General features: G+C 34.6%; 6 protein-coding genes and 1 pseudogene across 10 annotated transcripts; 3 read left to right on the top strand and 4 right to left on the bottom strand.

Moving 5' to 3' along the window:
* Window positions 1-10,860: 10,860 nt before the first annotated feature.
* LOC136067678 (serine/threonine-protein phosphatase 7 long form homolog) lies at window positions 10,861-12,105 on the bottom strand. The gene is made up of 4 exons (XM_065773868.1): window positions 11,817-12,105; window positions 11,622-11,709; window positions 11,061-11,456; window positions 10,861-10,968 (listed from the first exon to the last, which is right to left on the bottom strand). The coding sequence occupies exons 1-4, from the start codon at window positions 12,095-12,097 to the stop codon at window positions 10,861-10,863; spliced, it is 873 nt and encodes a 290-aa protein (XP_065629940.1). The 5' UTR covers window positions 12,098-12,105.
* Window positions 12,106-13,498: 1,393 nt separating this feature from the next.
* LOC112024951 (L-ascorbate oxidase) lies at window positions 13,499-16,678 on the bottom strand. Its single transcript, XM_024057602.2, has 5 exons — window positions 16,289-16,678; window positions 16,089-16,181; window positions 15,713-15,925; window positions 15,435-15,614; window positions 13,499-14,710 (listed from the first exon to the last, which is right to left on the bottom strand). Exons 1-5 carry the CDS (start codon window positions 16,547-16,549, stop codon window positions 13,754-13,756), a joined length of 1,704 nt encoding a protein of 567 aa, XP_023913370.2. The 5' UTR covers window positions 16,550-16,678; the 3' UTR covers window positions 13,499-13,753.
* A 4,473-nt stretch (window positions 16,679-21,151) lies between these two features.
* On the bottom strand, window positions 21,152-28,450 carry LOC112024956 (L-ascorbate oxidase-like; annotated as a pseudogene).
* A 7,766-nt stretch (window positions 28,451-36,216) lies between these two features.
* On the top strand, window positions 36,217-40,163 carry LOC112024948 (uncharacterized). 3 transcript variants are annotated; one of them, XM_065773373.1, is made up of 2 exons: window positions 36,217-37,372; window positions 39,837-40,163. In XM_065773373.1, the coding sequence occupies exon 1, from the start codon at window positions 36,283-36,285 to the stop codon at window positions 37,369-37,371; it is 1,089 nt and encodes a 362-aa protein (XP_065629445.1). In that variant the 5' UTR covers window positions 36,217-36,282; the 3' UTR covers window position 37,372; window positions 39,837-40,163. The 3 variants fall into 3 exon arrangements, with proteins under 3 accessions (XP_065629445.1, XP_065629441.1, XP_065629447.1); XM_065773369.1 differs by lacking the exon at window positions 39,837-40,163 and adding an exon at window positions 39,290-39,312; XM_065773375.1 differs by lacking the exon at window positions 39,837-40,163 and adding an exon at window positions 38,807-38,824.
* Window positions 40,164-43,372: 3,209 nt separating this feature from the next.
* LOC112024944 (bifunctional aspartate aminotransferase and glutamate/aspartate-prephenate aminotransferase) lies at window positions 43,373-48,353 on the top strand. Of its 2 annotated transcripts, none has more exons than XM_065773358.1 (10): window positions 43,373-43,699; window positions 43,797-44,031; window positions 44,096-44,189; window positions 44,470-44,573; window positions 45,207-45,455; window positions 45,552-45,665; window positions 45,870-45,953; window positions 47,000-47,170; window positions 47,298-47,411; window positions 48,171-48,353. In XM_065773358.1, the coding sequence occupies exons 1-10, from the start codon at window positions 43,566-43,568 to the stop codon at window positions 48,270-48,272; spliced, it is 1,401 nt and encodes a 466-aa protein (XP_065629430.1). In that variant the 5' UTR covers window positions 43,373-43,565; the 3' UTR covers window positions 48,273-48,353. The 2 variants fall into 2 exon arrangements, with proteins under 2 accessions (XP_065629430.1, XP_023913363.1); XM_024057595.2 differs by lacking the exon at window positions 48,171-48,353 and adding an exon at window positions 47,659-48,111 and having other exon boundaries at window positions 43,476-43,699.
* Window positions 48,354-48,756: 403 nt separating this feature from the next.
* On the top strand, window positions 48,757-52,878 carry LOC112024954 (protein NEN4). Of its 2 annotated transcripts, none has more exons than XM_024057605.2 (5): window positions 48,757-49,795; window positions 50,172-50,218; window positions 50,356-50,419; window positions 50,825-51,037; window positions 52,334-52,878. In XM_024057605.2, exons 1-5 carry the CDS (start codon window positions 49,274-49,276, stop codon window positions 52,424-52,426), a joined length of 939 nt encoding a protein of 312 aa, XP_023913373.2. In that variant the 5' UTR covers window positions 48,757-49,273; the 3' UTR covers window positions 52,427-52,878. The 2 variants fall into 2 exon arrangements, with proteins under 2 accessions (XP_023913373.2, XP_065629433.1); XM_065773361.1 differs by lacking the exon at window positions 52,334-52,878 and adding an exon at window positions 51,149-51,689 and having other exon boundaries at window positions 48,762-49,795.
* A 6,746-nt stretch (window positions 52,879-59,624) lies between these two features.
* On the bottom strand, window positions 59,625-65,415 carry LOC112024949 (sulfate transporter 2.1). The gene is made up of 12 exons (XM_024057599.2): window positions 64,986-65,415; window positions 64,839-64,887; window positions 64,539-64,746; window positions 64,269-64,443; window positions 64,035-64,100; window positions 63,729-63,959; window positions 63,510-63,636; window positions 62,875-63,161; window positions 60,628-60,821; window positions 60,452-60,537; window positions 60,174-60,250; window positions 59,625-60,060 (listed from the first exon to the last, which is right to left on the bottom strand). The coding sequence occupies exons 1-12, from the start codon at window positions 65,310-65,312 to the stop codon at window positions 59,917-59,919; spliced, it is 1,971 nt and encodes a 656-aa protein (XP_023913367.2). The 5' UTR covers window positions 65,313-65,415; the 3' UTR covers window positions 59,625-59,916.
* Window positions 65,416-70,940: the final 5,525 nt, after the last annotated feature.

Raw genomic sequence — 70,940 nt, 5'->3', positions numbered from 1 at the left:
ATGGTGTTGAACAAGGAGGAAGAACTGTAGGCTCTAAAATCTCGTGTAAACTGGATGATTCAAGGGGATTGGAACACATCCTTTTACCATGTTTCAATGCTGGTCAGAAGAAAGAGGAATCAGATATTGGCGATTAAAAATGCAGTGGGAGATTGGATCTTTGAGGAGAATGAAGTTAAAGAATTCATTCGGAATGGGTTTGAGGATATTTACACTAGCTCCCATACCAGTGCTAATCGGGCTGAACCCTTATGTTCTCAATGGCAGTCTAAGCTTACTGAGGAGGAGAAAAATAGCATCAGTGTAGGTGCTACGAAAGAAGAGATTAAGTCAGCTTTGTGGTCTCTCAAAGCCTTCAAAGCTTCGGGGCCGAATGGTCTCCATGCAAGTTTTTTCCAGAGATTTTGGTTGAGTGTGGGGCAGTCAGTGATTGAAGAAGTGAAAAAGGCTTTTGATGAAAGGAAAATCCCTGAATACTTGAACAAAACCCATATTGCTCTTATTCCAAAAATCTAAAGTCCTGAGACACTAGGCAATTATAGACCTATAAGTTTGTGCAATACTGGTTATAAAGTTGTAACGAAGATCATAGTTGCTAGGTTGAGGCCGTATTCGGATAAGCTCATATCTCTGCTGCAAGCAGTATTTGTTCTAGGTAGGAAAGGCATCGACAATGCAATCATAGCCTAAGAAATGATTCACACTCTTAGCAAGAAGAAAGGTAGGGTGGGGTATATGGCCTTGAAGATAGACTTCGAGAAGGCGTATGATAAGATTGAATGGAGTTTCATTAGGGATTCACTCATAAGTGTAAACTTACCTACGAATCTCATTGAGATTATCATGAGCTGTGTTTCCATGGTTTCAACTTCGATCTTGGTTAATGGAGAAGCTCTTGACCCTATATACCCTTCAAGGGGAATAAGGCAAGGGGACCCCTTATCCCCATACTTATTCATAATTTGTATGGATTTTCTTGGCCAACTCATTGAAGAAAAATGCAGTGGGAATCTTTTGCAGCCAGTTAAAGCATCACAAAGTGGCCCGACCCTCTCTCACTTGTTATTTGCGAATGACATTGTGTTCTTTGCTAGAGCTGATTATGTAAACTATTCAACTATCAGGGATGTATTGGATGATTTTTGTAGTATCTCCAAGCAAACGGTGAGTGAAGCCAAGTCGAGAGTTTATTTCTCGCCTAATGTTGATAGAGATACTAAAGAGTCACTTTGTGATATTCTTGGCTTTGCCTCCACTCCTAATCTTGGTAAGTATCTAGGAATTCCTATCAAGCATCTTGGATCCTCCTCCTAAGATTATAATTTCATCTTGGATAGAGTGAAGCAAAAATTAGCGAGTTGGAAAGCAAATATGCTATCATTGGCTGGTCGTTCTGTGTTAATCCAAGCTTCCTTAGCGACTATCCCTGCTTATGTAATGCAGTGTACCCATCTTCCGGGGAAAATTCTTGAAGGAATAGATCAGGTGAACCGCAACTTTCTTTGGGGTACACCCAAAACTACCAAGAAGATTCATTGGGTGGAGTGGCAAAAGGTGACAAAATCGAAAGATGAAGGAGGTCTCGGTCTGCAAACAGCGAAGGGAAGGAATATATCCTTGCTTGCAAAGCTTAATTGGAGGCTGACTACAGAAAAGGAAGCTTTATGGGTTAAGGTTCTAAAGCATAAGTATTGCAATCAGCGGAGAGTAAGGGCTATTAGTGCTGATAGACTTCCTTGTTCACAGGTTTGGAAAGCAGTTAAAAGAGGAAGAAAGGTGTTTACTAAGGGTAGCATGTGGATGGTTGGTAGGGACAACAATTTGAATTTTTGGCTAGGAAATTGGACAAAGAGAGGGCCTATTCGTTAGCTGATCCAAGGTCCCCTAACTTAGGAAGCAGCCAATTGTGAAGTCAAGGATGTTTTGATGGACTCGGGTTGGGATTGGTCTAAAATTCCCTTTAACCTTCCTGAAGACATTAAGTTGATGATTCAAGCTACTCCGCTCTCAATGACAGGTAGAGGCAGTGACAGATTAGCATGGGTAGATAATCCAAAAGGTAATTTCGATTTAAAGAGTGCCTATAATTTTGCAGAGGGTTCTGCCCCTAGCTAAACCTTTACTGCCAGTTGGATATGGAAATCTAAAACGTTGTCGTGTATCAAAACGTTTATGTGGAAATGTGCTCATGATAGCATTGGAGTGAAGCATTGTTTGGGGCGAAGGGGAGTGGTGGATGATGTTTTTTGCCCAATTTGTCAAAGAGTTCCTGAAACAGTGTTGTATGTGCTTAGAGATTGCCCACGGGTTAAGGCGGTCTGGTTTCAATTGGGAGTGAAGAGGACGAATCAAGGCTTTTGGTTGTCTAACTTGCAAGATTGGCTCAATGTGAATGGGAAGGCTAGTAGTAGCTATAAACCTGGGGATCCCCCGTGGAAGATGGTCTATCCCTTTGCTCTTTGGAATCTATGGAAGTGTAGGAACAATACTATTTTCAATAGGAAGAGTCAAAATCCAAGGCTGGCTGCAGAGATAATTCAGCAAACTTCGGAGTTTATGTATTGCGTGTCTTCCCCCAGAGGTCCTACTCAAAGCTTAATCAATAGAGTGTGATGGGAGAGACATCCTGAAGGTTGGTGCAAACTGAATACTGATGGAGCTGCCTCGGGTAATCCGAGTTTAGCAGGGTGTGGGGGTATTATGAAGGATGAGCATGGTGGCTGGCTGGCAGGTTTTTCGAGGCGGATTGGGATAAGTACAAGTTTTGTGGCTGAGCTGTGGGGTCTTAGGGATGGGCTGATGATGTGTAGCAATTTAAATATAGTTGCACTTGTTGTTGAGGTAGATGCAAAGGCCATAGTGGATGCCTTTCAGAATGTCCATTATGGAAATAACATAGTTTCCCCTGTTTTGGATGATTGTAAGGAATTAATCTCCAGGTTCAATCGGATCAAATTCAACCACTGTTATCGTCAATCAAACCGCTATGCCGATGTGCTAGCAAAAGTGGCTGCTGATCAAAACTCTGATTTTCTTTTTTTTGAATGTCCGCCTGTGGACATAAGGAAAGTGTTTGAGGATGACCTCTATGGTGTGTACTTGAACAGGCTATGTACTGAGTCAGATGTAGTTCCTTAGTTTTGTTTATTATATCGTCGTTTAACCAAAAAAAAAAAAAACAATAAGTAGTATCTAAATATACCCTCTTAAGTCTTAAAATTTATTGTCAAGCAGCATTAGGGCCTACGTACAAAATGATGCTAGGATTTACTAGTATCTTTTAAAGTTTGTGATGAACCACCTATCACCATTTAAGTTATTTGGAAGAGACAGTGAAAGAGAATTGAAAAAATTGTCAATACTTTTTTAATTTTTGAGAAAAAAAATTTCAAAAATAAAAATTAGGGATAATTACAGTAAACCCACCTGAGGTTAGGCCCGTTTTCACTTTGCCTACCCGTGGTTCAAAACTTATCACTTTACCCACCTGAGGTCCCTTCCGTTATCACTTTACCCACCTGAAGTCCCTTCCGTTAGAGATCTGTTACCCACCTTTCCCTTTGCCGTTAAAAGAACACATTTTTAGAGAAAAACAAACATAACACGAATCAAAAAGTTAGGGTTTGAATTTTTTTGAAAGAGCTTGGAGGGTTTTTAGAGTTGAGTTCAAGAGTATGGTTCTGTGTAATGATCTCTGTTGTGAAATAAATGGCTTGAGGTTAGGCCCGTTTTCACTTTGCCTACCCGTGGTTCAAAACTTATCACTTTACCCACCTGAGGTCCCTTCCGTTATCACTTTACCCACCTGAAGTCCCTTCCGTTAGAGATCTGTTACCCACCTTTCCCTTTGCCGTTAAAAGAACACATTTTTAGAGAAAAACAAACATAACACGAATCAAAAAGTTAGGGTTTGAATTTTTTTGAAAGAGCTTGGAGGGTTTTTAGAGTTGAGTTCAAGAGTATGGTTCTGTGTAATGATCTCTGTTGTGAAATAAATGGCCAAACCAAAATTAAAAAAAGAAAAGAAGTATGAACACTCTTCACTCTTCACTCTTCAAACAACGACCCAACCCAAAACACATGGGTGGTTCATAATCTTTTTTCCCCTTCAACGACCCAACCCAGAACACTCTTCACTCATCAACATGATCTTCCCGTTCAACATGATCTTCAAACAACGACCCAACCCAAAACACCAACGGCCAAACAGCCAAACAACCAAACAGCAGCAACGACCCAACCCAGAACACATGATCAAAAAAATTTCAAACCCAGAACAGGGGCTTCTTGACGATATGATCGGGGCTTCTCGCACCCATCCCGTTGAGAGTTCTTGGACATCCAGTGGCTGGAAAAGCCTTGGCGGCTTGTAGTAACTCCGACGCGGTGGTTCTCGGCTCTGTTAAGGTGGGTTTCTCGTTAGGCTCAGTCTCCGATGCCGAGGTTACTCATGGACGGGGCTATCGTGACTCTAGGTCCACTGGTGTTATGGTGGGTAGCTCAACGATGGCGGAGATTGAGGCTTCGAGTCTGACAGTGGTGTCGCCGATCCTTGGTCGGTATCCATGGGTGGTTCATAATCGTTTTTCTCCTCTCTCAGACCTGGGTGATTGGGTTGTTGATGAGTTTGTGGAAGGGGAAGATCATGTTGAAGTACAAAAGAGCCACCACCAGTGTAATACTTGTTTTAATTTCAAACAATTTGATTTGTAGTTGTTTGGAATTTTATTTCTTACATTCATATACACTTTTTTTTAATATCAAACCCTAACTTTTTGATTCGTGTTATGTTTGTTTTTCTCTAAAAATGTGTTCTTCTAACGGCAAAGGGAGAGGTGGGTAACAGATCTCTAACGGAAGGGACTTCAGGTGGGTAAAGTGATAACGGAAGGGACCTCAGGTGGGTAAAGTGATAAGTTTTGAACCACGGGTAGGCAAAGTGAAAACGGGCCTAACCTCAGGTGGGTTTACTGTAATTATCCCTAAAAATTATTGTGTGTCCTAAGAGCACACGTCAGCAAAATCATTAACATAATTACATTACACCCAAAAAAGGACAAGATTCCCCCAAGAAAAAAAGAACAAAGGACAAGAGGTTTCTTAATTATTTTGGTCGGAACTCAGAAGTCGCAAAAGACTGTTTTTTGGGATAAATCTCAGTCTTATCATTTTTTGTCAAACACCTATATAGAAAATGATGCTGGAATTTGTGTTGCACCATGGACCATGTAAGTTATTCGGAAGAAACAGTGGAAATTTCGATATTCTTAATTCCAAATTCATGTTGATTTCGACAATAATGCCAAATTAAAAGCCGAAAATTTCATTTGCATTTTTATTTGTGTTGTAAAGATACATTGCATGATGATGACATCGCGGGTGGAACCATTCATTGACTTGTGGGGACCATGACCCCCCGAAACTATTCAATAACTAAATAATTACCTTTAAATTTAGTTAAAATCTTCGAAAATTATGAATGTCCACCTCCCCCCTCCCTCCAAAATTTTCACATGTAGCTATATTGGATAAATTTTATATTTGTTATTTCTTTGGCCCCCCTCATTCTTAAAATTCTAGTTCCGCTCTGTATGGCATCGCATCTTTGACAATCAAATAGCTAAAATTATTACCAGAAGGCATATTTAGGCACTTTGACTTACATTTTATTAGAGAAAGAAAAGATGAAAATGTCATATTCTATTAATCAGCATGTAGTTTCATAGGCATATGAACACATTATTCATTAACTGCAACATCAGGAAAGCGACAAAATGCATACAAAGAAGTTTATTTAATTTGAAAGCTTGGAAAATACCCCCACTAGATACAATCAAACTAAATGTAGATGCTGGTATGTAAGTGAATGCTTTAATTCTGGTAGGGTTTATCTTGATAGCTTTTTCAAAGAAGTTTAATTCCAATGATCCTTTAGTGGAGAGGAAGAAGAATAGGCAGTGCAGTTAGCCAAGGTAGAGAAATTCAAGAACATCACAGTGGAAGGGGATGCTGAATCATGTTTTGATGTACTCAATGGAGCCCTAGATGAGATGTTATGGTCTAGCTGACTTGTTATGTGGTGTTGTTAGTCCATATGATTGTGAGAACTTAAAAAAAAAAAAAAAAAAATTTTTTTTTTTTTTTTTTTTTTTTTTTTTTTTTTTTTTTTTTTTTTTTTTCTACATGTCATGAATTGAAAGTTTCAAATTTGACAAATGGCAGAGTGCTTAGACATGCACGCTCATGTTGAAAAACATCACCCATCACATGTATGAAATACACATCGAAAATAAATAAAGGTTCTACTTCATATGATATACAAACACATGTTTTTCATTGATTTGAAATTAGGGTTTTTGAACGAAAACATACATTGATGCATCTACCTTGAAAACTAAAATGATTCTTACCAAGAGCTCTTGAATTTTTAGCCAAATCTTTGATCCAACCTATAAGTTCCAAAAAATGAGTTGACGTAATACAATGAATTTGTAAAGGCGGGAACTTGAATCAAATAACCTAGCACAGTTGAAGAAAAAGAAGAAGACAAGGAATAATGAAGAGTACTAATCCTCGGCAAAGATCCGAGGACAGATATTTGTATTTGTTTGATCACAAGAGCGATTTTCTACAATATTTCTCTTTCTCAGATCATCATGCCCCCCTCCTTCAGGAGGATCTCTTCCATTATATAATCTCTTTCAGCTGATCTTGGCTCTCCATTTATTGATCTTGCAAGCCACTACTCGAGTGCTTGTCCTATCAGACGCCCTCCAAATCTTCTGTGAGTTGCGACAACTAAGACAGCATTGTTTAAGGGTTTTCTCTATATAAGTGTGGCTAGGGGGTTTGGTGGGATGTATTAAATGTGATGACAGCTACCATCCGTCCAGTCATGTTAGGGCTAACTCCCTCTCTGAAACTCTTTCTCTACAGTGTGACCTCCTCTAGTAACGTGCCATTAATGTGGCCATGGCTCGCCCCTCCGGCCTTACTATCCGAGGGTATGGTCTTCTCGGAACTGTATTAGCCTCCTTGACCTCAAGTATGACCAAGGAAGTCAATTTCGTACCATACCGGCCAGTACGGCCGGTATATATTGTACCGGTCAGTGCACCGGTACCGATAACCCTCTTGTTTCGTACTGGAAAAAATACTGGCCGTACCGACTGTAGCGGCGAAATCCGGCTGTTTCGGCCGGTAAATGGATACTGGGCCGAAACATGAGACGTCTCATTTGTAAGGAAAGAAAATAGAGAAGAAGGAGAAAAGGAAGAAGACAACGACGAAGCGGGGGTGGAGCCGTGAAGCAACTACTTCTTCTTCTTCTTCTTCTTTCCTTTTTTTTCTTCTTCTTCTCTGTCGCTCTGTCCATCTCCCTCTTTTTTCTTTTTTCTTTTTCTTTTTTTTTTGAACCTTTTTTTCTTCTTCTTCTCTATCGGTCTATCCGTCTCCCTCTCTTTTTTTTTTTTTTTTGGCTGAACTTTGGTATGTATGTGGTCTGGTTTTTCACTTTCTCTTTCTTTGTTTTGTATTTGTTTTTGAAGTTTCCTAAGCTCTCCACGTGACTACAGTACACTGCCAAGCATTGGAAATATTGAAAGCTTTTAATTTTTGGATAAAAGATGATCTCTTCACATGAAAGGCTCTCCATCACTTCTTTTCAGCTTTGGCCTTTGAGCCCAAATGATGTGACATAATGTACATGTATTGCCATATTGCCATGCTATCGCAACAAATTTATATTTAGAACAATGTTAATATTACAACATTTTAAACAATTTTTGTCATAATTTGTCATGTGAGGAGTTATAAGTGATGAAAATGTGAACCCACATACACTCACAATTTTTTTCACCCCTAATAACTTATCATATAAGGAGTTGTGGTCAAAGTTAATAACTCCATAAAAAAAATATATAAAAAGTTGCCAATGTGATATATTGAGTTATTAGAAATATAACTTTGTATATTGTATAAAATAGTAAAAAATAGCGGTAAATCTGAAACAGTACATCGGTATTGACCGGTATTCGAAATATATCGTATCGCTAGCCAAACCGGTATAGCCTCCGGTACGGTATTGACTTCCTTGGGTATGACACATGACATTATTACCTTATCAAATTTTTGTACACCACACAACCGTTTTTTTNATCTTGGCTCTCCATTTATTGATCTTGCAAGCCACTACTCGAGTGCTTGTCCTATCAGACGCCCTCCAAATCTTCTGTGAGTTGCGACAACTAAGACAGCATTGTTTAAGGGTTTTCTCTATATAAGTGTGGCTAGGGGGTTTGGTGGGATGTATTAAATGTGATGACAGCTACCATCCGTCCAGTCATGTTAGGGCTAACTCCCTCTCTGAAACTCTTTCTCTACAGTGTGACCTCCTCTAGTAACGTGCCATTAATGTGGCCATGGCTCGCCCCTCCGGCCTTACTATCCGAGGGTATGGTCTTCTCGGAACTGTATTAGCCTCCTTGACCTCAAGTATGACCAAGGAAGTCAATTTCGTACCGTACCGGCCAGTACGGCCGGTATATATTGTACCGGTCAGTGCACCGGTACCGATAACCCTCTTGTTTCGTACTGGAAAAAATACTGGCCGTACCGACTGTAGCGGCGAAATCCGGCTGTTTCGGCCGGTAAATGGATACTGGGCCGAAACATGAGACGTCTCATTTGTAAGGAAAGAAAATAGAGAAGAAGGAGAAAAGGAAGAAGACAACGACGAAGCGGGGGTGGAGCCGTGAAGCAACTACTTCTTCTTCTTCTTCTTCTTTCCTTTTTTTTCTTCTTCTTCTCTGTCGCTCTGTCCATCTCCCTCTTTTTTCTTTTTTCTTTTTCTTTTTTTTTTGAACCTTTTTTTCTTCTTCTTCTCTATCGGTCTATCCGTCTCCCTCTCTTTTTTTTTTTTTTTTGGCTGAACTTTGGTATGTATGTGGTCTGGTTTTTCACTTTCTCTTTCTTTGTTTTGTATTTGTTTTTGAAGTTTCCTAAGCTCTCCACGTGACTACAGTACACTGCCAAGCATTGGAAATATTGAAAGCTTTTAATTTTTGGATAAAAGATGATCTCTTCACATGAAAGGCTCTCCATCACTTCTTTTCAGCTTTGGCCTTTGAGCCCAAATGATGTGACATAATGTACATGTATTGCCATATTGCCATGCTATCGCAACAAATTTATATTTAGAACAATGTTAATATTACAACATTTTAAACAATTTTTGTCATAATTTGTCATGTGAGGAGTTATAAGTGATGAAAATGTGAACCCACATACACTCACAATTTTTTTCACCCCTAATAACTTATCATATAAGGAGTTGTGGTCAAAGTTAATAACTCCATAAAAAAAATATATAAAAAGTTGCCAATGTGATATATTGAGTTATTAGAAATATAACTTTGTATATTGTATAAAATAGTAAAAAATAGCGGTAAATCTGAAACAGTACATCGGTATTGACCGGTATTCGAAATATATCGTATCGCTAGCCAAACCGGTATAGCCTCCGGTACGGTATTGACTTCCTTGGGTATGACACATGACATTATTACCTTATCAAATTTTTGTACACCACACAACCGTTTTTTTATATATATATATATATATATATATATGTATATTTTTTTTTTCTCCTATCAAGGTTATGAATTCTTTCTTGAGGAATAGTGCTCCCAATACATTATATGCGATTACCTAACATACTAAGATATTGACCATACAATATCTCACTACGGTATACATCAAAGTAACCTACATTTGACATTTCAGTTCACATTCCTATCAAGATTGAAAGTTAATGTGTTTAGCGTTCGTGAGATTGGTTGTTAAAATAACAATAGTTCATAGAATAATGACTTATAGTAGCCCAGTTCAATGTATTCCAAATACACCAACATATCAATCAGAAATCTCCACTTCTATGATCAAGATAGATTATCATGATTGTTATGTTGTAGTCTTACCAGATGAAATGCCCAACTTCATCACCAACTACAGACTAACATTTATTAGTTTATATGGAACTTATAATTTATATACTTTATGTGAATTTTGTTTTGATACTTAAATGACATACAATGTATCTCAAAGACTATTGTCTAATGTTCATAAAATTTTCAGAAAATAGATACTCCTACAAATTAAATAATGTCACACAAATTAAAATTTAGGGCTCAAATCCTAGCAACACAAAAATTTTCTTTTGATTATTTAGGTCTGCCAACTGTACAGCCCAAAACTTGGCCTATAGGGTTAGAGCTTATAATTCTGTTGGGCAGTTTTGAATCTCCTTGGCCTCAAAGGTCCCTATTTTTGTCTCTTATATATTGTCTAAGTAAAAGGAAAATTGAGAATACATAATTGTAATTTTTTTTGATAACATAGTATTTGAAACTTATAGTCTTTGTTATATATGACAATTACTTTTTAACATCACGTTAGGACAACAATTTTTTTTTTTTTTTTTTTTTTTTGGGCGTAGAAATTGATGTTACGGTAAGATACTTTATCAACCAAGTAAATTGAATTGCAAATGATTATTATCATGTCTTTATTAATTACAGATGGCACACGAAAGGCTTGCCCCATTTCTCCGGGACAAAAGGATCCAATTAGAAAGGGCCAAAATGGCCCATTACCATCAATTTTGGAAAAATTTGGCCCAAAAACACTGTTTCCGAAATAATTAGGGGAGTACCATCTTTTTAAGTACTCGAGTTTGGCAAACTCGAGTACTATGTTTTTTGACTTCCACCGTGGCACGCTGACATGGCAGCTGGGTCAGAAATTTCAAACAGTACTCGAGCTTCGTGAGCTCGAGTACTGTTCAATGAGGTACCCGAGTTCCTAAACTCGGGTATTGATCTGTATTGGCGCCAATTGCGCTTTAATACAATCATTGTAGATCTCAGACCCTGATTCGCACTTCTCCATAATCCTCAACTGTGATTCAACCTGTCACAAGTATACAAGAATAGTGTTAGTAGGTTGAACTAAACTATGCGAAACAAGGTACATTTATAACAGAACATTGTTTGTAAACTTACCAAAGTGTCCCAGTACGAGGTCTCTCTCGTAATATGGCGAACAGTGCGAGGACGAAACCACACCATATAATCGTCATTGTAGCTCATCTCCCCATGAAAGGGTGGTGCATCGGCAATTGTGGCATGCGCCGCCCATTTAGCAATATGAGTTCTATGTTCAACCGCCCAGTTTTTTTCTTGCTTGCCCTGAAGTGTTATCTTGTGAAGTTCAGTTGAAGTATCGACATTGATCGGTACGTCTTGCTTCATCCCAAACTGTCGGAGAACACGTTCTGGGTGATGGCCTTCGACCACCCAAAAATGTATGAGCGGCACGATAGACCTCCATATGCGTTGGCCTGCCGTACAATATGCGGGCAGGGAACCCAAATAATTTCTGTATGGCTCCCAGACAACCTGCAATGATTCAACAGATGCAAACAACCTTAGAAAAAATGTGTAACGGATGTGAACAATACATAGCAACAATGTTTAACTCTGAAATAAAAAATGTTTATTCATTGCCACTTGTACGTACGACAACTACATGCCAAAGCGATTCCTACTTGTAACGCACGATACCTGATTTGGCCGTAGCGAAGTGAGCGACAAACGATAGGCGCGTAGGACGTGCATTGGATGTTCAGTTGTTATCTTAGCCCCTTTCCATCTACCAAACAACACAGACATAACCTTCATATTAGGTACTTACATAATTCCCATGCGAAAAAGATAATACAAAAATTTAAAACGGTAACTATCTAAGATCCTACATACCTGATAGCAAGTGGACCTGGGGGCAGTGCCTGGTGTGGATGCCTCATCATAGGACATATGTATGGAAACCTCTCCCATGCCCACAACTGCACCAATAGCACGGCACCGCCAATCTGCTTGGCTTCCTTCTCTGATGCCTTACAAAGGTGTCTATATAACCAACTTAATGCTGCACTACCCCAACTATATCTCTTTCCATTACTAATTGGATTGAAAAATTGCAAATACATAATTGAGTGTCGTTCGCCAGACTTGTCCATAAACAATATACCAGCCAACATCTCCAGTATGTAAAAAAATGCGAAATTTCATTGTCACCCAATTTCCCAAATTGAAGTCATGCCAATGCCATAACTAAACATCAGTACCAATTAGAGAAAAACATGAAAAAACCGAAACGAAGACATCATTACTATTATCAATATCATGTGATTATTACCTAAGCTCAAACCATCTCAGACATGCATTTTTATTCAACATTTCCGAGGGTTTCTTATAACATGTTACACTAGTACAAATTTATATTATTAGCAGTACCTTCTGGAGAAATGAAATGGGGAAAGAAGCCCAGAAGAATCTTTGGCAGCCCAACCAAAAGCCTCAGTGAGAGACCTGAGTGAGAGCAAGGTCCGCCGTCGCCGCCGTTGCCGTAGAGTTACTTGCTTCGAGAACTCCACTTGCCGTTCGAGCTTCCAAAGCAGAAGAGATACTTCCGCCGCCGACAACACTCTTTCGCTGCAACGGGTTTTCTGCCACCGCCGGTTTGAGGGTTTGGGCTTTGTGTGAATGTGTGAAGGAGAGGGAGAGGGTTTGGGCGTTCTGGGTTGAGAGTGAGAAATGAGTGAAATTAAAATGGGTTTAGGTTTTAGAAATGATTTTAACCGGAGTTGTGAAAAATTTTTAAATAGTACTCGAGCTTCCCAAGCTCGAGTACTGTTTTGAATTTTTTAAATCCAATTGCTACAAGCAATTGGCGCCAATACAGATCAGTACCCGAGTTTACTGAACTCGGGTACCTCATTGAACAGTACTCGAGCTCACGAAGCTCGAGTACTGTTTGAAATTTCTGACCCAGCTGCCACGTCAGCGTGCCACGGTGGAAGTCAAAAAACATAGTACTCGAGTTTGGCAAACTCGAGTACTTAAAAAGATGGTACTTCCCTAATTATTTCGGAAACAGTGTTTTTGGGCCAAATTTTTCCAAAATTAATGGTAATGGGCCATTTTGGCCTCAGAAAAAAGATGAGATAGGCCCAAAGGAGGTGGGAATGGGCTCATGTCTTTGATGGGATAAATAATTTTTTTTTTTTTTTTTTGGTATGGAAAATGCTAAAAATACTATAAACTTTAATATAAAAAAATGTTTACAATTGAAATGATAATGAATTTGATTTGATAAGTTCAACAATATAATGATAAATGGAAGATAGGGTTTGACTCTTAACATGTTTGGAGCATTGGGCTCCAAGTATAAGGTAACATTAATCATTGTGATGTGTAGTACACATGCATAATGCACTCACTTGGTGGGTTGGTTAAGTGAGTCTTCTTATTGGTTGTTGGATAATGCACATTAATTCCTTCTTATTGGTTGTTGGTTAAGTGAGTCTCCAAAAATGTTGAATTAGTTTTTCATTATTGCTGGCACATATGAGAGAGAGAGAGAGAGAGAGAGAGAGAGAGAGCTGAATTTTCTTTATTGAACAAAACAATACATTTGTGAATCCCAAAAAAATTAGAAAAGCAAAGAGTATTGCTTATATTGACGTATGAACTATAAAGAATGCAAGAGTCGTAATTAAATAAATAAATAAACTTTTGCATTTTTAGTTACACATGTTAATAATCTATACCTACCACTTAATTAATTTATTTTTTTTGAGAACAAATCCTTTGGTTAATGATGATGCAGTACTTATAATCTTTATTTTGATTAATTATGGCTTGCCAAATCCTTTGGTCTCACCACAGCCCATAATAGATGAAGGCAATTCCCCTACCTTGTCTATTCCTTCTTCAAACACCACTCCCATGCCCATGTAGAAATGAGCCTCGATATGGCAATGGAAAAGCCAAGCACCTGGGTTATCAGCCTTGAACCTAAGAGCAGTCCAACCGTAGGGATGAAGAGGCACTGTATTCTTCATGATTGGATTCACCAAATTGTAATTCTTTGGGTCTTTGTTCATGTCAAACTTGCCTTCTCCATAGCCTAGTACCCAAAAATCGTGCCCATGAAGATGCCATGGATGTGTCTCGCTATTGTTAGGAGTCATAGTGTTTGCATTTTGTAGTATAATATCAACCGTGGTATTGAAGCCTAGCCGGTAAATGGCATTGCTTGTAGTAGTAGCATTTGGGATCTTGGGCACGTAAATGTCATAGTTTACAAAGTCATATCCTTCAGGTGGTGGGGTTTGACTGAACACATGGTGTAGCTTTTTCTTTAGTGCAATAAGGTAAGGAGTGTGAGGAAGGGTGAAAGAGACATTATTAACTGACCAGCGGCGATATCCATTAATCTCATTTTGTGTGTTTAGGAACACAATGACTCTATCTGAGGTTGTGGGCGGGGTCACAATGAAATCATGGTGAGCCTTAATGGCTCGACTTTGAGCCAATCGGGGTGCTGCGTCATTCCAAATAGGACCAGTTGGTGGAACTGTGGGAGGAGATCGCCTTGGATGGTTTGGATAGTAATTGAGAAAGCCTAAGCCTTGTGTGGTATTAGGAGGCCGACTAACCACATTTGTTGTCATCCAATAATTTCTTGAAGGGTCTTGATCGGCTTTTATAAGCACAGAGTATGTCTCTCCAGAGTATATGAATAAGTTTTTCACTACAAATGGCTCTACATAGTGTCCATCTGCTTCTACCACAGTCATATTATGACCCTGCTCAAAAACAAAATTGGATGCACATCATCAGTGGGTTGCAAAGCCATATGTATGCATGTCACACTAAAACATCACATGGTTTGTAAGGAAAATGCAAAAATTGCCGTTAATTTTACTGCAAAAGTCTTATAAATTGAAATGACAATTAATATAATTGGTGTCGCATCAATGGCATATTAAATAGATTTCTAAAAAAATGTTAAAACTACAACTAATTTTTATTATAAAAACTTACAAACTACTAGACAATGAATGTGATTATTTCCACTTTCATATTATATAAAATGAATGTTGAATTACATTTTAACCATTGATAAAAATCTTTTTTTTTTTTTGAGAGAGTTACAATCTATGACGTCCGTTCTTGATAATAACTCTTTATTATCAGACCAAAACACCTATCAGTTTTTGGTGTAGGCAGGGATTGAACCCAAATCTTTTATACAACTATCAGAGGCTTTACCAGCTAAGCTAACTGGAGTAACATTTACGTAGTAAAATTTGTAGTATCTTAGCATCATTCAAATTTCTATAATACTTTTCTACTTTGCATTTAAAAGTTGATGCATCAATTTTATAAGATTTATGTGGAAAAATATGTAGTAGTTGTAAGTTGTGACATCATTTTTTTGTTTATAATTGAGGAACCTTCGTAGCATTATCCGTATAAACTAAGAATAGCATAAAATGATTTGAAGGTGAAGGCGTTCATAAAGGTTACCTCTATTTGAAAACTAAGGGCTGATAGAGCAGTCAAGCTAGCAACCCTTAGTCTGTATGTTTTTCCTGGGATTACGGTTATTGCATAAGGAGAGCATTCTGGATTTGATGTATTACAAGTGTCGGCTGTGAGGGATGAACTAGTGCAGTTGAATCTTCCTTTTCCTTGAATCAGAAGTGACTGAAAATAGATAGAAGCAATAACTATTAGATATAGAATAACAGCAAGATATAACACTAACTCGATTTTTTACATATGGTACAGTTAGTGCCATTTACCTGAGGCTCCCCAACCCAGACAAAGGGTTTGTTGGACAATCCAGTGGCTTGTTCATAAGTGCTTTTGTGGTACCAATCAGTAAGGATGATACTCCGATCATAATCATATGCAAATGGTTCTGTAAAATTATCAGGAACTGATACACGGATTGATCCATATAGCCCTGATTCTCTTTGCATTCCATAGTGTGCGTGGTACAGATAAGTTCCAGCCTACACATAAGCAAAACATAGATTATAAATTATGACCTTTCACTAATCTGTTGAATGACAACAACTAAGACTTTGTTATTATTGTTGTTACAACAGGGTGAACATTAAAAAAAACAAAATTGCAGAGATTTTAGCCTTTAGGCTACTAAGAAGTAACACATACCCTATCAACCTTGAACTCATATTTGAAGGTGTCCCCAGGTACTACTGGACATTGAGTCACCCCTTCTGTTCCATCACTCCAAGGTGTTCCAATCTACAACAAATTAAGCAGATGAATACACGTACACAATAATAATTAAATACATCAATTTAGATATAAAGTTGGTTCAAGTAGGAAAATCTGGAAACTTGAAATTCTACCTGTCTGATTCCATGCCAATGGATGGCAAGGTTTTCTAATAATAGTTTGTTTGTAACCTCAACAATGACTGTATCACCTTCCTGGGCCAAGATTGTGGGTCCTGGAGATTTCCCATTGATTGTAATGACCAGCTTCTTATAACAGTCAGGGGACTTGTACTCATACTTTACCTCCCATTTGTAATGTCGAATTCTGGCCTCAGCAATGGGAGCATATATGAGAAATGCGAACAAACACAGAGCCAACAGCTTCAAAAACATACTTTGTATTGTTAAATGCTCCAATGGGAGCTTAGCCAACGTGTACGAGTTAGAAGCTCAAATCGTTAGTGTTAAATGCGCCAATTAGCAATTGCTTTGATGAATGATTTTGTTTGATTGGAATTATTAATTTCTGTCAATAAATATATGCACATACTATAATATTATATATAATACATTTTCCAAGCTTGGTCAATTATTTCGTCTAGAATCAGTACTTCTTGCCAATTGAGAGCTTGAGACCATGAAAATTTCAAAGCCGTGGGGCTAAAAGTACACTTCTGCCAATTGAGACCGTGGAAATTTCAAAACAGTGAAATTACGTCGTATATTCATATGAAAATCATTGTATTATTAACTTCGTTAGTATGCAACTCCGGAACATCTGTCGATGTGATATTTTCTCGAGGTTGTTGAGCAATCAAAGCCAATCTTTCAAAACTTTTCAAAGATTATTTTTATTTTTTTATTTTGAAAAGAAACCTTTTAAATTTTTTTTATTAGATATGAATTTTAAAAATCTATGATAACATGTTTTTAGTATTTTTATATTTGTAAAATTTCATGAGAATCAAAGATTAATAGTTATATCATTAATCAAATGTTTAAATTTCAAGTTTTGTGATATAAATTTATGCATAAAAAATAAATTTATTAATCGAATAAAAATTAACATTCAATTACAAAATTTAACATATGTATTAAAAGCATAAAGAAAATATAATCTAATAATTAGATTTAAAAAATCCGCGCCTACTTAAAAGAGATAAGAGGAGTTTGTTTGAAAATAAATTTTGTCCTTTATATATATATATATATATATATAGTAAAGAAGTGGCGTCAGTCTTTAATTAGACTATTTGTTTGAAAATAAATTTTGTCCTTTATATATATATATATATATAGTAAAGAAGTGGCGTCAGTCTTTAATTAGACTATTCTAATTATAAAAATAAATAATAATAATAATAATAAACAATGGACTGATAGTGATAGTGTCGTGGGTGAACTAATTGAAGACTTTCAAGTGTAGATCACATTCTAAGTATCCTTTTAAAAAAAAAAAAAAATAACGAATTAAAAAAATTTTAAATCTACCTTACAAACACCTGTTTATTTTTTATTTTTTTATTTTCTAGTTTATTTAAAGTTTTGAATTTATCATCTTGATTTATTTAAGAGAAAAGTTAATGGATGCACTAAGAGTATTTGTTAATAGATTATTTTTAGAGACTTTTTATGTGAAAAGAAAAAAAAAAACTTTATAAAAACTTTTTATATTTTTCATGAAAATAATATTAAAAATTTTCCAAAATGGTGTATTTATATTTTCTATGAAAGTGATACTAAAATTTTCCTAAAATTGTTTATTAACAAATGTTCTAAAATGCCATTAAGCTGACAGACATGAGATGAGACAACATGGTTTCTTAGAACTTGAAATTCTGACCAAGAAAAGCTAACTTCGTTTAATAATAGGACTATAATGATAATCAAACCGCGTTGATTACCTTATTTTTGGTCAAGGCGCTAGAATGAAATAGCTTAGAAAGTTCTTTTACGTACTTAATTAATCACACTTTTTTATTTATTTTTTTATTAAGAAACAAATTGCAGATGTTGAAAAAGTTCTCCAACCAGGCTTTGTGTTCTTTATAATATTTCAGTCTTGATGAATATATGATATGGAACAAAGTCTAATGTGAATTCTTGTTAGAGTCAGTAAGTGTAGAGAGAGAATATAATTTTCAAAATTCACCTATGACAGTATTATTATTAGTGCATAATAAAAATGATGTTAATAATGAATTTATATAATAATAATAATACACAACAAATTATTTCAATAATTATGAAAAATGTAATGTAGATTACTCTTTAGAGTTATTGTAACTTGTAAGTGAAGAATGCCAAGACAAGCTTAAGGTTCCAGCATGAAGAAAAGTATAAGCCCTTAAAATTTCTTCTTTCTTTTTCTTGACCGTTGTGCTGGTCCGCAATGCTAATGGTCAGTTGTTATAAATTTCTGGAAATTATACACAAACAAGGACAAGAGGTTTCTTAATTATATTGGTCAGAAGTCGTAAAAGACTGTCTTTTTGGATAAATCTCAGTCTTATAATTTTTTGTCAAGCACCAGTAGGGCCTATATATATACAAATTATGCTAAAATTATAGTAGTATCTTTTAAAGTTTGTGGTGCGCACCATGTACCATTATTTGGAAGAAACAATGGAAATTTCGACTTCATGTTGATTTTGACAGTTGTAATGCCAAATTAATGTCGAAAAATTTGTTTGCATTTTTATTTGCAGAGATGCATTGCATGACGATGACATAGCATCCTCGACAATAAAATAGCTGAATTTAATACCAGAATGATGTGTATTATTCAAAGTTTGTGGTGCACCATGCACCATTTAAGTTATTTGGAAGAAATAGTGGAAATTTCGACATTCTTAATCTCAAATTTATGTTGACACTAATGTCAAATTAATGCCGAAATATTTGTTTGCATTTTTATTTGTTTGGCAGAGATGCATTGCTTGATGATGACATCGCATCTTCGACAATCAAATAGCTGAAATTACTACCAGAAGGCACACTTAGGCAATTTGACTTACATTTTACTAGAGAAGAAAACATGAAAATGCCATATTCTAATGTTACAAAGAAATATAATTCCTCTTTATCTATTAATCAGCGTGAAGTTTCATAGGCATATGAACACATTATTTTATTATTATTGGAACATCATAAAAGCGACAAAAAGCATACAAAGAATTTTTTTTTTTTTTTTCAATTAAAAAAAATTATTTTGTAAGCTTGGGAAGTACCCACTAGATATAATCAAAATAATTGTAGATGCTGGTATTTCAGTGAATGCTTTAATTTTGGTAGTAGAAGCCTGAGATGAAATAGCTAGGGTTTATTTTGATACCTTAATTTGACAAAGAAATTTAATTCCAATGATCTTGATAGGCCAAAAATGTATTGACCCCTTGTGACGAATTAATTGATTAATTAGTCAAGTTTAATTAATTAATCAAATTAATATGCAAACATATGGTAGCACAAAAAAATTACCAATTAAACTAAGTATGCAGGAGAAAATAAATTGACATGGTGATTTGTTTACGAATGGGAAAAACCAACACGGCAAAAACCCCATCGAGTGATTTTAAGGTCACCATTCCCAAAAATCCACTATTATATTATCATAACAAGTGATTACAAGTAAAGAAATCCCAGTACCTTATACCAATTTACAGTTAAACCCTTACCCTAATACCCAATTGGACTTATTCTATAATGACAATCTCTCCTTTTGATGCACGGCTCCCAATACGTGACTAATCAATTGTGCGGATCTTAGTACGCGACTTCAATCACCAACTAAAGAAAGTTGTTAGCTGCAAAGTTCTTCAGTTCATTTAGATGATGAAGATTACGAAGATGCTTGGTCACAAAACCCTACAGTGCACAAACACAACAACTTCTACATAAGAACGATGAACTAGGGCAAATTCTGTCTCCAGTCACAATTTGCTTGAACAAACTTTGCTCAACACTTGTGCAATTTGTGTCCACTTTGACGGCCCTTAAAATAATCATTTTATATGTCTAGGGTTATGAGAAAAGAAAGCCCAAACACATAATTATGAATTAGAGTTAAAACATAATTGAAATTCTATTTTTCATAAACCTCGACAGATAGCCATATGTCGAGAAGTTGTTGAGCAGTTGTAGAGCCACAGGGTTGGAACAGCTCTTCAAACTCGATAGATGCTAGCTGTCGAGCTAGCTATCGAGATTTAATGAACTTGCACTTTTCAGCTTGAATCTTGGACAAACTTGCATGGTTTCAACACTTGATCTTGAAACAAATTTTCTTGAAGTATTAAGCACATCCTAGATCTACCCAAATACAAGAAAAGTGCGTTTTGTTAAAGGATTAAACAATTACATATAATAGTGACATATGTTCCTAACAAGTGAATCACATATGTCCTAACAAATCCTTCAGTGGAAAAGCAGAATGGAATATTGGGTAGTGCCATTAGCCAAGGTAGAGGAATTCAAGAACATCACAATGTTGTATTAATTTCTCTCTTCCCCCTCCTATTTGGGAGGCTTGGTTGAGAGATGTTACATTTCTTCGTAATGAACACTTTCATTTAAGAATGACAAAAAGTGCAGAGAGAGAGAGAGAGAGAGAGAGAGAGAGAGAGAGAGAGAGAGAGAGAGAGAGAGAGAGAGAGTCTAGCAAAGAAACAAAAAAGCACTGTAGTTTTCTATTTTCTAAATAAGATAAAAAAAGCATTTACGTACACATTAAAGACTAAGACTGTAAGTTATTCCCATCATGATTAGAAATTAGAATATTAAAATAACGTGTTCTATTAATATTTGTGGGGACGCAAAAACTGGCCTCATTGAATCCTTCACAGATTCCACTCAAATTATTCAAACAACCAACATATAAGTAAACAACAAGGGAAATACACACCACAATGAGAAACTCAAGCAATTAATTTCTCTTAACTCAAATATTACAATAAATAGGTGTTATCGCTCTCTGTGGTGTTATCCTCTCTCTCTCTCTCTCTCTCTCTCTCTCTTTGACTAATTTTTCTTCTCTATGTTCCCTTCCCTCTCTTTTTTAGATCTTTTCTCTTTTGCCTCCCCTCTCCCTAATTTATAACTTCAAAATCATTACAGCTATCCTGTTGCCTGCTAGAGTCTCAAGGATATTTTTCTCAACTTTATTGGATTTCTCCCCACCCTTATCCTGAAACTCTGATTTTTGGGGTTGTTTTTACTGTTCAGGTTGTCTTATTTGTATTTAATACGGCAGAAGTTAGGTAAGAGCCCCATCATTAATGCGGAGGTAAAGATCTTCAACCTTCTTGCGTGTTCCAGAGTTTCCTGTGGTTCTAGGAATCTCTAGGAAATCACACGTGGATTATCTGTGCACCATACCTTAGGTAAAGTTGGCACCTTACCTTTTCCACGGGAACTAATCTCCTGTGTCACTCATCTTTTCCGTAATACTTGGTATGACTCGGCTTTCCTCCTTTCATGATTTAATACCCATTGAGCATTCCTTTCAAAACGCAGGCCAGACCTAATTCTTTCCTGTGGCCCAATTACTTCTTGGGCTTTAGGCCCAAGTGGTGACTATTCCACTCCCCACAATATTGATAACCTAGTTTTTGACATATGAGTTCATATTCCTCTAAAGATTGAGAGTTAATGTGTTTAACATTCATGAGATTGATTGTTTAAGTGACAATAGTTTTTAGAACAATAACTCACAACAGTCCAATTTAACGTATTCAAATAAACTAACTTATTAATAAGAAGTTTTCACTATCATGATCAATATAGATCATCATAATTGATATGTCATAGTCTTATCAGATGAAATGTCCAATTTAATCACCGACTAAAAACTTACATTTATGAGTTTATAAGGAACTTATGATATAGATATTCTATATGTGAATCTTATTCTCATACTAAAATCAAGTACAATGCATCTCATGGACTACAAATAATGTCCAATGTTCATATAATTTTCAGAAAATAAAAAACTTTTATTAATAAAATAATGTTACACATTGAACTTCAGGGTTCAAATATCAGCAACACACACACAATTTCTAAAAAGATAATTTTGAACAAAAATCGTGAGTTGAAGACATGATTTCAGTTTTGAAATTTGTTTTTCAACTCACAATTTCAGTTTAAAAAAAATGTGTAATAAAGTATGTGTAACAAACACTACAATTTGATTAGCTAAAAAAAAAACCAAACACTACCATTTTGATTAAGTGATTAACTATGGGCGCCTACCAAATCCTCTGGTCCGACCACAGCCCATAATAGATGAAGGCAAATCTCCCACCTTGTTTATTCCTTCTTCAAACACCACCCCCATTCCCATAAACAAATGAGGCTCTATATGGCAATGAAAAGCCCAAACACCTGGGTTATCTGCCTTAAACCTTAGAGCAGTCCAACCATAGGGATGAAGAGGCGCTGTATTCCTCATGATTGGATTCACCAAATTGTAATTCTTTGGGTCTTTGTACATGTCAAACTTGCTAGTTCCATAGCCTAGGACCCAAAAATCGTGCCCACGGAGATGCCATGGATGTGCCTTACTATTGTTTGGAGTCATAGTGTTTATATTTTGTAGTATAATATCAACTGTGGTATTGAAGTCTAGCAGGAAAGTGCCATTGCTAGTAGTACCATTTTTGTTCTTGGCCACGTTGTAAATGTCATAGTTTACAAAGTCATATCCATTAGGTGGTGGGGTCTGATCAAACACATGGCCTAACTTCAGCTTTAGTGCAATAAGGTAAGGGGTATCAAGAACGGTATAAAATACATTATTCACGGACCAGTGGAAATAACCATTAATGAGATTTTGTGTGTTGAGGAACACAGTGACTCTGTCTGAGGTTGGAGGAAGGGTGAACATGAAACCTTGGCGAGCCTTAATGGCTAGACTTTGAGCGAATCGGGGTGCTGTGTCATTCCAAATAGGATCATGGGGTGGAACTGTTGTAGGGGATTGCAGTGGATGGTTTGGATAGTAATTGAGAATGGCAAGACCATTTGTGGTTGTAGACAGAGAAAATTCCCGACCTATCACAAGCTAACACGTCACACTACCAAGTCCAAAAAATACAGCCGATTACAAAGCGCCACATATTGCTGCTAGGTTTTGTTATCACTATTCAGAAACCAACAGAAATTTGCCAAGTGTCATACAAAGACCAATCACACATCATCGCATGTGTAAGCGATGACATAAGCAGTCTCGCATGTGTAAGCGATGACACAATCATTCCAGCATGTGCAAGCGATGACATAAGCGGACCAATCAAGCTCTGCCACGTGTCACCAATCAAACTCCGCCACGTGTCGCTTACCTACCCCAAAACTCCTATAAATAGAAGCCTTCCTAAGGCATTTCAAAGGGGATGAAATCCAAGGAGGACCAGGCCATTGGAAGCACTCAGAAGTCCAGAAGCTCTGCCGGAACCAAGCTCTAAAGCCTCCAAGAACTTCAAGAACTTCAACTTCGAATACAAAGAACATTCGAAGGAAAATCATCCAAATCATCCGCCTAGATCCAAAAGTTTACTGGAATCAAGCTCAAAAGCCTCCAGAAACATCAACAAATCACAAATCAGTGAAGCTCTACGGATCAAGCCTCTAAAGCCCCGAAGAACTTCCACACAAACCTTCGAAGAACATGAAGAACGCACCAAGAACACGAAGAACACACGAAGAACGTGAAGAACAAAGAATTTCTCTAACAAGCTCATAGCCAGAGATTCATTGTAATTCCGTTTCAACAATCTTCGATCCATCCTTCAACCAAATTGAAGGATACTTTGTGTTCAAGTGAAAATCACATTACCACAAATCCAATTAACAAATCTTTCAAGGAGATCGAATTAGAGGATAACTCTTTTGTAATTACAGAGAATTGTACCACACATATATTCAATACAAATTCATATTTGTAACACTATTTTACTTGTTTGACTCATTTCGAACCGAGAAATTTAGTCGTCCACAGTGGTATTAGAGCATCTCCGATGCTCTATCTCTACTTTTTGGAGAAAAAAGTCACTGTTCACACAAAAAAAACCCCTCCAACAGCCTTTTCATCTCCAATTTTTTTTTTTTAAAAAAATTTGCTACAGTAGCTCTCCAGGCCTAGAGAGCACCGTAGCAATTACTATAGCTCCTCTAAACAATATCCTCCCTTAAAATATTACCCGGTTGAATAAAAAATTACTTTTTTCTCTTTCCTCCCTCTCTCTCTCTCTCTCTCTCTCTCTCTCTCTCAATGGCTACAAAAAGCAAAATACAATCCAAACACAAAAATAATTTTCCTCATAAACCAAATGAAATCAGAAAAATAAAAGAAAAAAGAGAAAAGAGAGAGACCTGTTCATGAGCAAAAGAATTAATTCAGTCTCAATAATCACAACTGACTAAAATATTTAATTTTCACTCAATAATCACAACGGTGACAACAGAACTATTATTGATCTTTTCTCTCAAACATCTCTATACTCAATCTCAATCAAACATTCACAACAGCTACAAACACAACAATCATTTCTTTTAAACATCTCTAAGCTCAAGAATAATCAAAATACAAACTCAAAAACATAATCTTAAAAAAATAAAATAAAATAAAAAGAGAGAGAGAGAGAGAGAAGCCGTCTAACCCACTGTACGTGGAGCAAGCAAGCAACCCACGATGGAGCAAAAAAGAGACAATGCATGCCTGTGTCCTTCGATCAACGGTGGAGCAAGCAATCGCTTGTTCTTAATTTCTCTGTTTCTTATCACTGTAGAGAGTGTTCTAGAATCAAGTAGAAATAAAAAAATAATAATAATAATAATAAAAAAGAAGAAGAAGAAAAGAAGAGAGAGCTAGAGAAAGAATGAGAGAGCTGGAGAAAGTGAAAGTGAGATCTGGAATGAACTAGAAAAAAAAAAGGGTAGATAGAGATGGGAGTTGGATAGGTGTGTGGTGGAGAAAAAACCAAGAGAAAAAAAAGGAAATGTATGGATGTAATTAAGTTTGGAAAAATAATATAAAAAAATAAGAAATGGCAATTAAGAAATGCTACCACAATATTTTCACAATAAGTTTTAAGTAATAGATTATTATTAGTTAATATTGGTGAGTAAAAAAATAGTTTCAGTGGTGGGTTCAAATTAAAACTAGTAACAACTTTCTACATAAAATTTTAATGTGATTTTTGTGAAAGTATTGCGAAAAATATTGTTGATATAACATTTTTCATTGAAAAATATAATTGTTGGGAATGAATATAAGAAGAATAAATGCTGATAAAAAAAGAATAAAGAATGAATGAAAAAATAATATTTAAATGAGATAGAGAAAAGAATAGAGAGTCTGTTGGAAAGTGTATTTGAAAAAGTAAGAAGACAAAATGTAAAATGAACTGTTCACTCTCCAAACAGTACAAAAATTTAAAGAGGTTACTAGAGATGCTCTTAGGAGGCCGACTAACCACATTTGTTGTCATCCAATAATTTCTTGAAGGCTCTTGATAGGCTTTTATAAGCACAGAGTATGTTTCTCCAGAATATATGAATAGGTTTTTCACTACAAATGGCTCAATATAGTGTCTATCTGCTTCAACCACAGTCATATCATGATCCTGATTATAATGAAAAGGAAAAACAATATTTATCATCAATGGGTTACAAAACCATATGCATGCATCTCATATTAGGATCATATGGTTTTGAAATCTCGACTATTCAAAGAATTAGAAAATGAAAATTTTCATGTTTTTTAAGGTTGGACCAAGGTTCAACCGAGGTCAAATCGCGATGATTGGATTAGAATTTTAAAACTAGAAGAATTGAATACAAAATGTTAAGAAATTTAAATAACTTTCAAATGTATTTCACAATTTTTGTAAGATAAATAAAAAATAATAAACTATAAAAAAAAATGTGTGTGTATATATATATATATATATATGTATTTTTCTTTATTTGGATGGTCAAGTGTGTTAAATAAGAAGTGGTGGGGACTTTCTTGGAAATGGAAAATTATTGAATACTCTAAGAGTAATATAAATGTGTCTTTCCCATTTTCACACAATTTGTGGGTTTTATCATAAATTTAATTAGTGAGACTCATTATATGTGAGATGAGAGAATATGTATTTATAGTACTCCTGAAATATTATATAATTTCTCCTTAGAAAGTTGTGAGAGAAAAGTTAAATTTAAATAAATATAATATTTCTTTTTTTTTTTTTGAAAGGAAATATAATATTTCTTGATTAGCTTACACAAACTCGTTCTATACTCTAGTAGTTGACATGTTAGTCTTACAAAATATTAAAGCCGGTCTTACTAGTGAATTGTGTGTACAGTTTCGAGGTTCACTAGCAGGGACTTGTGGTTTAAACGCTCTAGGGTACATTTATATTTGATTTCTTGTGAATACAAAACCGGCCAAAAGGTCAATTCGCAGTTTTCCGGTTGGACCGTCCAATCTAATCCATGCATAACAACCCTAGTTAGGATCATAGTTTCTAAAATACAAATATTATATTGTATATAATACGTACATATATTTTTTATAATAAAAAACTCTCATTTACTGAGCGAAACAAAGATATTTTTATTTTGAACACAAATTTTCTATTGATATTAATAATTTGATAGTTACAATAGTGGGAGAAGGAGGATTTGAACTCTAATTCTTCTAATAAAATAGAACAAGTTATGCCATTGAGATACAAGACTCTTTGTACGTTTATTATAATTAAATGTATAAAACATGTATTGAACATTTCATGTATTGTACTTGGACAAATATCTTAACAACAATAATGATGAGTTTGTAAATTTCTTTTATATTAAAAATTATATATATATATATATATGTGACAAATGTTGGATCTTTGGGAGAAGCTTCGTTTAGGTCTAGATGTATGTAGATGTAGGGGAAGAGCACCAGATCATGGATATTACACTAGTGAAAATCTTAACCCTGAGAGAGAGGTTTTTAGATTTGGTCATGGTAGACTAGTAAGCTTTTTTTTTACATGATTTTTTTTAATCTTGCATATTTTTTTTTAAAGGAAAAAATAATATTTCATTAAATTTGTGAATTTAACGAATTTAATAATCGTATGGGTACTTTTTATATTATCAATAAATCAAGAGGGACGTTGTTTGGTTTTAAAGTTTTAGAGGGAGGTTGAAATGAACCCAATAGTTAACAAAGAAAAGTGCAAGTAATCATTTAAATTTTGAACTGAATTAAACGTGTATGTATTCAGTACTGTATATATATCATTCTATATATTACTAACTATGGTTAGGATAATAGTTAAGTATTTATATTTAGCCTTTTTTTTAGCATAAACTTTTGAAACAGGTGTTAATTTATCGTAGTATCAATATAGGTGATCTTAACATCTAAAAAAACGTATAGGTGATCTTGAATTCAAATTTTGTCTCTATTATACTTTTAGTAAGTGCTTAAACTATCAAAGTATTATCGATTTATACTATAAATAACATAAAATTAATAGAGGTTATAGCGTTCACCAAGTTTACCTCTATTTGAAAACTAAGGGATGACAACCAGTCAAGCTAGCAACCCTTAGTCGATATGTTTTTCCAGGGATTACGGTTATTGAATAAGGAGAGCATTCTGGATTTGATGCATTGCAAACCCCAGCTGGAGAGGATACACTGGTGCAGTCGAATTTTCCTTTTCCTTGAATCAAAAGTGACTGGGAATTGATAATAATAATAATAATAATAATAAAACTAGATTAGACAAATAACAAGTAATATAATACTAATTCAATTTGATCAATATGGTACAAGTAGTACCTGAGGCTCCCCAACCCAAACAAAGGGAATGGAGGACAATCCAACAGCTTGTTCAGAAATGCTTTTGTGGTACCAATCAGTAAGGATGATGCTCCGATCATAACCATAGGCAAATGGTTCTGAAACTCCATCAGGAAGTGATACTCGGATTGATCCATATAGCCTTGCACCGATTTGCATTCCATAGTGCGCATGATACACATTAGTTCCAGCCTATAGTACATAAGCAAAACATGGATTATGATCAAATTGAAGGACAAATTAACTACCAAACTTGAAAATAAATCATTGTTACTCCTTTGTGCGTGTGTAATTAGAGTCAATTGCAGAGATTTCAGACTGCTACTAACAAGTAACACATACCCTCTCGACCTTAAACTTGTATTTGAGGGTGTCCCCAGGCACTATTGGACATTGAGTCACCCCTTCTCTTCCATCACCGTAAGGTGTACCAAACTGCAACATATGAAACAGCCGAATACACATTAAAAAAAAAATCATAATAAACAAACAAATAGATAAATAAATACATCAGTGTATCTATATATATATATATATATGTATATATAAAATTCACCTGTCGGATTCCATGCCAATGGATTGTAACGCCATCTGTAAATAGTTTGTTTGTAACCTCAACAATGATTGTATCACCTTGTTGGGCAAAGATGGTGGTCCTGGAGATCCTCCGTTGATTGTAATGACCAGCTTCTTATAACAGTCAGGGGACTTCAACTCATACTTCACCTCCCATTTGTGATATCGAATTCTGGCCACAGCAAGTGGGACATATATGAGACAGATGAAGAGACACGAAGACAGCAACTTCAACACCATTCTTCTGTATTGCATTACAACAACTAGGTCTTCGAATATTTAACGCAATATAGTTGGAAGCTTAGCAAAAGACTTACGACTTTTAACCTCACGTGTATCGTTAAGTTCTCATTCCGGCGGTTGCTTTCATGAGCTTTGATTGGCATCAGGGCAGCTCTACTATATAGGCAACTACAGTAGTCATTGTCTAAGGCAAATAAATAAGGCCTCCTTTATTATATAATATCATATACTATATTTATGTTCTGCATTAGTTTGGAAAATATTTTTAAAAATTTTATATATAAAAATAAAAAGTAATTAATTTTTCTTACAGTTTTTTATATTTCTATGAAAGTGATATTAGAACATTCTTAAATAATTGGGGGGGGGGGGGGGGGGGGGGGGGGGGGGTAAGTGGGTTCTTACGTAGGATCTTACGTAGGATCATAGAAAGTAAGTGGGATCGTAGATTATAAGATCGGATCATGGATTATAAGATTCTACATATTTTCAGATTTAAAGTAAAAAAAAATATATTAATAATAACTTTGTTTGTTGAATAATCGTGTAAATTATGAATTCATCCATAAACAAACAAAGATTTGCATCATATGATTTAATTTTTATATCATACATCGCTATATCTATACTAACAAAACAAATATATTTAAGTTTGACATAATGTATTTAAAAAGTTCAATAAATATTTAATTAGCAACCAAATACCAAATATTTTTCAACTAATAATGAATTATTTTCCAAGTTTTAAATTCAAAGTTTAAAATCCAAAATAAGTTAGCGAATTGAAACTTAACATTTGTTTGATAAGATAGCAATTGATCTTTGATCTTCTTGAAATTTTACATGCATGAAGAATATAATAAGAACATGCAACCTAACGGTTATATTTTAAAAATTCACACTTAATATAGAGATATATGAAGAGTTTGTAGAGTTTCTCTCCAAACTAGTTTGGAGAGAAATTTTGTTCTTCTCAGCATGTGCGAAGGAAGTAACGAATTACATTGGGAGTTAGTAACAGACTAATAGTGGGCCTAGAGCCATGCGCCCATGCCCACTTTGAATACCCAAAATATTGAAATATTTTTTTTAATTATATAATAATAGTAGTATATATTATTTATTAAAATGGTAATAATATTTTTTTTTATAAAAAAAATAGTAATAATTTTAAGAGTTTGACCTCTCTTAAAAGGTACAGTATGTATCAACCCCATCATATAAACATAAAAAAAAGTTATACAAAATTTTTAGCGTTTCATAAATGGAAAATTATTGTGTACTTCTGGAGTACCATAAATGCATACTCCCTTCTCTCACATGAATAGTGGGTCTCACTAATTAAATTTATGATGGGACCCACCATTTATGTGAGAGGGGGGAGTACGTATTTATAGTACTCCATGAGTACCTAATAATTTTCCTTCATAAACAATTATATGATTAGATTGTTCATAAAAAATAAAAATAAATTATAGGACACAGATTTCCTCCAAACATGTTTGCAGCAACTGTTGCAAACATGAACAGGTGTCAATCAAATAAGAAGACATTTAAGCAAGGGAACATGAACAAGTGTCAATCAAATAAGAAGACATTTAAGCAAGGGTCATGTGCATTGCACATGACCCATTGAAAGAGGACTGCTGTTAACCCTAACGTTAATAGCGTTAGCCAAACAGTCTTTCTCCTCAAACACACCTCTGCTTCCTCTCACCCGCAACAACAGCCTCACGCCTCTCTCTCATCTCCTCCACCTTTGTTTTCTCAGCAAACTCAGACTGGCAAGAGCTTGGGTGAATAGGCAGAATGGACGACGGCCACCCACTGCACACAGCCAACCTCTCTCTTTGTCACATACATTCAATGGCCCATTTTTAATTCACACCCAACTACTATTTTAACCACTCAGATCCATCAGACTCTCAAAATTCAGAGAATGTCAAACTCAAACCCCACTAGTTTTCTTTTTGGTTTCCTAGAAAATATGGAATCAGAACCCCAAAAAAAAAAAAAAAAAAAAAGTGATTTACCAACTTGACCGCTGGAACAAACAAACATACAGCTTTTAAGAGTGGGAGGAGAAAATAGTAGTGAATATGGGGTGCACATTTGTTTGACTAAAATGCACACGCCAATGGTAACGCTTCTACTTCTTCTTCTTTTTCATGTTTCGTGCAATTCTTTAATTAATTTTTCCTGCCAGTGCATTGACAACATTTATATAGTTAGTTGTTTTGCTTTTCTTGTTTTTTCTACCATTTGTTTCTTTTAATTTTTCCAATCAGTTTTATTTATTTATTTTTATTTTAAGGTGTTATTTTTTTCTTCTTCTTCTTTTTTTTCTTTTTTTTGCATAAGTTTTTTTTTTAATAAAATAATTTTGGATTCTTGAATTTCTCATGCTCTATTTTTATTTAAATGAAGTACCCATTCATATATTGTTCTAATAAAAATATTAAAGTGTGTTTTTATTTATTTATTTTATCTAATAGAGACATAGTTATAAATATATACAAATTATATTTTCTATCATCCCATTTTTCTTCTCAATCAAACAAAAAACTTTTTCATCCTTCTACCTTTCCACCCGTCCAACCAAACACAAAAAAAAAAAAAAAAAAATCTCTTCTATCCTTTTTTTTTTTTTTTAATCTCTTTCCCATTTCTTATTATCCTAATTTCTCATTTACTCATTACTAATTTTGGTCAAATGATCATAGGATGTTAATCTCCTTGTGTAAGACAACACATTCTTGTAGCAAAGATGTGTAGATCTCGCATTAATTTTTGGCTTAAATTACGCACCCAAAATTCTGGTAAAAACTTATTTTTCCAATACTTCAAGTAAAGAACATTGCGCATTCATATAATCTAATCTTATAATTTAGGACACGAATTTCCTCCAAACATGTTTACAGCAACTGCTGCAAACATGAACAGGTGTCAATCAAATAAGGAGACACTTAAAGCAAGGGTCATGTGCAACACCCATTTTAAAAGGATTGTTGTTAACCCTAACGTTAACAGCGTTAGCCCAACAGCCTTTCTCCTCAAACACACCTCTGCTTCCTCTCACCCACAGCAACAACCTCATGCCTCTCTCTCATCTCCTTCACCTTTGTTTTCTCAACAAACTCAGACTGGCAAGAGCTTGGGTGAACAGGCGGAATGGACGGCGGGCCACCCACTACTCATGGCCTGTGGTCCATTCTGCCTGTACACACACACACACATTTCTCTTTCTTTTTGGAGTTGTCATTTCTTATTATAAAATTTGCAAATTCTTGGCAAATCCATCAAAACCTTTTTTTTTTTTTTTTTGCATCTAATTATGGTACCTATCTTGATATCATTTCACGACCTGGTCCGTGGTTCTTGATTTTCTTGTCGTTCTATTGTACTGCTTGTGAATTCCATTTTCATTGATTTCGAATTCCCATCTTGGATCTGCCAGTTTAATGCATTTTTTGGAAGTTTTANATTTAAATGAAGTACCCATTCATATATTGTTCTAATAAAAATATTAAAGTGTGTTTTTATTTATTTATTTTATCTAATAGAGACATAGTTATAAATATATACAAATTATATTTTCTATCATCCCATTTTTCTTCTCAATCAAACAAAAAACTTTTTCATCCTTCTACCTTTCCACCCGTCCAACCAAACAAAAAAAAAAAAAAAAAAAATCTCTTCTATCCTTTTTTTTTTTTTTTAATCTCTTTCCCATTTCTTATTATCCTAATTTCTCATTTACTCATTACTAATTTTGGTCAAATGATCATAGGATGTTAATCTCCTTGTGTAAGACAACACATTCTTGTAGCAAAGATGTGTAGATCTCGCATTAATTTTTGGCTTAAATTACGCACCCAAAATTCTGGTAAAAACTTATTTTTCCAATACTTCAAGTAAAGAACATTGCGCATTCATATAATCTAATCTTATAATTTAGGACACGAATTTCCTCCAAACATGTTTACAGCAACTGCTGCAAACATGAACAGGTGTCAATCAAATAAGGAGACACTTAAAGCAAGGGTCATGTGCAACACCCATTTTAAAAGGATTGTTGTTAACCCTAACGTTAACAGCGTTAGCCCAACAGCCTTTCTCCTCAAACACACCTCTGCTTCCTCTCACCCACAGCAACAACCTCATGCCTCTCTCTCATCTCCTTCACCTTTGTTTTCTCAACAAACTCAGACTGGCAAGAGCTTGGGTGAACAGGCGGAATGGACGGCGGCCACCCACTACTCATGGCCTGTGGTCCATTCTGCCTGTACACACACATACCCCCCACTTTCTCTTTCTTTTTTGGAGTTGTCATTTCTTATTATAAAATTTGCAAATTCTTGGCAAATCCATCAAAACCTTTTTTTTTTTTTTTGGCATCTAATTATGGTACCTATCTTGATATCATTTCACGACCTGGTCCGTGGTTCTTGATTTTCTTGTCGTTCTATTGTACTGCTTGTGAATTCCATTTTCATTGATTTCGAATTCCCATCTTGGATCTGCCAGTTTATGCATTTTTTGGAGTTTGGGATCCCTTTCTTAAGTGAAATTCTTTAGTTTTTTTGTGGATTTTTAGTTTTTATTTTTATTTTTTGGGTCTTTGGCTGTCGAGGAATAAGGAGGAATAAAAAATTTTGAATTCTATTTTGGAGAGATGTTCTGGTGCACTCGAAGAAGAAGGAAAAAAAAAAAAAAAAAAGGCTGGGCCTCACCATATTTCTCTCCCCCTCCCCTCCCCTCTCAACCAAACACCCCTTTCACCTATATTATTTTCATTCATTTTATGAGTGTATATAACCGTGGGTGTGGATTTGTTTGGGTCATTCAATATTATAAAATATTTTGTATTTTTCTATTTCTGTGTCAATTTATTATGCAATACTTTTTTATTCTAGAGCAATATATCTATTCATGTTGCACATTTTTTGAATGGTGCAAGTGTGTTTGTAAATAAAGAGTGCCTCATTTTATTCAGTTAGTTTTCGTTTTAGTTTTTTTTGTTTTAGTTTTAGTTTTTGTTTTGTTTGTTTTTTTTTTTTTTCATTTATATATACAATCATAAAGTCAAAGAGTGAAAGAGACAAAGCTTGTTTGAGGAGTACTTAGATTACTATGCTTCTTCCGTTTGTTGTGATCATTGTGTTTTAGGAGACAAATATCTATGAGTCTCAAAGCACCACTGAAGAAATAGTATGAGAGACGAAATTTGTCATAAGGAGATAGTGTCAAACACTATCCTTTTATCAAATTAATTTGCATTTATTGTTATGTATTAATTTGGTTGTATGTATATTTAATTGTGCTTGATTATTTATGCATTATCCATATTTGTTCAATTTGTTATTCTTGTTTATATAAACACAAAAGTAAATTTTTGTGCAATATGTCCAACAATCTTAAGACATATTTCTACTTTCTTTGAATTTAAATTTGTGATTTTCTTTAAAAGGATCTTTGCTTATTTAAAATTCTTTCTCGATGAGGAAAAATTATCAAGAAGAAAGTCAGTGGCATATTTCTTTTGCTTTCATGTAAATTGTCGATACTGTATTTTTTCTGCTTTCATTTTATAAGTAAAAATCCCAATTTAAATTCAAAAAATTATATTTTTTACATTAAGAAAGTAGGAATGTCAATATTAACCTAATTTGTCTTGATTGGATGTCAGACTAACCAATTTTGTGGTTCAATAATCAAAATGACCAAAATGCCATTTGTTGACCAAACCTTAAGGTCCTTAACTGAGTTGAATGATGGTCAAACAAAATCAAATTTTCCTCAAATCATCAAGTGTCATCATTTTACATCCAAATCCATGTTTCCAAAAGTTTTCTCCAAATTTGACTATGGTTAACCTGGGTTTGACATGAAAAAATCTGACCATTTGATTGGGATGGGTTTATACTCATATCAATAAATTTTTCTTTAAATGACTACTCATAGGCCTAAATCATACTCAAAAAGAGGAAGATATCGCAAAAACAATGAAAAAAATGCTAAACACTTGGCAAATTTTAACACAAAAAGTGTCAAAAGTTTGAGTATAGTTTAATCCCTATTGAACCATAATATTTTTTTTAAAAAAATGTCCACAGATTGGCCCAAATAAGGATTCGTTGGAAAGATTGCATGAAAAACTTCAATTTGGTATGCTTGGATCACAAAACTTTCCTCTTAAAAAGTTCTTTTCATTTTTCTCCCAAACACTTAAGTAAACCTTTTAAAAGAAAGATATTTTCATTACATTTGCTTTAATGCTACATTTGTTTGAGCATTTTCTATGTTTGGTAGCATTGAAAAATGCAAATGAATGGAAACCTCAACTTTGATTAATGGAAAGCTTAACCTTTTTTTCCTCCTCCTTGGAAAATAAGTTGTCCTTTCTATTACAACTCCAAGGCTTGGTAAGCTATCTCTCTAGTTGTCACGAGGCTTATGTATTCTTCTTCTTCTTCTTCTTCTTCTTCTTCTTCTTCTTCTTCTTCTTCTTCTTCTTCTTCTTCTTCTCTCTCTCTCTCTCTCTCTCTCTCTCTCATTGCCCCTTATCTCTTTCTCCACTTTCATTCTCTCTCATTTAGGGATGGTAATGGGGTGGGGCCAGATTATAGGTGCTTCATCTTTGCCCAGCATTGTTGTTGTCGACCCTGTCTCTACCTTACATGTTGAGGCAAACTACTTTCCCCCATTCTCACCCTGTCTTGCCCCACACCTATTATAATTTTTTTATTTTATTTTATAAAACCTATTGCAATGATAATATAATCCAAACTACCCCTAATTATTTATTTATTCTTTATTAAGCAAATTAGTGTCACTCTTAACCACAAAAGTTTAACCTCAACCATAGTACGACCTTAGCCACATTAGATTTGCCTTAAAGACAAATATATTGACATTTTTGTTAATTTTTTAAAAATATTTCTTTGTTCTCTAGTGCAGCAAACACTAGAAAACATTTTCTACCCCATTTTCATGATTGCAAAAAAGCATTTAAAAAAAAAAAAGAGTTTTGTTCTTTTACAATATAATTTTCAGAAAACAAGTTATTTTTGAAAAAACATCATCTATCCAAACAAATTATACTTAAACAAAACGGTTTCAACTTTCATGGCCAAAATTTAAGACATATGAAAAATAAACTTTAGTTGTGGATGCCACTTACCTTAATTACTTGCAAGTTTTTCCTATCATCAACTATGAAATTATGAACCATTAAATTGATTTTAAAAAAAAAAAAAAAAAAAAAAAACCTTGAATCAATAAATTCCAATTTCAGAAGCCTGGCCCAAACAAATATATTTGGGCTTTCTTTTAAACTCCTCAGCTGGGCTACCCGCTTGGCCCATAACTCTTACACGGTTACACATCTTTCTCCACTCTCTCTTCTCAGTCTTCCCCGTCGTTACAGTCTCAACCAAAAGCAAATATCAAAAGCCATGGCTTCGGACCCTGACCCGGAGCCCCAATCGGACCCCCAAACCCCGACGATAACCGATCCACTAACCAACGAGTTCGCCACCCTCAACGACCTGACCCACGACCTCGACTCGCTCAACGAGCTCGCTTCCCGCGGCTCGTGGCGCTCGATTCTCGACAAGGTCGCACGTGCGCGAGCCCTCTCTTTCCTCCGCAAGCCGCACGAGCACCTCACGTACCTCGCCTTCCACGTCATCGCCCTCTCCAAACTACGCCGTTTCGCCGACGCTTCCGCCGAGCTCGACACCCTCGACGACCTCGACGCCGCTCACTACCTCTACCAAACCTACCCGAATATCTACCCGACCCGATCCGGATCCATGGTCCCCTTCTCGCTCCGGTGGCTCCATGCTCTCCTCCCTATCAAGCTCGGCAATCGCCAACTCGGCCTCGACCGATTCTACGCCCTCCTCGATTTCGTTCGCTCGAAACTCGAACTCAAGGATGGCATTTCCGGAAATATCTGGAAAAAGAGGGAGGGTTTTGTAATCAACTCCATCATCGGCCACCACTTGACGAACAAGGAATTCTCAGTGTGTTTGAATTTGATTAACTTTTTGCTCAGCTCCGATCCTTCGAACCCAATCTTGATCTCGAAGCTCGGTTACATCCAAATGCAAATCGGCGATTTGGAAAGCGCGAAGAGCTCGTTCAATCGCGTGGAGTCGATGGTGGAGACGGAGAGCGGGGTGGAGTTGAAGAACCTTGTGAATAGGAACAAGGCGATGGTGTATATGGTCGGGAAGGACTACGTGTCGGCGGTGAGGGAATACGAAGAGTGCATCGAGAGGGACCCTATGGACGTGGTGGCGATCAACAACAAAGCCATTTGCTTGATGTACTTGCGGGACTTGCCGGATTCGATCAAGGTTTTGGAGAGTGCGCTCGAGAGAGTCCCCACTGTGGCGCTCAACGAAACGCTTGTGGTGAATCTGTGTAGCATGTATGAATTGGCTTATGTGAATCACTCCGATATCAAGCGCACGCTCAGTAATTGGATTGCTCGTGTTGCTCCTGATGACTTCGATTCTTCGTGTACTCGGATTTGAGGTAGTTTGTAAGCATTGTTGTTATGCATTTTATTTAAATATATACATGTGGAATTGTAGGAGTAGAATTTTTGTTAATGTGATTTCGATTTTCATATGGTACATTGTATCTTTTACTTTGTGTTGTTGTTTAGTCGTATTGCAATTTTGCATTAAGAGTAATGAATTTATTGCAATTGGCTAGTTATGGATTGTAAAATTTATTCTTGTGAGTATTTTTTTGGCCTAAAACTTGGAAGTTGTGTCTTGGGAAATAGAAATGGAAGCTCTGTTGCTTATATATGAAACCAGGAGACCTGAAACTAGTAAAACAACCCAAAACTAACTTAGATGGCTGTTGAACTGTAGTGATTACAGATTTTCAATTACACTAACGCACTCCACTAACGATTCTACCCTATCATAAGTTGACGAGTGCGAGGGATTAAGCTTTATGAATGAGGATGCTAAAGGAGTTGCAGCTGCTGCATGTATACCAAATCACAACATGCTGTATGTAGAGGACTCAGGACTTGCTATACAACTTGTTTTTTACTTAATATGTGTTGCGGTTTAACTTGGATTTTAGCACCCTCAAGATGGAAGGTTCAAATTCTGTAACCCCATCTTGCTGACAAGATTTTATAAATTTGTAAGGCCAAGAGCCTTGGAGGCTTGGTTAGCACATCAGTTTCTTGGTGGGTACTTGAAACATGCACAGTTAGAATCACTCATTGTATCTTATCACGAACTAGGTGACTGTCAATGTCAATTTCTATATATTTCGTGCACTCATGAAACACAGGCTTGGCTGCAATGACTACAACAGCTTGTTTGTCATAGAACATTAGTGTAGATAGTGGATGGTGAATATGCAAGTCTTGAAGTAAGGATATTAGGATATACCAAAACAGGGGACTTGAAATTATTAAACTAACTAAAACTAACTTAGATGGCTGTTGCACTATAGTGATTACAGATTTTTTTTATTACACTTACTACACTAATGATTCTACCCAATCGTAAGTCGACGTGTGTGAGAGATTAAGCAGTCACGCGAGCAACATGTGACCTTTTAATGTGCATAGGCTGCTACTACTCCCAGCTTTATGAGTGAGGATGCTAAATGGTTTGCAGCTGCTGAATTCACACCAAATCACATTATGCTGTATGTAGAGGACTTGCTATTCTCCCTGTTGTTTACTTCACACCTGTTGTAGCTTAACTCGGATTTTGACACTAATCATTTTTCGAAAGGTTAGTTTCCTTGGGAGGGAATGAGCCACGATAAAATTAGCAGAATCTACAAGGTTGTTGCCTTATATTCGTGAAAACTTGATTTGTGCCAGAATGTCTCTCTCTGCTAGCTTTAGGGCACTAGTGTAAAGAATGCTAGGTTGGGGCATGTTTTCTATGAATTACATGATTTTAGTCCTTGTTTTCTCCCTTATTGCAGTTACTGGATGTCAAATACATTTCAGACTATAATTTTGTCATGACCATGGGTGTTGATGTTAAATGGATATATTTATCCTATTTGCATCAGGAAAAGACCCATTAAGGTGACTTTGTAGTGCTTGGTAACTCAAAGGATGAAGTTTTCTGATGCATGAGGTTTAGGTTCTTTTTCACATATGTAGGGGGAGAGATATATCTAAGTAACTCGCAATGGCTATAGTATTTTAGATGCCTTTTCCCAAAATGAAAATCCAAAGAAAAAATCTTCAATTTTTCTCTGTTGTTGTATTTGGCATCAAATGCAGCTGACAAGATGTAGTTATGTAGTTACTTAATGTATCTGTCATAGCAATGTTTACAGGTCAAATCTATTGTAATTTTAGAAAGGTTGTTTGCTTTGCATTAGGCATCTGCTTCTGCGGGTCTGTTGCCACGCCAAAGTGTCAAATTTCTCATTGCTTTTGTTTTTGTTTGTGTGTAGTTTTCTATGAGGAAAGTTGTTGCATTTGATGGACACAATGGAACGGCTTGATACATAAACTGTTACTAACAATGAAAAGCCATGTATATAACAATGACCTAGGATTTTAATTATTATTACTGTTATTATATTATATTAGAATTGCATGTTAGAAGTGAGTATTTGTGTCTATCTGTAGTTTTCTGTGTATATTTCATGATCAATATGATCCAGGAAAGATGCTGCATGCGATGAATTTGATGGAACATTTTGATAAAGAACCTGTTAATAACAATGAAAAGCCATATATCTCACAGTGACATAGACTCTTGTTTTATTTTATTTTTATTATTATATTACTATTATTAAAGAATTTAATGTCAGAACTGGGCATCATGTTCATGAATCATGACATGTCTATAGGTGTTCAGGTATTCTTCAGTCCTGCACAAACACTTTAACCTATTTTATTTTATTTATTTATTTGTTTTTAATTTTGTTTTTTATGAATAAGGATAGATATACATACAAAAACTAGAGAATGATCCCAACCCATCTCAATCTTCAGGGGAAAAGACCCATGGAGGAAAAAGAGAGATGGAAATGGGCCCATCACAATCTATTTACGCTCTTAAATGGAGTGGAATCACTAACATTTCATATATGATAATAAAGCTTATGTGAATGGTTCTTGTAATACAAGGTTAGCATCCATTTAGAATGATTCAAACTCATATGGCATCCCTATTATTTTGATTTGGCATCAGATGCCAAGATGCTTTAGCCAACTCTTGGCAATGACTCTACTGGTTGTGAAGGGACTTGAATAGATGTTTAGGATCAGTCTATGAACGTCTAGACTTTTTGCATCATTATGTTGAATTCATTTCTGTTATATTATTTTGCTTTAGTTAGTTTTTTAAAAGTTAAATTCAATATGTTTGCTTAATGCTTGGTATAGATACAAGAAAGTAGTTGCATATGATATGAGTGTTGAGATACCATTTGATTTCTCAAGACAAATGAATAACTAAACTCGATAAAACATACGAGGAAAATGCCGAAAGGATTACAAATTTGCACAAGCTCTCAAACATATGAGATACTATTTCATTATTATGGCTTTCTATATCTAACATTAGGCAACCCAGTGGCCCAGTTGACCAATTTGCACAAGCTCTTAAACTAGAAGTTACTGCCCTCTGCTGATGACAAATAATGTCCACACAAAATTGTTTGTATTATCTTGGTAGGCCAGATCTATCAGGCTAGCACAGATGACCAGGGCTCAATTTGGGATTAAAATGATGGGTTACATATAGGGTACCCATGTAGACATGGGCTCAATTTTATTGATTCAAACCCACCCGTTTCTCACTCGCTTTGAAGGCCCTAAGCCCAGAGACCATGGACAAGTCCAACTACCCTGCCAAGGTTTTCCCATTTCTTTTTTCTTTTTCTTCTTTCCATGGCAACAAGAAGGTTGGTAACCGTATTGGTACATAAGCAACTGTGAGCTCAGCTCACACCAACTAACCTCATGCACCTTAAATTTATCTTTTTATTAGATCAAATGCAATTTTAAAAAAAAATTAAAAAGAAAAAAAAAAACATTCTTAAAATATATCAAAAAAAATATTCTTTTTATTTTTTCCCAAAATGAAAATCCAAAGAAAAAATCTTCAATTTTTCTCTGTTGTTGTATTTGGCATCAAATGCAGCTGACAAGATGTAGTTATGTAGTTACTTAATGTATCTGTCATAGCAATGTTTACAGGTCAAATCTATTGTAATTTTAGAAAGGTTGTTTGCTTTGCATTAGGCATCTGCTTCTGCGGGTCTGTTGCCACGCCAAAGTGTCAAATTTCTCATTGCTTTTGTTTTTGTTTGTGTGTAGTTTTCTATGAGGAAAGTTGTTGCATTTGATGGACACAATGGAACGGCTTGATACATAAACTGTTACTAACAATGAAAAGCCATGTATATAACAATGACCTAGGATTTTAATTATTATTACTGTTATTATATTATATTAGAATTGCATGTTAGAAGTGAGTATTTGTGTCTATCTGTAGTTTTCTGTGTATATTTCATGATCAATATGATCCAGGAAAGGTGCTGCATGCGATGAATTTGATGGAACATTTTGATAAAGAACCTGTTAATAACAATGAAAAGCCATATATCTCACAGTGACACAGACTCTTGTTTTATTTTATTTTTATTATTATATTACTATTATTAAAGAATTTAATGTCAGAACTGGGCATCATGTTCATGAATCATGACATGTCTATAGATGTTCAGGTATTCTTCAGTCCTGCACAAACACTTCAACCTATTTTATTTTATTTTATTTATTTGTTTTTAATTTTGTTTTTTTATGAATAAGGATAGATATACATACAAAAACTAGAGAATGATCCCAACCCATCTCAATCTTCAGGGTAAAAGACCCATGGAGGAAAAATAGAGATGGAAATGGGCCCATCACAATCTATTTACGCTCTTAAATGGAGTGGAATCACTAACATTTCATATATGATAATAAAGCTTATGTGAATGGTTCTTGTAATACAAGGTTAGCATCCATTTAGAATGATTCAAACTCATACGGCATCCCTATTATTTTGATTTGGCATCAGATGCCAAGATGCTTTAGCCAACTCTTGGCAATGACTCTACTGGTTGTGAAGGGACTTGAATAGATGTTTAGGATCAGTCTATGAACGTCTAGACTTTTTGCATCATTATTTTGAATTCATTTCTGTTATATTATTTTGCTTTAGTTAGTTTTTTAAAAGTTAAATTCAATATGTTTGCTTAATGCTTGGTATAGATACAAGAAAGTAGTTGCATATGATATGAGGGTTGAGATACCATTTGATTTCTCAAGACAAATGAATAACTAAACTCGATAAAACATACGAGGAAAATGCCGAAAGGATTACAAATTTGCACAAGCTCTCAAACATATGAGATACTATTTCATTATTATGGCTTTATATATCTAACATTAGGCAACCCAGTGGCCCAGTTGACCAATTTGCACAAGCTCTTAAACTAGAAGTTACTGCCCTCTGCTGATGACAAATAATGTCCACACAAAATTGTTTGTATTATCTTGGTAGGCCAGGTCTATCAGGCTAGCACAGATGACCAGGGCTCAATTTGGGATTAAAATGATGGGTTACATATAGGGTACCCATGTGGACATGGGCTCAATTTTATTGATTCAAACCCACCCGTTTCTCACTCGCTTTGAAGGCCCTAAGCCCAGAGACCATGGACAAGTCCAACTACCCTGCCAAGGTTTTCCCATTTCTTTTTTCTTTTTCTTTTTTCCATGGCAACAAGAAGGTTGGTAACCGTATTGGTACATAAGCAACTGTGAGCTCAGCTCACACCAACTAACCTCATGCACCTTAAATTTATCTTTTTATTAGATCAAATGCAATTTAAAAAAAAAAATTAAAAAGAAAAAAAAAAACATTCTTAAAATATATCAAAAAAATATATTCTTTTTATGAAAGTGTTAGCTTCAAAGCAGTATTGATTTCAGTGGATGAGTGCATGAGAAAAGAGAGATGTCGAACTTGAATGGATCTCAGAAGTAGAGAAGAAACTGAATACGACACTGTTTTAGCAAAAACAATGTATTTCTAACAGAAATATCAAGAATTAAATTTTTGTTCTCCCAATTATCAAATTAAAAAAAAAATAATAGTAATAAATAAATAAATAAATAAAAAGAAAAGAAGAAGGGAAAATGTCACCAGCTTCAGTTGAATTCCCCTTTCCTTAACAATCAAATAAAAATAATTAAAAATGTCACCAACCCTCTTAAATTAGGTATACACATGACATGCCTTACTCAAAACAATTTTTTTAAGAACAAATAAACCAAACAAGGAGTACTAGTACTAGGTCCGTTGTGCTTGCCTTGTCACAGTCAGACACTCTTTGTAAAACCAAAGTCCAACTTGTTCCCTATTTTTAAAACAAATATATATGAAATATAAATAAAAAAATCATTCACTACCGTCCGATTCTCCATTCTCCTAATCAACACCGGTGGCATGGACGGCTGAGATGGTAGCATTGCCAAGCCCACCTTCCCCCTTGAAAAGCCTTCAAGTTCACCAACCAACCCCTCTAGCATTTTCCTTTTCCCACCAACCCCACCTCCTATAACGTTATATATAGCCACTAGTAAAAAAACTCCCTCTACTTTTCAAAAAAAAAGGCCAAGATATTTTTGTATCTTTTCGGTGTTTAGCACTTAGAATCAAATCATATGGCTAATTCACTCCACACTTTTTCATCTTCATCCACTACTGCTGCTCGTCTAAACCTCAGAGCTCCATCACTCGCATTATCCGATTCTCCGGGTTCGGATTCCGGGTTTAGTTCCATATCATTTCCTCTCAAGTATGTTACTGCTCCTTAACTTTTTTCAACCAAATTCAACTCATTTTTCCTTTCTTCTCTGATCTTCTTCTTCTTTTTTGCCTTTGCGTTTGAATAGGTCTTTGAAATTCTCGACAAGACAAGTAATAAAACCACCGCATAGAACAACAACAAAGTTGGTAGTAAAAGCAACGGAAGTAGATATCTCTCTAAGCCCAAAAGTCAATTCCATTAAGCCTTCCAAAACGGTGGCCATAACTGACCAGGCCACAGCTCTGGTTCAAGCTGGTGTCCCCGTTATTCGCTTAGCTGCTGGTGAACCTGATTTCGATACTCCTGCTCCTATAGTTAAGGTATACTTTTTTTTTTTTTTTTTTTGAATTTTATACATGAATTATATAAATGAGTGTTGTGTAGGCTGGGAAAAATGCGATTCATGAAGGATACACAAGGTACACGCCGAATGCTGGGACTGTAGAAATCCGGCAAGCCATTTGTCATAAGCTGAAGGGTTAGTGTTACTAATTTTGTATTCTATGTATTGTGGTAGGTGAGAGAGATTGCTAAATTACCGATTCTCCCAAAAGCTGGGATTTTAAATGAGAGGTAGAGTTGAACCTAAGACATCTTTCTCTCTGATACCATGTTAAATTACTGATTCTCCAAAGGCTTAAACTATTAGAATATGGTAAATTTAATAATTTAACCACGTACTTTTAACAGAGATCATGTGAATTAATTGTGAGGGTTGATTGGTTTAATAATTGAATTGAATTTTGTGTTTTTTGCAGAGGAAAATGGGATCTCTTACACGCCTGATCAGATTTTGGTTAGCAATGGTGCCAAGCAGAGTAGTGTACAAGCCGTCATGGCAGTTTGTTCGCCCGGAGATGAGGTGGATCTTAACTTACTTTTTATGCTTTTCATTGTTAGTTTTGTGTAAATATTTTTAGCTGTTTTTGATTGTTATCAGTTTTACTATATAATATAATTCTATTGAAGGTTTTTATTTTTATTTTTATTTTTTTTATAATATTCACCTTTAGAGAGAAATAGAGGGTGGATTATGATTGTTTAGTATGTAGAATTGTGTGTTACCAAAGTAGGATTATGATTGTTTTGCTTGCTATTCAAGTATATGGGTTTACAATGAGTTTGAGCCTTTTGGGGCCATATCTCTAACGCTTATTAGCTAATGCTTGAATTTGATCAAATTACTAGTTTAAAAGATAATTCATCCTTTATAGTTGATGATGGATACGCATACACTATGTTCATCTAATCAAAGAAAAATGATAAATGCAAATTCCTTTCCCAATAGTAAGCAACCATTTCAACTTGCAGCTCGGCCTTTTTCTTGTTTAAAAACCAAAAAAGAAGAAGAAAGCATGTGGTTGTTGGAGTTTTCTTTGTGTCTATATACGTTGAAAATCCACAGTAATGCAAAGGGCTGGTGATTATTGGAACAGTAAAATACCTTTTACACCTGAAGATTGCAAGCGTTTACCAAATGGCATTAATTTTTCAGGTTATAATTCCAGCTCCATTTTGGGTGAGTTACCCAGAAATGGCAAGGATGGCTGATGCAAAACCTGTGATTCTACCAACAAAAATCTCCGAAAATTTTCTTTTGGATCCAAAGGCCCTTGAATCCAAACTCACAGAAAAGTCAAGACTGCTTATTCTTTGTTCTCCATCCAACCCAACAGGATCTGTTTACCCCAAGAGATTGCTGGAAGAGATTGCTCAAATTGTAGCAAAGCATCCCCGGCTTCTGGTACAATACTTGACCTGAACCTAATGAACTGCACGTGAATATGTTCAACGTTGCTAATATGTCAATCTTTAATTTTCTATTGCTTTCTCTGTTCAGGTGCTGTCTGATGAAATTTATGAACACATAATTTATGCTCCAGCAACTCATACGAGCTTTGCTTCTTTGCCAGGCATGTGGGAGAGGACTTTGACAGTCAATGGATTTTCGAAGGCAAGTCAATACCACTGAATTTTTATACTGATCTCTGCTCATTAATTTCATATTTCATATATTCTTTCTCTTCTATCAAATAGCTCCTCCATATTTGTAATTTTTTTTAACTTCATATTAAAGGGCTAGCTGGATCATTATCTATATACGTAAAGTAATAGGCCTCACTCTGAGAATTAACTTTTAGCTTGTGGGACTGTATAGGCCTTTGCGATGACTGGTTGGAGACTTGGTTATCTTGCTGGTCCAAAACACTTTGTGTCAGCATGTGGAAAGATCCAGAGTCAGGTATTTTTTAATATTATGCATCTGCCTACTGACTAAGCTCCATGTATGATGCATTCTATTGATCTCTATTCTACTTCCCCCTAATGAATTACTTTAGACAAATCACTTGTAGTGATTGTGGCAACAAGATATGAGATATGTTTTGATTCTATACCTGAATTTGTACTTTCAGAAATTCTTTTATCCTGTTCTCCACCGATGTCTCTTAACTTTCCACTGAATATTCTAGGCCAGATAGGATCCCAATGTTCTTGTGTTGACTAGGTGGATTACGTTGATAGTTTGATCAATGTTACTATCATAAATTATGGCAATATTTTTAACAGTTACTATAGATTATTAAGGACTGCTTGGTGCAGTCTTATTGATCTCGTGCTGGCCAGAGAAACACTCTCAGTGTATGTCACATCATAGTTTTTGTGACTAGTTTCAAGATATGAACAGGTAAATTATGTTGCGAATTATGAGTGAGTTGGTAAATTGTTATGTATACTTTAGTTCAGTATTGGGTTATTGAAAGAGATCTGATTTGAGTCTACTCTAGTTTGTTAATTCAAAGCCTGTTCCCAGTTTATTACCTGTGGATGTGTAATATTGATGGAATTTTAAGTTAGGATTGTGAAGATTTTCTGGCAATATAAGTGTCCCAATGCTGGATAGGAGGTTGAAAATGTGCTAACAAGTGTTAGACATAAAATTCTTAGAAATATTTCCTGATATATTTGGCATGGAGTGTGATAAATTGTAGTTGTCTTAAACGCAGATATATTTTAATATTTAAATAAAACAAATTCCGAGAGGAGCTTGTATTTAGTTGGATTTGAAACTGCTGAGAAGATGCAAGCAGAAATGAGGGCTCAGGGTTGCCAACTTCATATAGTTCAAATAATGATTGTTAATTAGTTAGTTAATTTTTATGAAAATTTCAAAAGCAAATAGGAAAAATAACTGGATTCGATCCATTAGCTCTGAGTCTAGTTTCAATCTGTGTTTCTTATAAAATAAATTTTAAGCTCCAGTTCTGAGTCTATTTTCCTTTCTTTCAGTTCACTTCAGGTGCTAGTAGCATATCACAGAAAGCAGGAGTTGCCGCACTAGGACTGGGTTACACTGGTGGGGAAGCTGTTTCTATTATGGTAAAAGCATTCAGGGAGCGTCGGGATTTCTTGGTTAAAAGCTTTGGAGAATTGGAAGGTGTCAAGATATCAGAACCCAAGGTACCAACTCTAATTATCAATTTGCTCCTCTTTTGGACAACTAATGCACTTTTCTGTCAGATAATCCATCTTGCCCCTTTTTGATACTCTTTTTTCCCCATCTGATTATCACATTTTTCACTTGTAGGGAGCTTTCTATCTCTTCATTGATTTCAGCTCTTACTATGGAAGTGAGGTTGAAGGATTTGGTAAAATTGAGAATTCAGAGTCCCTCTGCCGATATTTGCTGGACGAGGGTCAGGTATGCTTAATTGAATGCCATTTCAGAAATTTTCTTTTCTCAAAAATTTAATTTTAGTGCTTCTCTTAGAAGTAATTGAGAAGGGATGGATATTTTTGTCATGCCAATAAATAAAAAATCTCTGGTTGATTTCGTTAATGCCAATTTGGTATGAAACTACATTTTCACTCTATCTGAAGTCTACGGGGAGCAAATAGTATGTGGAGCAGTTCATTCTTCCTAATTGGTTAATGACTCTTACTGACAGGTTGCAGTAGTCCCGGGAGATGCATTCGGGGATGACAGCTGCATCCGTATTTCTTATGCAGCATCCCTCACAGCCATTAAGGCAGCTGTGGAGAGAATTAAGAAAGCACTTCTCCCTCTCAGGCAGGCCGTCCCTGTTTGATGTAGATAATTAGTACCTATTTGGATACTGCTGATTTGCTCCAGCGTCTATGTTTTTCAGTTTTTTTTTTTTTTTTGAGAAGTGTGTTTCTGCTTTTCCAATAGGTCCATCTTGTGCACTGTTCACAAAACCCACAAACCTCTTTTTTAATAAAACTTTCATTAAAAATGGGTTCTATGATACTATTCACACATTTAAAAATTATTTTGCTACAGTATTTTCAGTTTCCAGCAAAATAAGCGGTATCTAAACACTCCTTTAAGCTACTACTAGTTGTTCATTTCTTAGCTTCCAAAATGTTTATTGCAATAATTAGTTTGGAAAAAAGNTTTTTTTTTTTTTTTTTTTTTTTTTTTTTTTTTTTTTTTTAGCCCCAGCTGGAGTTTGTATTTGATGGTAAAAGTGCAAACGTGGATAAACTTGGACATTGGCTTTGTATGACGTTTTCAGTGATGTATCAAAAATGTTTATAATGTGTAATTGAAGAGAGATTGAATATATAATTTAGGTTGTGTGTGACATTCCCATCATTGGCAATTGGCGTTTTCTTGTTTCGTTTACTTCCGTAGTGAATAAGAGAAAGCCAACACTTGTAATGTCGGCCTTTAGCATATACAACATTTTTTTTTTAATGCTAAAACCAACAAACTAAACTTTCAAACTGGGTAAAGCTGGACACATTTCAAGTGTAGCTGTCTTTTCCGTGAAGGATCATTGGGTTCGACTGTCTATTCAAGTTTGTTGTATGAAACTGTTGCTATCTATCAAGGATTTCACTTTTGTTTAGGATTATGATTAGATTAAATCTTTGTTTAAACGATAGCCAATATGCAGAATTTATTAGAAGATAAAACACTTACGTGTTGACAATTTCTTTCTGTCTGACTGTGACAAAAACATTCACGTCATTGCAAAAAAAAAAAAAAAAAAAGTCCATGGTTTTGATTATTTACAATGCTATCACTTGCTTGTGTAAAAAGTTATATCTGTTACTAGGATCAGAAATTACGTGGGGAAAATATGTTTGACAGTTCCGTGGTAGTAATCCCAAATATTCCTTGGCTGTGCCTTCTTTCGGTAGTAAACATATTCAGGTTAAGATGGTAGGGAATATTCTTGCCTATAGAAGACTTTGCTTAAACTGTCACAACATCTTCATTAATAACTTAATGGATTTAGAAAGTTGAACTTTTCCCAAAGGTTTCGTCCAAGAGTTTCTTCTTTCAAAGTCCAAACTCAAAAGCAATAGAAGAGCAAGAGAACGAGGAAAGCTAGTCCGCGTTCTTTATAATACTATTCCTATATACCTGGAATACTTTTAAATAAAACATCCTCAAGAAGCTAAGGACCCCTTCATCCAAAGCTAAAACTTACATTTGACTTGAACTACAAGAAAATCAATCTCAGCAAGAATTCTCTTTTTATACCTGCACTTTTCTCTTTTCTTCTTCTTACTTCATCCATTTAAGACATCATGGTAATGTCATTGAACGTGCACAAAAGCCTGAAACGGAAAAGACAGGTAGTACCAATAAGAGACTTTGAAATGGAGGCTTATAATTCTGGGAAAGAAGGCGTGGCAGAGATTGTGTTCTTTGACTTGGAAACAAATGTGCCCAATAGAGCTGGGCAACGTTTCTGGATATTGGAGTTTGGTGCAATTGTGGTTTGTCCCCAGAAACTTGTTGAACTAGAGAGCTATAGCACGCTGATAAGGCCCAAAGATTTGTCTGTGGCCTCATTGAAGCCAAGTCGATGTGATGGGATATCAAGGGCAGCTGTTGCAAATGCACCAAGCTTTGAACAAGTTGCTGACAAGATATTCACCATTTTGAATGGTAGGGTGTGGGCAGGCCACAACATTCAAAGATTTGATTGCATTCGTATTAAAGAGGCCTTTGCTGAGATTGGTAGGCCTGCACCAGAACCTGTTGGAATGATTGATTCTTTAGGGGTCTTAACTGAAAAGTTTGGCAGAAGAGCTGGGAATATGAAGGTATGCACATAGCATATTTTTTTGATGAAGTATGTACATATATAGCATATGATTGTACATTGAAAAGGTATATATCTAACGAATATTCTCTATTATAGCATGTATCCCCCATATCCACACGCTGTGAGAGGGAAGATGCATATATTTGAATATGAGATAATGATTGTCATAGATAAGCCCTTGCAACTAGTTGTTGGGGCTTTTAATGAATTTAATGTATAATCCATGATAGGTCAAATTAATGGTGTTCTTAGGTCTTTATGCAACTATGTGCTTTCTTTATTGAATCTAGATTGCATAGGGGGTTTTAATACTTATTGTTCCTGTAATTTCGAATACATCAGAACAATCTTGATCCCTAATCTCTTTTTGTTAGATGGCATCGTTAGCTACATACTTTGGGCTTGGGCAGCAAAAGCACAGGTATGGAAATAATTTGTCTTGTTTGTATACTTAAAATAATGCAGAGTCCATTTTTTTTTTCCTTGATAGGAATAATGCTTAGTCCTTGATTTAAATGAATTCATAATGATGGTTTTAATATTAACTATGTTAAACAGGAGCCTTGATGATGTTCGAATGAACTTGGAGGTCCTCAAGCATTGTGCAACAGTGCTATTCCTGGTATGCACTAGATTTCCAAACTGGTCTCTCAAAATCTTTCAATTCATGCAACAATATACACCAAGATCACATATAAATATATTGAAGTTGTTATTAATTTTACCATTAAATGCTTACAAATTGACTCATTAATAATTGTGATTGATATCACATCTACAACATAATAAATAAGATTTTTGAATTACTTTCTATTTTGTGTTTATATATATATATATATATATTTTTTTTTTGAGAAACATTTTGTGTTTATATATAAGTTAATACATTAATGAGTTAGTTATTAGTCGTAGGAATAATGAAATTTATAGTAATTGTACCACATCAATGATCATATTTATAGTTTATACAACATTATTTTGTGGTTAAAACTTAAAAATTTGATAATTTGAGGTGTTATGGTATTAGGAATCAAGTCTCCCAAACTTATCGATTGCAAAGTGGCAAGGCTCTCCCACAATTATGACAAGAAGTAGAACAAATGGAAAATTTCCAAGCAGAGAAGAAGCTAGCCGGAAATCTCCCCCAATTACTTCTATTGCATATCAGAGAAAATCTCCCCCAATTACTTCTATTGGATATCAGAGAACAGTTCCCTATACAAGGGGAAGTTTGGGAAAGGTTTGAGCTACACTTTTCTCTTGTTATATATTGTGCATGCATGGTTAATCATATATATAAAATGAGTTACTCACAATAACAAAAATGAATGTCACAATATTTGAAAACCAGGTGACAGAGAGTGTACGTAATCTATTGTGTAAAGCTCAAGGAAAACAACCCCTAAACAGCCTACTCAAGCATTCTCACACGCTGCTACGTTGAACCAGATGATGATCAAGGCATGCATGTCTATCCGATTTTGTTTCTTATTTGAAACAACGGAGTTCACGTAACTTCCAATGGTGGAAGAAAAAGCTAGCTCATGTTCAATGGTGTTCGTTTTTTTCAATTGAAATGGAGACTCTACAAGTTTCATGCAATGGAAGATGACGAAGTACATTAGAGAGAGCTCGTCCCTGTTGGAATGCACATGTGAGGACGCTGAAATCATCAAAAAGATGCACTACAAGAACACCAATCAATTTGTTTATACTCAAATTAATTGATTAATTAGTTCATTCTTTTTTTTTTAAAGGCAGTTCTTATCTGGAAGCCACTTGTATATATGTATTTTTTTTAATCATTTGAAATTCATTGTATATATGTTACTAACTATTCGTTGTAATTAAACCTTAATCCAAAATAATATTCTTTTTACCAATTTAACACATTTCTTGATCCAATTGATATTATTTTCCCAATACCTTTTACGGTGGAAGCATAACAAGACATACAATTTACATTGAATTGGATTCTTTCCATTTTACTTTAACAGTTGCACACTCGAGACGTTTAGACTCCAAATTTTAAGGCTAATGTCAAATTTATGCTAATTATAAAATTTAAGTCCAATTGTTTATGTAATTAGCCAATTACTATTATAAGCATGCATGGATAAACATAAAATCAATCCCAATCATAGAAAATTAATTATCCACAAGAACACCAAATTTGTTAGGTTCTAAGGTCTTAGGATTTTATGTATTTAGAACTCTAATTTGTAATGTTGGCAAACCATGATCAAAACATTGTATTTAGTCTTATTTAGACTTGCTCAAAGTTGGTTTAATATTGTAAAGTTGGAATTGAGTGGCTGCAGAAGTACTTGGGACTTTCGGCCTGGCTCGATCGATCGAAGAATAGACTCGATCGATCGAAAATCGCACAGGTTGAATTTTCTGCAGAATTTCCAACTCAGCCCTACTTCATTAAACATTTAGGGTTTCATGTTTTTACCCTAGGTATATAAACAAAACCCTAGCCATTGAGTTACTCACAATGACAAAAATGAATGTCACAATATTTGAAAACCAGATGACAGAGAGTGTACGTAATCTATTGTGTAAAGCTCAAGGAAAACAACCCCTAAACAGCCTACTCAAGCATTCTCACACGCTGCTACGTTGAACCAGATGATGATCAAGGTATGCATGTCTATCCGACTTTGTTTCTTATTTGAAACAACGGAGTTCACGTAACTTCCAATGGTGGAAGAAAAAGCTAGCTCATGTTCAATGGTGTTCATTTTTTCAATTGAAATGGAGACTCTACAAGTTTCATGCAATGGAAGATGACGAAGTACATTAGAGAGAGCTCGTCCCTGTTGGAATGCACATGGGAGGACGCTGAAATCATCAAAAAGATGCACTACAAGAACACCAATCAATTTGTTTATACTCAAATTAATTGATTAATTAGTTCATTCTTTTTTTTTTTTTTTTTTTAAAGGCAGTTCTTATTTGGAAGCCACTTGTATATATGTATTTTTTTTAATCATTTGAAATTCATTGTATATATGTTACTAACTATTCATTGTAATTAAACCTTAATCCAAAATAATATTCTTTTTACCAATTTAACACATTTCTTGATCCAATTGATATTATTTTCCCAATACCTTTTACAGTGGAAGCATAATAAAACATACAATTTACACTGAATTGGATTCTTTCCATTTTACTTTAAGAGTTGCACACTCGAGACGTTTAGACCCCAAATTTTAAGGCTAATGTCAAATTTGTGCTAATTATAAAATTTAAGTCCAATTGTTTATGTAATTAGCCAATTACTATTATAAGCATGCATGGATAGACATAAAATCAATCCCAATCATAGAAAATTAATTATCCACAAGAACACCAAATTGTTTAAGAGGAGAAAAGTGAGAGAATAGGACTAGAAAACCTCTTCAGGGTGTCACATCATTAAACAATCCACTAATAAAAATAGTTGCAGTACATATTATTTATAAAACCCTCCAAGTACGCAAGCCTCCAACACTTGCTAGCAACTGATTCCTCGAATCATTTCTTCTCTCTTGTCTCTTGATTCATAATTGAGCCTTCAATTGCAATCTTCTAGTCTTCTTGGCAATTCCAGAATTTCTCAAGTGGTTCTCAAGTTCCAATCAACACAAAAACTCTAAAGGTTGCTTTGTGTGTGATGGTCTTAATTTCCTCATAGAGGATTTAGGCAATTTAAGAGGGAGAAGGTAGAGAGAAAACAATAGATTTGCTCTAGGGTTTAACGGTTCTCTCTAGCCAAATGAGATTTGGGTGTTGAAATTTGTGGGAAAGGGGATCTTATACAATGAGAGTAAGTGTTGGAATATCAGAGAAAAAAAAAAAAAAAAAACAAAATTGTCTTAGTTCTTACAATTTAGTAGACATGACAAAATGGGTCAGAAAATTCTGACCCAACCCATTTGACCCGCAACCCGTTTGACCCACTTAAAAATGACCCGTTTTGACCCGTGACCCGATTGACCCGACTCGAACCCGACCCAACCTGCACATTTTGTAATGTCTACCAACGTTGAGTAGATTGAGATTGAAGTGTAATTCTTATAAAATATTTACTTATTCTTCTTCACTTAATATGTTACGTACTCTATTATAGTTTGTCATTCTTTACTTGTCACCTTCATTTTCTCTTTCTACTTTAAACAGATCGAAAATTATACCAAGATTAGCTTCTAGAAAGCTGGAACAAGAGTTGCACCAAATTTGGGTATCAAGTGTTTAGTGGTAATTGGTAAGTGGTAATAATATTGCCAATGAGAATCTAATCACAATTAAGAAACTTAGAAACAACTGAAAAATTGCATTTATTTCTCAAAAAAAAAAAAAATTGTTTGAAAAATACGAGTCAACTCGACCCATCCCACAACCCGATTGACTCGTAACCCGATTGACCTGTTTAAAAATGACCCATTTTGACCTGCAACTTGATTGTCCTGACTCGAATCTGACACGACCCGTCTATTTTGCCATGTCTACAATTTAGTATGTGCGAGAAAGAGGGGCAAACTCTCTATCTAATTACATGAACACACATAAAGTTAAGAATAAAAAATTACATTGAAATTTGTCATAAAATTAGCCAACTAAGAGTTCTAACATATTTGAAATGGAGAAAGATTCCATTTTATGGTTAAAATTTTATTTTTGAACAGTGAATTAAGTGTTTTGTCATTTAAAATTTTAAAATGCGGTGGCACTTGATACATATTTTAGATTAATAATATTTTTAATAAAAACTATAATATAGATCTATTTCAAATGAAGAAAATCCTAATATCAAGTTATACAAACATTATGTTTATCGTTATTACATTATCCAAAATAAATTCACACAATTATGGTATGCCAAAGGCGGTGAGACCATTCTATTTTTATCACAAAGCTAAATTCCAATAAAAATAATATAATAACAGGCATGTCCTCTATGTATTAACTTGGCAAAAATATATTTGAGGTTCTTAATTAACTTTTATTAAAATAAAATAAATCAAATTTCAAGGAATAATATATAAGTTAGACCAAATCTTGGGGACAGGGCCACCTCTACTATAGAAGTGAATGATGTGGTCGCTTAAGGCTCCAAATAGAAAAAAGGACCTCCAAATTTTAGCATAGAGTAATCTTTTTGTTGTAAAAGTATTAATTAAGCTCAAATATTAGCCAATAAATAAAATAGTATTTTCTTATCAAATGAAAAACAAGAAAAAGATAGAGAAAAATGCTACATTCACAACAATTTTCACAACAAATTCTAAATGGCAAATTGTTATTGTAGGGACTTAATTTGGATTTTCAGCCCAACAAGCCCCAGACAATAAATTTGTAGAGAATGGATTGAAGGTTTAGGCGCTGACTCTCATTCACTAAGCATGAACCCTCTTCTTTTATAAAAGAAATACTTAGAACTATTTACAACTGGGGGGTGCTCCTCAACCCATGGCCGAGGAGCCCTTTTTCTTTTCTTTTTTTTCCCCCCTTTCTAACTTTACTCACTCCTCTTTATATAGTCTTGATTGTCCTATCTCGTTCTTCCATCTGTTGATCACCTATTCGCCTTTCTTCTGACCGTCCGTCATATCAGAGGCCTTATCAACACTCAAGTGGTTCACACTGATCAACGTCGCCCTGCTAAGGGGTTGCATCCCTATTAATGCGGCCAGAGGGGTTAGGTGAATGCATTAAGTGTGGAGGTGACAGCTTGCTCTGGGTTTGTCCCTTCCCAAAATTATCCTTAGTATGCCGAGGACGAAGAGGTCCTCGGCGTGGGTCCAAAAAAGAATCTCTCCCTAATTTAGCCTTGGATGGTCATCCTTCCTCGGCGCGGGCCTTGGGCCTACTACACAATGGGCTGAGGCTATCAGGCTCACGGGCCCCACAGTTATTAGTTGGCAAAAAATAATTTCAGTAGTGAGTTAAAATTAGAACCAGTAACAGCTTAATACTTGGGAGTTGTTGTGAAAATATTGTGAAAAAAAGAGTAATACACAAAAAATTCTACATTTTTTCACAACAGTTGAGCTGACAAATTTTTACTAGTTTTCATCTAGGTTTGACCTACCACAAATATCACATTTTTACTTACCACTATCAATCTGTCACATTAACCGCTGTGAAAAGTTTTGTCATTTTTTTTTTTTTTGTCTATAGATTTTTTGAAGAAAAAAAAAATCTGTGGTTAATTAGTAGTTTTGCATTTAAAATAAGATAATAGAATTTAAGTAATATTAAAAAAAATTTCTCAAAAAAATTCATATTTAAATAATAAAAAAAAAAGTTTCAAATCAATTTTCACCTAAAACCCCTAAATATATCAAGCCGCCCCTGCTCAAGGACTAAATAAGTAAATATATATATTTTTGCTTATTACTTTTACTTCCTTTTTTTTTTAGTTGGTGAAGAAATTAGGATCTAAGATGTATTCAAATCTCATCCACCTATTTACCACCTAAACCAAGCTCCATCGTTGTAATTGCTTTTGCATGTGCTAATAGTTGAATTTCAAACAAAGTAGTGGAAAAGGCTTTCGGCAAAAAGGAACAAAATGGAAAAAAGCCTTTACTCAGAAGGCTCGTTTATGGCCATCAACCACCCACCAAGCATGAAAAAGTCAGGCTTCAGATACATTGTATTTAGACGCATTCTTAGTTCTTCCAACTTTTCATGACACAGTATAACTTCTGTCGAGTGAAGAAGACGCTTGTTTAATGGATTATACAATATTTAGAGGAGACTTTAAAAAACCATCCAACTTTACCGCTTGTCCTAATGGTTGTTTCTGTATGAGGATCTATGACAACACATCTAGGAGAGGAAAATTTAATGTTAAAGCTAAGTTCAAAATTTGGCTAACCTATAGGAGATTAAAGGTCAATTTATTAGCACATAATAATGCATCAAGAACAGAGAATGTAGATGTGGCGGTAGATATGATTCCTATCCAACTAATAATGCTAGTACCACACACAAAGGCACACACTTTACTACAATTGTTTTACATGATAGACTGTGATTGACTGTCTATCACTATACTACTAATCATCAAAGACGGACTATTATTAGCGTGAACACAAGAGATATGTGAAGCTAGATTGTGTATTATTGGTTTTAAGTTAAATATGTGGTAACTTTAAACAATGTTACTCAATCTAATAATTTTTATTGGATTAATATTTTAAAAATCTCATTTGTTGGATTAATGTTGTCTATTTTCTTAACACACACCAAGTTTCGTATCAATTGGGAACATTATTACTTTTCGATTTAGAAACCTATATTTTATGCATAATTTTAAATACAAAAATTTAAACATATAAACATTTGAATGTTAATATAGTTATTGATCTCAGATTATCTTGAAAATTTTCAAGTATGTAGAATATAAAAAGAAAATTTATTCCAACAGTTGATTTGTTAACATTCACATCCAATAAAAAATTATTAAGTGGATTTTTTTTTTTACAATAATTTTCATAAAAAGTCATAAAAAATTAAATATTAGTGAATTCACTAAAATTATTCTTAACCATTTAGATTTCCTCAGTCCTTTATATGTTAGAATTAACATTTGTAATATTTATTCTCTATAATTAAAAAGATTACCAATAGAATAAATACATTTATTTCATTAGTTTAATTATTTTAAATAGTGGATTAATTATTTAGGTATAATAAAATTTTGATGTCATTTTTCTAAGATTTATATGAGAAACAATTAATTTAAAATATGGTGCTCCTCAAATTTAGTTGTTTTTGCAACAATTGAAATGAAGTCCAATAAAATAAAATATAAATTTTATAACACACAATCAAGAATGTTAAAAAATAATTGAATGATATTTGCAGTTTTATTTTATAATTGAAGGATATTTATATTTTATCAAAACAATATTTGCATTCTTAATTATTCTTGAAACATTCCTATCTATATTAGTCACTACATCATGTAATTTCCAAATTTGTAAACACATTTAGTATGATTAAATCGCAATATCACTTTTAATGTCTTTTTATTTTTTTTATTTGATAAAATAGAACACTGAAAAATACAAGTTTATACAAGAAAAATGATAAATTATTAAAGTATTGGAGGAAACTAATAATAAATTAGTGGTGTTTGTGTCAATACCACCTAACCATTATAACACATATCCATACGTACACTTGGTTGATTCCTTATCACACATTAAGGGATTTGCTGATTCAAATTTGGCAGCATGCCTATGTTGTACCCGAATTTTGACCGTGTTTGACATTATCCACCAAAATCATTGATGGTTTTTCTTTTTCTTTTTCACTTGGCAACGCATGTTTGGTGCAAAATTGCAAAAAGTGTGTGTATACTAGGGTGGGGTGTTGTTAGAGAATGGAAATATGAGGTGGGGGAATCTACGGTCTAGCTGTAGGGACAGGGAAAGTTTATTTGGGGAGGCTAAGCTAGAAAAATAATTAAATATTTGTCAATTTACATAAAAAATATGTTCATATTCTAAATTACAATATGTTCATATTCTAAATTATATCAATCTTAGAATTTACATTTTCATTTTTTATAATAACATGTAAATAAATGAAACTTATTCCTCAAATATTATAATACTTAATGAGTATTATAAATTGGTCATAAAAATAAATTCTTATCAAATATTTCAAAATAAAACTTATAACATACATGCATATTGTGCGAGATATTGGCTAGTTAAATTTAATTGAGAGACCTAATAAAGTATTACCCTTACGGAATTGTTATAAATGTGTTTAACAGATTCATTACTATGTACGTAGTAGCTCTCCTCTTAACCTTTAAAATGTAAAAAAAAAAATATATATATATATATATATTAACTTTACATTCTATAAAGTTAATTAGATTTATTGTCATTCGTTTTATTACTATGTACGTAGTAGCTCTCCTCTTAACCTTTAAAATGTAAAAAAAAAAATATATATATATATATATATTAACTTTACATTCTATAAAGTTAATTAGATTTATTGTCATTCGTTTTTATTCGACTGTTTATTTTTTGGATATGCTGGATTTTACTGCATCTAGAGTTTGTGATTAAGTTATGGGCCTTAACCATGTGAACTTTATATATGCTACTTTACTCGATCTTTCTTCTTAATGATATCCTCTCTTATGCCTTAAAAAAATCATTTAACACATCAACAAACCATCAAAGTGAAACGATTTCTCTTAATTTCAGCAAGAAAATGCCTGAAAACAAGTCATTTGCTTGACACGCAATCTAGGAGACTAATTTGTAAATTAGAAATACGGATTAAAACGAGAAAAAAAATTTCTTTGGATGTGAATAAGAGAACCTTAGGTCAATATGTGCTTTTTAAGTATTTGGAAACTCAGGCACCACTCTTTTTTCCTCTTTTGCCCATACCCTGCAATGCCAATAAATTTGATATTGCAATTTTTTTTTTCCTGATAAACTCTTTATTTGATATTGCATATACTTATTCCTTCCCATCACCAATGAAATGATTTGAAGTGCCGGATTTTAAAGAAAAATTGAAGTACTTGTTGGGTCAACTAAAGAGTTGAAATCTTGGCAGTGGAGGTAATGATCCATTAGCCAATTTGGTAAATGATGACCCACTCCCACTTTGTTTCAGATTAATGAAAAAAACTTTATAAAATTTTGTGTTTTTATTAGATACTCCAGGAGTATACTCCCTCTTTGGAGCTTGTCCCTATGTGAGAGGGAAATAGCGAGCATACTCCTGGAATACCTAATAATTTTCCTAAAATTACACACACTTTTTTGCTAGATATAAAATTACACATACAATACAACATAAAGAGAAGATTTATATCACATAACTCCAGTACAATACACACGTGCATATAGTACATATCTCTAATACAAAACACTCACCACACCACACCACACCACAAACAAAGCTGTTTGAATATCTTATTTTGTACTCCACTCCTGTTTGCTACTAGGAGTGAGGAGATCGAAACCATCTTCACCTTATTATTAATTTCTGAGTCCCATTTATATGTACATAAGTAGTACGGGACTCGGTCACACACGAGAGATAAGCAAGCTTCAGTCTTCTTGATAGAGGCATTCACACCTAAATGGAACCAGCCCTTTTTGTATCGAGATTTGCATTCACAGCTTCTCCAACAGTCAAGAAGACCCTTCCTCCAATTTGACTCACAAAGTTGGCTAGCCTTAGCTTGTGAATGACTTGCCACCTAGGATTAGCAATGGCTAACTGAGGGAGAGAGAGAATTGGTTAAAAGAACAAAACGAAATCCATCATGTCAATCTCCCCATATTAACAAAGAAGAGAAAAAAAAGAAAGAAAGAAGAAAATCACTGCCTTACCTCCATTCCATGTGAGGTGATATTCTTCTGCAATTCTTGCAGGGTAGCAATTCCTGATGTGTCAATGTCCATTAAACCTACCATGGTAAAACACAAGAAATCAAAATTAACCAACTCCTGAAAGCAGTTACCTCTTGAAATTTTACGGATTATAGCTAAAATAAGAGTCCAACAAATATGATGGTCCAACAATAATTATTTGACTTGTTTCGTCAAGGACATCTTCAATACCAAATTAACATCCCTGCTTTCTCTCTATGTAGTAAAACTACACTTACTGGACATGTCAAGAACTACGAGTTGATTAGTCCTTCTAACATTTCCTTTTGTGTCCTCCGCCTCTTCAGTAACCCATTGCATAATCCTAGAACAAACAACAGTCAAGTAGTTATTCATCATAATTTTGATTTTGAATGTTTCTAGTGAGTATGTTATGTATCTGTCACCTATATACCTTTCTTTAATGATACTGGCATTTGCAAAGCATAGCAAGGCTGACTTGATACGGATTATCACAACCCCAGGAGTCTTTGCAGCCATGGGATACTGATTGATATCGCAGAACATATCAGTTCCAGGAAGCTGTCCTAGAGCTTCTGTCCCCGGTCGAATTGAGATGAGAATGATCTTTGCAAATGATATTCCTATCTGCAACACACTTGTAGTTTACTTAAGTACGCCATATATAGAAACAACAACAATCAAGCCTTAGTCCCAAAATTTAAGATTGGTTATGGATCCTTAACAAGCTTGTCAGGATGGACTATACTTAATACACCACATTTATAGTTCTTTAACCAATCCTATTATCATCCAGGCTCGGCAACAAATGAGTTTGAATTGCAAGCTCGTACCCTTTTTTGAGGAAATTGATTTGCATATAGACTTTCCTTAACTTTTTTTTCTTCAACTAGCCATTGTTTTAAGAAAGAAAACTAAGTTCATGTACAGTAAATGGAGCGTGTAAAATATCTGGTGTTGTTATTTTCAACTCATTTTCATGACACACTTCACTACCATAATACAAGACAATTCTTAGATACAATTCATTAGATGTTATACTTTAAGTTCTCCAATAAAATTTAACCATATAGGTTAGCAAAAAAAAAAAAATTTAACCATATGTTCTTATTGACTAATAAATTACATGATTGAATTTAATTATTCCTAAAAAAAAATGACACAAACAACCATGCAGTGTAATGTGGAATATAATTAAGAAACTGTACCTGTTTAACCAAATAATAAAAAAAAAAACACTTGCATAAATATATTTTAATATATACTCTAGTGAAGCCTAATAGATTAATGGACTGCAATGGAACTGGGGATCACTATTTGGGTGTCAAATCCCATTTCAAAGGTACTCGGTGTTTTTAAAAAACGAGGGCCAACCCACCAGCTGAAAATAATAGTGGTCTCACACAATGCACTCGTTACGTCACCCATTTTATCATGCTTGTTGTCTCTAGAACTGGGATCACTGGAGAAAACTTTGATTGAAATAAGACGCGTGTGGCATTAGAACAATGGTGGGGTACACTAACATTAAAATTGATAAGTCCTAAAATAGTTTTGGGGGATCCATCATGAGGAGTTGAACCACACATTCACTGGTTTTGTGAATCAAAATGACTTCCCACCATTCATAATATATAGGGTAGTTGGTACTAGTATATAATATTGATACCCTTTCTGTAAGATATATTACTGCCTTCTTTTGTTTTTTTGTGAAATGCTTTTGTTAAGTGGGGGGTGCGAAAAGGAAATACCGAAGGCGATTTGTCCAAGAATTCAGATAAGTTTAGAACTTATATGGGAGGAGTTAAAGATGGATAGCCTTCCTATTCTTTTGTGAAATAAAGTATCTTTTTTCATAAACATTAAAAAAAAAATAAAAAATAAAAGAAAAAAAGAAAAAGAAGAAAGAGAGAGAGAGAGGGGAAGTTGACAAACAGCCTAACTTGCTAGGAGTTTTTTTTTNAAGTTGACAAACAGCCTAACTTGCTAGTAGTTGTTTTTTTTTTTTGGTGGGAGAAACAAACACACACAAGAAAAAGGAAACTTGCTTGGAGTTCATGGAAACTGTAACTTTAAACCATAGCCTTTTTTCTTCTACGAGTTGTGGGATATGATTCTTTCTTTCTTTTTTTTCTTTTTTTTTTTTTTCCTTTCCTTAATTAATATTTGTTTCAACAGTCTTTTTAAGGCTTGTTATTGTTACTGTTTGGATATCGTTTATTACTGAAAATTAAAAATACTGTAGCAAAATAATTTTTAAATGTGTGAATAATTCCGTAGATCCAATTTTAAAGAAAATTTTGCTAAAATCCTATTTGCGGATCCCGTGAATAGTACACGGGACCTACACAAAAAAACGTAGATGCGCACATCTGTTGTTTTTAGTGCAATCCAAACATACACTGAATCACCTCTATGTTCTCCTACTATAAGCTGGTATGTTTCACCAAATTTAATTTTTCTAATTAAATTTAACCATATGGTTGTAATATTGCCCAATAAATCACATGGTTAATTTAATTATACACGGGAAGACAAGACTATTTATGTAGCACTTGTTAATATGTATGTGCCAATGTAATTAAATTTAATTAAGAAAGTTAACGTATAACATAGAAAAATTTATGTCCTAACATGATAACACACGTCTGCACCAAATTAAGAAGCAAAAATGTCTTACTGCAACTAGAAGGCCAATCTCCACAGATACAAACAACACACCAAGGAATGCAGCGACGCAGGTGAGGAAGTCTAGCTTATCAACCTTCCAAATATTGTACGCTTCATGGAGGTCAATGAGTCCCGGAAGAGCAGAAAGAATTATTGAAGCAAGGATTGCTATAGGAGTGTAATACAATAGCTTTGTGAATAATTGCAGTGATACCAGCACTGTAATTGCCATCACAATATTGGAGACTAAAGTTTCCACACCAGCACTGAAATTTACGGCAGTGCGTGAAAAAGAACCTGCATAATTTAATTGTTTATTTAATTGTTAGTTAAGATGAAATGAGATTATGATAATAAGTATAGAGACAGTATTTTTTACAACTGTGCATATGGTTTATTGTAATTAGTACATAACTAACATACTCAAGTGAAATTGATGTTGCTCAAACCAAAATAAACCATATTAACAATTGTGAAAATGTTGTGTTAGTAGCATTATTTATTGTAATTAGTAAGTTCAAACATAAATGTGGATAAGGTGAAATTTTTGACTTTAAAAATAAAAGGAGAATGCTATATTAATTAGGTTATGTTGGCAAAGTCCATAGTGAGGTAATTTAGAAAAGAAAGCAAAAAGAAGCTTACCGGTTGCAACATAGCAAGAAGTGAATGAACCAATGATGTTCATGAAGCCCATGGCAAACATTTCTTTGTTTCCATCAAGGTGGTATCCTCTTAATGATGAGAAAGATCTACCAACTGCAATCGCTTCCTACAGTTAACATTTGGAACATTATTGTTAGCTAGGAAGTTTTAAGGTATATCATTTTGTACATTTGCAAAATTGATTAATTGGTCACCCACCGTGAGTGCAACAACACCAACAATGAGTCCAATTTTTGCCACTTCTCCAACATATGGGCCATTGAGCTGTAACTGATGAACTGAGCTTGGATTAAAGCCTCCTTGGATGTGTTTCACAATCTTAATTCCATGTTTATCGGCTCTTGTCAGAAAAACAATAAGAGTAGATAGAATAACAGAAAGGAGAGGAGCAATGGCTGATAACCAAAAGAGTCTTTTTTTCCTTTTACCCTGGGGAATTCAGTGAGGGTGTTAGAATTTCCAAATAAAGCAAAAGGTAAAAGGTTATCACTGCATGCCACTCACCACAAATCTTGTGATTAGGATAAATATCAGGAATGAGCACCCAAGTATAAAGTTAAGAGGACTCCACTGCAAATAAAGAAACAAAGAGAATAAATGAATTGTTCAAATGAGAATAGATTCTCTCATATTTCTTAATCTTTCACTCTTTGTACTTTGTGAATATATGCTTTTCAAAAACCTCAACCAAAAAAAAAAAAAAAAAATGGAAAAGGAAAAGATAGAAAAAGAACATACATGATGATGAACTGATCTCCAAACTGCTTCCACTACAGATATTACATCAGTCTTGTTTGTGAAGTGACTAATCCCAAGCAGTCCCTTTAGTTGTTGAAGACCAATTACTATGGCTGCTCCAGCCACAAACCCCACAATAGCCGCATGGGATAGGAAATCTACAAGAAATCCTAGCCTGTATATTTGAAAGGAAAATAAATAATGATTAGAAAAGTACTAGTTGATCATGTACTCTAGGCCAACATGAATAAGGAGAAGAGAATCACTCACCTGAACAGTCCAAAGGTAGCTTGAAAGATTCCTGCAAAGAAAGTTGCTGTCAAAACAAGCTTTCTGTAGGCAATTGGATTAGCCCCAGGATCTTGTAATTTCTGAATCATTGATGGCAAAAGCAGTGAAACAACTGCAACAGGTCCAATTGCTATCTCTCTTGATGTCCCCATTACAGCATAGATAAGAGGTGGTACCACACTTGTATCTATGAGTAGTACACAATCAAATCATATAAGCTTCACAATGGTTAATGCATATATATGATTGGCATTCAATAATCATATTTAAGTCACTTACAGAGGCCATATTGAGGATCAAGTTTTGCTAAAGTTGCATATCCAATACTCTGCATTGAAACACACATTAAGGCAATATGGAAAAAAAAAACTTAGGAGTCTTATTGTATTAATTATAGTAATCTCCATGTTAAAAGTTTTTGTTTACCTGGGGAATGCATAGGCTAGCAATAGTTAGACCCGCAAGTAGATCATTCTTAAATTTTGTCACAGTGTAACTTTGACACCAAACAAGGATAGGAAATACACCTTGTAAGAAAGACACAAGGTGTTTTCTTCCGGACTGGTTTTTGAGGGACATGAAATTGTTTCCACAAGGTAAAATCTTGTCCCTCACAGAATCAAGGAGCTCACTACATAAACCTGGGGGCTCGGGTGCATTAAGCACCCATTGAGCCCTTTCAGCATGACCATTCTTTTCAAGGTCTGGGCTTTCCTCCTGTGTGGAGGTTTGTTGCATGGCTGGAGCAGCCATAGTTGAAGTGTTTGGGGGAACGTGAAAAAAGCTGACACTCTCTCAGGCAAAGTGAGTAACAATGTTACAAGACTATTTTTTGGTGTAAAATGCAAGGACCATTGCATAACCTTATATATATACACACACAGCAAAAGGCAAAATGCAATGGTGGGTCTTTCTTCAAAAAAAAAAAAAAAAACACTATTATATACAGCAAATTAATTTATTAGTTAGGTATAAAGTGTACCCCAGTTGTAAAATTAATGTTAACTTATTTCACGTAACATATCAGATCCATTGAAGGTGCCAAGAGGTGAATCTTAATTTATACTGATCTTAGAATGGATCTTAATTATTTTTTAAGATTAGTGCATAGATATGCAACTTTACGAATTTTTGATATGATTTACCTCGGCTCCTCTACTGTGTTTGTCCTAGGAATACACAGCTTTCATGCTACGGATTACCAGCGTTGAATGCCTTGTTGGGATACAAATTTTATTATCAAAAAAATAGCAATCACACATAAGAACACAAATATTTATGTAGAAAACTCTTTCTCTTTGAAGGGAAAAATTATGGAACAAACTCCGAATAATTTCACTATTATCAAATTAATTATAATAATTCTTGTGTATGCCTCACGGTTAAAGAAAAAAAAAAAATCTCTTATTTTTCTTTGCTCTCACACATAAATTATCTTTTTCAAAGGCAGAAATCCTCTTTCTCTATTCTTCTTTTTTCACTATGCGGCATCCCTTTTTTTTTCTTACGCGGCACACACCAAAAAAAATCACATATAATCATTATTTAAATAACCCTAGCCGCCACACCATCCTTGTATCACACAAACTCCTACTCAAATACAAATTGGAATTCATGAGGTCTTCTATTTCTAATAGGAGTTTTAAACCACGTGGCTCTCTTGCCACATAATCGGGCTAGACCCACAACAATCTCCCTCTCCAACCCACCGATGGGAGGGGATCTTCATTCTATCTCTTCAATTCAATTCTATGTCAGTCAAGCCAACACAAGGCTTGACCTTCTTCATTATCTTCACCAATATTGAGAACACCTCATCAACGTCAATCCCTTTCATTCTCAAATAATTAATCTCATCTTGGATCTCTTTAATCCAATCCCTTGGCTCCCCCTCATCAGAAGCCCAATTATTCTTGAAGCTAACAGTTTGATGTTCTCCAGCAATCCTCTTCTCATAATCAAGTTCAACAATATCTAGTGGAGGATATTGCTCCCCCTGCTTAAGACCTCTAGGATCTTTCACTTCATCGTCATCCCATGTAGCCTTAGCATCTTCATATTCTTCATCACCTACCACTTCCTCTTCTGAAGCACTATTAGGCAATGAGAATTTCACCCTCTTGGTTTCAACACCATTAATCTCAACACTCATCTTTGGAGTCTTCTCAAAAATTTTAATCTCATTGAACTTCTTCTTACAGGTCTTCACATGAGTCCTGTACAAACCGCAACATACATGTCCTCTTGCAACAACCAATGACCCCTTAGTAAGTTTCCATATTCCATTACCAAGGTAGTTACAATAACCCGCTCGATCCATAGCCAATGTAGAAAACACATTCATCCTTAAATCTGGAATATGTCGCACATCCTTCAACATCATAGTGCTACCAACATTGGTTTCAATGCACAGATCACCAATTTCCACAATTTTTGAGTAACTAGAATTATCCATCTTCACTGTACCAAAGTTTTCTGCTTTGTACGTGGTAAACAACCCCTTCGTAAGGATAATATGGTGGGGGGCTACAGAATCAACAACCCACTTAACATCATTGTTAACAACATGCTCACACTTTTGCTTTTCAATAGAGAGCACCACAACATCCTCATCAATCACAGCAACTGTAATATTTTTCTCGCTATCATTCTTTTCATATTTTCCTTTATTGTTTTCCTTATTCAATGCCAACAATCTCTTCTTAGGTGAGTGCTTTTCCCACAATGGAAGCATTCTCTAGTTTCCTTGAACTGAGATCTATCTCTTGATTGTGACCTATCATTGAATTTCCAATCATTAGGTCCTCTGCTTCTACCTCTACTCTTGTTCTCCGTGACAAAAGCTTGATCTTGTGCATTGTCTATATTTGCATCTCTCCCGAGAACCTCTTCACTTAAAATTAAACTTGAATATCATCATATTTGAGTTTGCTTTTCCCTACAGAATTACTCACCGCCATTCTCATGACTTCCCAACTGTTTGGTAAAGAAGCCAAAAGAATCAATGCATGAACCTCATCGTCAAATTCAATTTCCACCGTGGATAATTGATTAGTGATTGTATTGAACTCATTTAGATGCTGTGCTACAGGAGTGCCTTCTACCATCTTCAGATTAAATAACTTCTTCATCAGATACAACTTGTTGTTAGAAGACGGCTTTTCATACATGCTAGACAAAGCTTTCATCAAATTCACTGTGGTCTTTTCTTTCATAACATTGTATGCAACTGATCTTGATAGAGTTAATCGAATAACTCCCAATACCTGTCTATCAAGAAATATGACCGAACATACATTCATACTCATGAGCTAGCTTTACCGTTTTAAGTTTTAACCTCATAAAAGAATGACGTGTTGCAATGTGGACATTATGGATGGGCTATTAAGATTTAAGGGTATTCGCTTACTCGTCAAAGTGGGATTGCACTTTATTGCTTATATATAATATGTTCAACATGGTCAGTGTTTCCTCAAGCTTATAGAGAAACACCGTGCTAGGCTTGAGGGAAACACTAGCCATGTTGAACATATCTATATAGAGAAACACCGTGCTAAGCTTGAGGGAAACACTGGCCATGTTGAACATATTATGTATAAGCAATAAATTCAGATGTTCATGTCCTAAGAGAAACATTATTTCGTACACTCGGACGGCGTAACCAGGATTTGACTTGGAGGGAGGATTTGTATATGACATGCTCATTTAATTACGTGCATGTAAATAAATATTTAAAGTATTTGAGACCAATTTAACAAATAAAGTCATTTGAATATATATATATATATATATGCGCTTGTTGGTCCCTTATAGAATTTAGTCTCCAAATTTTAAAGCTTTAGTCTCTTAAATAACATGACTAAATTAAAAACTGACACATCATCATCACTCCAAAAAAAAAAAAACTAAAAAAAAACACTAAAAAACAAAAGCATTTTAGAGGCTAAAACCACTAATGGATTAAAGTTTAGGAACCAACATTATATTTTTACCATAGTACTTAGATAAATACTAAGTGTAGCTTAAGTAAATTTCTGTAATTTTGGTTGAGATAGACTCATTAAATGTTCAATTTATAGTAATTTAATTAAAACTATGGTGTGGACATCATGAGCTTGAAACTTCTGAATTTAACTTGAAAATAATATTAGACTCTAGAGTTTATTATTATTTAATTATCTCCGTACTTTTGTTTTATAACTATAAAAAGTTTATGAAGGAGACTAAATTATTACAAAAATAATTGAGACCCTATTACAATTTTTTTCATAACTTCTAAAATTTGCCTTTTGTGCTTAAAAATTGACCAATCAATTTCTATGGTTTATTTAGTAAAATTTATAATAACTTTGACATTACTCTTTTGTTTCTTTTTTTTATTATTATTATTAAAAATGATAGGGTAAAATCCAATCTATTTATTTCACAATTTATTAATAGGATTTTAATACTTTACCAAATAGTTATCGTGAAAATTCTAGAAAATTTAATTCGGGTTAATTGAACTTTCTCCCCCCTTAACTATTTGCTCCACTTCAATTTCCCCTCTAAAATTTGAAATGGAACAATGTCTTATTTGAATAATTGGTGTATTTAATATAGGAGTATATTACATGACACATGAGTGCAGTATAAATATGTTCATGTGTTGTATAAGACAGAGAAAGTGGGCTAAAAGCCCAAAAGGCCTATAACATGTTAATTTTAGGCAAATCGCTCTATAACATTATTCAATTCTATTAAATTAATTTTAGTGTAATTTTTTTCTTTTGGAAAAATTGTGCATATTTTATACTCAAGTGCCCATCATGCTCTTCATAAACACTAATATATCAACTTTTCATTCATAAACACTAGTAGAAACCCGTTCCTTGAAGTTAGAAATACTGAATGCAATCGTATTGTATTTCATAGTGAAAGAATATACATGAGTGTTTACATGACTCTCTTGCCCCAAAATGGGGTTGGACCCACAGCATATAAATTAAATTAGATTAAGTTTTTCCATTCCACGAAAAAAGAAAAAAAGAAAATTTGTAATATCAATTCTGAAATAGAAAATGCGGACTCATTATCTCATTAAGTATAGTGTGTTCATTTGAACAAAAATCATATGGCTTTGTTAACTTTTATCATTATTTTAGATACCACTTATCATTACACTGGTAAAAGTAATGTCGTTACTAAAGTCTTGTTGACTTTAATTAGCTTATCTACTAGTTAGAGCATCCCCAATGGGTAATGCAATGCAGCAAAAAGAAACACCAAAACTCCCTCTACATTACCCTATCCAACACTGAGATAACAATACACATTGTTACAGTATCATCTAAAAATAGATGTTACTTTAGCTCAAGATGCAAAAATAAGCTTGGTTATTTTATTCACTCACTCGCTCTCTCTCTCTCTCTCTCTCTCTCTGTCACATCAGAAATCTACGAGTTCTCTCTTCGCACTCTCCCTTCTCTCTTAGTTAGTGGGTTGCAATGGTGGATAAATGTTGGCAATGGAGTGGGTGCAGCGATGGCATGGTTGTTCAGATTGAGCTAATTTTTTTGGTTTTAAAGTATAGGGGAAAAATCGAGCTGATTACTATACACCATCTTCGGGTACATTTGGCATCTATTGGCACATTTAGAAGTAGTTTTAGATAATTGGCACTTTGTTTTTTTGGTAAGGCTCTAATTTGATTTAGTGCTTTGCATTTGTGGCTTGAGAGATGTCTTGTCAAGGTGGAGACTTGTTATGGATTTGTATTTGGTGGTCTGCAAATTTCGTTTGTTAGGCTTGATGGAATTCAAGCCAAGGTGGAGATTTGTAGAATATGGCTTGAATTATGGTGCATAAAAGCACACCACATGGGATTATATCCCATTAGTGTTGAACACACTTTTGCAATAGTTGATATGCAAGCCCGTTTGGTAATGTTGTTTTAGTAATATTGTTTAAGTATTGTAGAAAAATGTGCAAGTGAAAAAATATTGTAGAAATACGTGTTGTGTTGTTGAAATAACGAAAATTGTTATTTAAACAACACAACTTAGTTTTTCATACGAGGACATGTTAATGTGCTTTTATTCATTGGTATCAAAGCCAGGTGGCTCTTTCTAGACCCTAGGATGAATGAGCTGTTAAAATTCACCATTGATAGATTTTTGACATATTAGTTTTTCGCCATTGGCGAGTTTCTAGTGATACCTCTAGTTCCAATAGACTCCCCTTGGTCCTAGGTGTTAGGGTTTGTGCCATAAAATCCAATTTATTGTTATGTTATAAATAATTAAATTGTTTAATTATATGAGATAATTTGTATATATATGAACTAATTGGATATTATCATATAGTCCTTAAGATGCATTATATGTGATTTATGTAATTTAT

The sequence above is a fragment of the Quercus suber genome, unplaced genomic scaffold (assembly GCF_002906115.3).
Source record: "Quercus suber isolate HL8 unplaced genomic scaffold, Cork oak 2.0 scaffold_6, whole genome shotgun sequence".
NCBI lineage: Eukaryota > Viridiplantae > Streptophyta > Magnoliopsida > Fagales > Fagaceae > Quercus > Quercus suber.
Note: the sequence above shows the minus strand (reverse complement) of the source record. Positions and strands in the feature narration are given on the sequence as shown.

Bases quoted from the DNA above. Each gene is read 5' to 3' on its own strand.
- LOC136067678 (XM_065773868.1), bottom strand. From the start codon at position 12,097: ATGTTGGCTGGTATATTGTTTATGGACAAGTCTGGCGAACGACACTCA. The intron at 11,710-11,816 runs GTATGTAGGATC...GTTGTTTGGTAG, and splicing joins CCAGGTCCACTTGCTATCAG to ATGGAAAGGGGCTAAGATAA. The intron at 10,969-11,060 runs GTAAGTTTACAA...TACTTGTGACAG, and splicing joins CCTCGTACTGGGACACTTTG to GTTGAATCACAGTTGAGGAT.
- LOC112024951 (XM_024057602.2), bottom strand. From the start codon at position 16,549: ATGTTTTTGAAGCTGTTGGCTCTGTGTTTGTTCGCATTTCTCATATAT. The intron at 15,926-16,088 runs GTATGTGTTACT...GCTTATGTGTAG, and splicing joins ATGAGTTCAAGGTTGATAGG to GCTGGAACTTATCTGTACCA. The intron at 15,615-15,712 runs GTAAATGGCACT...ATCTATTTTCAG, and splicing joins TCTGGGTTGGGGAGCCTCAG to TCACTTCTGATTCAAGGAAA.
- LOC112024948 (XM_065773373.1), top strand. From the start codon at position 36,283: ATGGCTTCGGACCCTGACCCGGAGCCCCAATCGGACCCCCAAACCCCG.
- LOC112024944 (XM_024057595.2), top strand. From the start codon at position 43,566: ATGGCTAATTCACTCCACACTTTTTCATCTTCATCCACTACTGCTGCT. The intron at 45,666-45,869 runs GCAAGTCAATAC...GGGACTGTATAG, and splicing joins CAGTCAATGGATTTTCGAAG to GCCTTTGCGATGACTGGTTG. The intron at 45,954-46,999 runs GTATTTTTTAAT...CCTTTCTTTCAG, and splicing joins GTGGAAAGATCCAGAGTCAG to TTCACTTCAGGTGCTAGTAG.
- LOC112024954 (XM_024057605.2), top strand. From the start codon at position 49,274: ATGGTAATGTCATTGAACGTGCACAAAAGCCTGAAACGGAAAAGACAG. The intron at 49,796-50,171 runs GTATGCACATAG...TCTTTTTGTTAG, and splicing joins GAAGAGCTGGGAATATGAAG to ATGGCATCGTTAGCTACATA. The intron at 51,038-52,333 runs GTTTGAGCTACA...TTTGAAAACCAG, and splicing joins CAAGGGGAAGTTTGGGAAAG to ATGACAGAGAGTGTACGTAA.
- LOC112024949 (XM_024057599.2), bottom strand. From the start codon at position 65,312: ATGGCTGCTCCAGCCATGCAACAAACCTCCACACAGGAGGAAAGCCCA. The intron at 64,444-64,538 runs GTGAGTGATTCT...TCAAATATACAG, and splicing joins GCTACCTTTGGACTGTTCAG to GCTAGGATTTCTTGTAGATT. The intron at 60,251-60,451 runs GTAAGTGTAGTT...TTACCATGGTAG, and splicing joins CGTAGTTCTTGACATGTCCA to GTTTAATGGACATTGACACA.